The following is a 72,089-nucleotide window of genomic DNA, read 5'->3' on the forward strand; positions in this document are numbered from 1 at the left end:
TCCATGTCTTTTCATGGCTTGATAGTTCATTTCTTTTTAGTGCTGAATAACATTCCATTATCTAAATGTACCACAGATTATTAAGCTATTCACCCACCAAAGGACATCTTGGTTTCTTTCAAGTTTTGGCAATTATAAAGCTGCTATAAACATCCATATGCAGGTTTTTGTATAGATATGTTTCCAAGTCCCTTGGGTAAACACGTGCATTTGAACTCCTACCAGCAATGAATGAGAGTATTGATGCTCCACATCCTCACCAGCATTTGATGTTGTCAGTATTCACGATTTTGATCATTCTAATAGCCATATAAGTGGTATTTTATTATTATTTTAATTTGCATTTTCCTGATGAAATATGATGTGGAGCATCTTTTCATGTTTATTTGCCATCTATATCTCTTTTTTGGAGAAATTTTGGCCCATTTGTATATCAAGTTATTTGTTTTCTTATTGTTGAGTTTTAAGAGTTCTTCGTATATTTTAGATTAACAGACCTTTATCGGATACTTGTTTTTTGCAAATATTTTCTCCCAGTCTGTGGATAGTCTTATTCTCTTGACAGTGTCTTTTGCATGGCAGAAGTTTTTATTTTAATGAAGTCTAGCTTATCAAGCTTATTTTTCATGGATTGTGCCTTTTGGTTGGGTAGCTAAAAAATCATCTTATCTCCATAAACAAAGTCATCTAGGTTTTCTAGGTTTTCCTTTATATTATCTTTTAGGAGTTTTATTTTTTTTTTATTTTTTTTTAATATATATATTTTTTTAATTTTTATTTATTTATGATAGGCACACAGTGAGAGAGAGAGAGGCAGAGACACAGGCAGAGGGAGAAGCAGGCTCCATGCATCGGGAGCCCGACGTGGGATTCGATCCCGGGTCTCCAAGATCGCGCCCTGGGCCAAAGGCAGGCGCTAAACCGCTGCGCCACCCAGGGATCCCTCTTTTAGGAGTTTTATAGTTTAAATTTAGATCTGTGATCCATTTTGAATTAATTTTTGTGAAGGGTGTAAGGCCTATGTTTAAATTCATTCCTTTTTTTTTTAACATGGGCCTATCTCATTGTTCCAACACTATTTATTGAAAAAATAATCTTTGATCTATTGTATTTATTTTGCTCCTTTGTCAAAGAAGGGTTGACTGTATGTGGGATTGTATTCATCTCTACAACTCAACACCCAGCACTGTGTCTAGCACAGAGTGAGTTTTCACCATATTTTTGTTCAGTGAATGAATGAATGAATGAATGAGCAATCTTAGATTAATATTATGTGGCTATAATGTTTTATTTATTGAATTTCTAGGTTTCTTAAAGGCGGTTAACAAAATGCACACTAAGATAAAAAAAAAGTAAGTGAAAGTGAGCACATTGAAAGAAAAATGGTTAGAATAATATTAGTAAGCAGGGATGCCTGGGTGGCTCAGCAGTTGAACGCCTGCCTTTGGCCCAAGGTGTGATCCTGGAGACCTGGGATTGACTCCCACATCGGGCTCCCTTGTATGGGGCCTGCTCTCTCTCTGCCTATGTCTCCCTCTCTCTGTGTCTCTCATAAATAAATAAATAAAATCTTTTTTTAAAAAAGAATAATATTAGTAAGCAAACAGAATAATGGAATTTCTTAAATTGCTAATTCTAAGTTAAATTTTAGATCTTAGCATCTCATTGGCTACCTTAAAAAAGGGGAAACTGTTACAACTATATAACATTCTGAAAAGGGCAAAACTATGGAGATCATAAATGATCATTGGTTGCCAGGTTATTGGAAAGTGGTAATAGGAAGAGCACAAATAATTTTAAGGCAGTAAAAACACTCTGTATGATAATATAATGGTGGATACACACCCTTATGCATTTGTCCAAGCCCATAGAATATGCAATACCATAGGTGAACAGCAGTGTAAACAATAAAATGTTGATTATGACATATCAATGGAGGTTCATCAATTCTAGGAAATGTACCACTCTGGTGAGAGATGTCGGTAATGGGACGGGGGTGGTCTATGCACATTTGGGGACAGAGGAGCATATGGGAAATCTTGGAACCTTCTCTTCAATTTTGTGGTGAATGTAAAAACTCCTCTAAACAAACGTTTAATTTGTTTTGAAAAAAAAAGTTGATTAAGAAAAGGAAGGCTGTTGATAAGAATGAGCTCTATAATAAATTTAAAAATTGCCAATTTGAAGGAAATACAGTTAATTAGTAAACTAGATAAAATAACAAACTTAATATGTGGTCAGTTATAAGTGAATGTTGAGGTACCAGAGTCTAATAAACTAAAGCAAAGAGAGAAACATAATCAAGATTTGATGCAATCAAAAAACAAGTTTTTGTATATTTTGAAAATAAGAAACTAGAAAAAATTCCCTGATACCTCTTGAAAAAACACTGCGTGATATGGTAAGCAGTATCCTTTTAAAAATCCCTATTAGAGAAGCAAGATTTACATAATGGTTCCTACAGCATCTTCAATCCAAGCCGAGCACATGATGCCACAGGAAAGTCCAATAAAAGAAGGTAAGATAGCAAAGCATTGAGGTCTAAGTCCAGAGACCCTAAAATAGAGCACCTGTATCATATAGTACCTATGAAGGTACTATTCTCCACATCAAGGGTGACACATGATTCAACACATCCTCCAAGAGTAACCCCATTAATAGTAACCATGAGTTTTTATTGGTTCATTTTTTATTTGTTTTTTTTTTATATTGAGGAAGAAAGAATATGAAATTATAGTCTATGGAAATCTAGATACCTGATAGTCATTCTGATGATCAAAGGCAGGCCTATGGGGTACCTAAGTGGGTCAGTTAAGCATCTGACTCTTGGTTTTGGCTCAGATCATGATCTCATGTGTCCTGGGATGGAGCCCCAGGTGAGGCTCCATGCTCAGCAGGAAGACTGATTGAAGAGTCTTTCCCTCTGCCCCTCACCTCACTCTCCCTTTCTTTCTCAAATAAATACATAAATCTTAAAATTAAAAAAAAGCTAACCTATATGCTTTATAATCAGTTTTGAATGGTAAGGACGGCTGATAGCTAAAATGAAAAATTAGATTTCAAAACAAAGAATTTTGTCTAAGTCAGTGGTCCACTCCATCCTTGGATAGAGATAGCAAGAGAAAATATAAAGCGTCTTACACTTCTTAGCAAATAAGTCTGCATTTGTTCCAAAATAAAATAAATAAATGACTGTGCCCTTAAAGACTTACACCTCACTAGATGGCCTCAATAATTTTATCCTGAGAAATTTTCACAACAAATATTATCAATCACTCACCATGGCCTCTAAAACATTGCATTTTAAGCAATTTGACTTCTCAGTGAACCATTAAAAGCTAAATTAGTTGTAAAATATACCCTGAGGTAACTAAACATGTTAGCATGCTGAATACAATTGTTAGATATAAGCCAATTAGACCTTGGAGAACATGTGCCAAAAACTGATTTCAGTTTCAGAGTAGTTGATTCTAAGTCATTTCATCTGATAGCAATTGCCAGCTACTAGATCATGATAATGAAGTCATGTTACCAACATGTTGTGGAATACAGTATCTTTATTGTTGGTGCTGTTGTTATTTTTTAAGTAAACTCTCTCCTCAACTGGAGCTCGAACTCATGACCCATGATCTACCGACTGAACCAGCCACGTACTCCCAGAACATGTTATCTATTGCTTGTCTACAGTTGTGACAACCATTCATTCAGTTTATCTAAGATCAATATTAATTCATAAATACAAAATTAAGAAGGAATGTTAAAAATTCTGATTTTGAGAAACTGGGCTTTGGTATATTTTTCAACATTATATCACCAGAAGATTTGTGGGTAATAAAATTATGTATCCATATATTATACCCATCTACATTGTAAGCATTATATTAAATAGAAATCAATGTACTGCTTGAAAATGAAAGTTATATGTGTAAAGCTTTAATGATTTAAATCACTTGAAATCTACAAATTCAGACAAAAATTATCATGATCAAAATTGATTATGCTATTTTTCAACCATCTACATTTTTAGTAGATGTCTACATTTCATCATGTTTAAACAGAAGAAAAATTCCTTATGATTGAATCTGAGAAGAAATTTAAAAAGTAAAATATCTAAATTGTATATTTATCATTGTAAAAAAAATTGGTTTTAAAATTGAAACTTGAGACCAAGACCATTTTCCTATGTAAGATACTTTCTTTTTTAAAAATTTTCAGATATGTTTATTCATTTATTCATCAATTTATCAATTATTAGTTAAATGCCCATTAAATCAACACATTTTACATCTTAAACTTGCACAATGTTATATGTTGATTATATCTCAGGAAAGAAAAGAAATAAAAGAGAAAAGAAGAGAAAAGAAAAAGAACATAGCCCAGTGATGGACAAAGAAAAACCAAATCCAAAGCTTCAAGACCTCTGAGTTCAGAGGTGATATAACAAGATTACCACATAGTTAAAAGCCCAGGCCAACCTGATTCTCATCTCTTCCCCCTTGAACTAGTTGTGTGACTTACTTAACAGAATCTTAATGTTCTTACTTACGATGACAATCTTAGAGGCAATAATTCTGCTTCCCAGAGTTGCCTTGAGAATAAAATGAGATAATGTGCATGAACCCAGCAGTGGAGTAATGGCTTATGGTAGCTCTTTACCAATAACCTCTAAATGTTGTAAAGGTGCATGAAAGGTCTGAATGAGGCTTAGCCAGGCTTTGCAGTCTAGGGATAGTCAAATCTATAGGAGGGGACAAAGAGGACATTATTCTGGATGTAGCCCCAAAGAAGAAACTGAATTAAAAAAAAAAATTAAGCACCTTCTATGTGCTAAGACCTGAAGAGATTAAGGAGCTGAGGTCCCTTACTGTCATGGAACTTATAGTCAAAAATAAAGCAAACATCTGTCTCTATCTCTGTCTGTTTTTGTGTGCATGTATGTGTATAAAAATGTAATTTAGAAATGATTACAAAGCTTAATCACTATAATGAAAATTAAGATGCAGAAAAGGGATGCTCTGAATAGAAGAAAATATATCAAAAGTATCAAATAAAATCTCATGATGCTGTTTCATTTAAACTGAAGTCTAAAATGTAAAATTAGGAAATGACTACTTGAGGAAAATACTAAAATTGCTATGGAATTATAAAAATTACATGATGTTTCCGAAAAATAAAAGTATAGAGGTCTTATAAAATTATGGTAATTAAGACTCTAGTACTGGCACAGAGGGATCTGTGGATCAGAATAGAAACCCTAGCAGTAGACTCACACATGTTTGGAACATTCAGTATATGACAAGCGAGCACTGCAAATCAATGGGGGAAGAAGTGTTCTTCAATAAATGGAGCTGAAAATAAAATGGTAACCCATGTGGAAAACAGATAAAATTGGATGCCTAACTCATGTCATGAACCAAAATAAACTTTGAATACATTAATGTCAACAACAAAACTAAAACATTGAGCAGAAAAAAATTTATACATTTATAAGATAATGAATTAAAGAATAAATTCTAATTCTAAAGCACTACACAAAAAAGAGCATTGACCATAAAAGAAAATATCGGTAATATTGACTATAGTATAGTACAATTAAGAAAGTGGATTCTTTCAAATATACTATAAGAAAGTAAAAAAAAAGAAGTTACAAACTGTAGATGTTCAAAGAGCATACAATTGGGAGTTATTAGTATCAAGTATCAAGATATTAGTACGAAGTATCAAGTTTCTTAATAAGAAAATCACAACCCAACAGAAATAAATGGGCAACAGACATGAATAGACACATCTTAAAAAGGAAACACATATAGCAAAACAACTTAGGAAGAATTATTTAATGTCAGTTGTGATGAAGGAAATGCAGAACGAAGGTGTAATAACATTCATTCAAGTAACAAAAATTAAGAAGGCAGATAATATTGTTAGAAGTGATGTTACTCCATTTTTTTAATTGAGGTAAAATTGATACACATCATTTTATCAGTTTCAAGTGTATAATTTAGTATTTGTATGTACTGTGAAGTAAATACCATAATAAGTTTAGTTATAATCTGTAGCTATACAAAGTTACATTTTTTTTCCTTATGATGACTTTTAAGAATCACTCTCTTGGCAACTTTAAATTATGCAAGTTAGTTTTAGACTGGTTGTCATGTGGTAGATTATATTCCTATGATTTATTTTTTATCTGGATGTTTTCATCTCTTGACCCCATCACCCATTTCTCCTAACCCCCAATTCCTAACCCCTTCTCCTCTGGCAACCACCAATCTATTCTCTGATTTATGAATTTTGTTTTGTTTTGTGTTTTTAGATTCCATATATAAGTGAAGTCATATAGTATTTGTCTTTATATGACTTATTTCACTTGTTTAGCTTAACAACCTCAAAGGCCATTCATGCTGCTGCAAATAGGTAAGACTTCCTTTTTTTATGGCTGAGGAACATTCCTTGTGTGTGTGTGTGTGTGTGTGTGTGTGTATAAAATCTTCATTCATTCATCCATTGATGCTGAATTAGTGCTATTTGTTTTACTTGATAAATGCCTAGTAGTGGAATTGCCGGATCATATAACAATTATGTTTTTAATTTTTTAAGGAACATCCATACTGTTTTCCACACAGTGGCTATACCAATTCACACTCCCATCAATAGTGCACCAGGGTCACCTTCTCTCTACAAACTCACCAGCACTTATCATTTCTAATCTTTTCGAATAGCCATTCTGAGAAGGTGATGTCTCATTGTGGTTTTGATTTGCATTTCCCTGATGATTATGATACTGAACACTTTTTCATGTGCTTAATGTTAAACCCAAGTGTAATGTTGGCTGTGGATTTTATTGTATTGAATATGTTCCCTCTATAGCTACTTTGTTGAGAGTTTTAATCATAAAAAAATGTTGAATTTTGTCAATTTTTTTCTGCATCTATTAAGATGATCACATGCTAATTATTTTTAATTTTCTTAATGTGGTATATCAGTTTGATTGATTTGCAGATATTGAACCTTCCTTGCATCCTTGCATCCCTACAATAAATCCCACTTGGTCATAGTGTAAGATATTTTTAATGTACTGTTGAATTTGGTTTGTTAATGTTTTGTTGAGTTTTTTTTGCATAGTAATCTTTTATGATCTTTCGCATTTCGGTGATATCAGTTGTAAATTTTCCTCTCTCATTTCTGATTTTACTGATTTGAGCCCTTTTCCTTTTTCTTGGTGAGTCTAGCTAACGGTGTAATTTTTATCTTTTCAAAGAACCAAAGCTCTTAGTTTCATTGATTTCTTTTATTGTCTCTTAAATCTTTAGTTCATTGATTTTTTTTCTCTGATCTTCATAATTTCTTTCCTTCTAGTAACATTAGGCTTCATTTGTTCTTTTTTGGGTTACTTTAAATATAAAGTTAGATTATTTATTTGAGGTTTTACTTATTTCTTGAGGTAAGTACATCTCTCCATGAACTACTCTCTTAGAACTGCTTTTGCTACATTCCATAAATTTTGTGATAATCTATTTTTATTTTTGTAGGGCATTTATTTTGCATTGATCCATTGGTTTTTCAGTAGTATGTTGTTTAATCTCCACATATTTGTGATGTTTCCAGCTTTCATCTTCCAATTGAATTCTTCCATACCATTATGAGTGGAAAAGATGCTTGGCATGATTTAAGTCTTCTTGAATTTATTGAGACAATTTTGTGGCCTAACATGTGACCTATCCTAGAGAATGTTCCATGTGCAGTTGAAAAGAATGCGAATTCTGCTGCATTTAGGTAGTATGTTCTATACATATCTATTAGGTCCACTTGGTCTAATGTGTTATTTAGGGCCAATGTATTTTAATTGATTTTTTTGGTCTAGATGATCTATTCATTAATCTAAGTGGGTGTTAATGACCCCTACTATTATTGCATTGCTATAAATTTCTCCCTATAGATCTCTTAATATTTGCTTTGTATATTTAGGTGCTCCTTTGTTTTGTGCATAAATATTTATAAATAGAATATCTTCTGTTGGATTGACCCCTTTATCATTATGCAATATCCTTCTTTGCCTTTAATTATAATCTTTGTTTTAAAGTCTATTTTGTCTGATATAAACATAACTATACCACCTTTATTTTCATTTCCACTTGCACAGAATGTCTTTTACTGTCTCTTTACTTTCAGTTCATGCACTTACATCTGAAGTGATCTCTTGTAAGCAGCATATAGGTGAATCTCTCTCTCTCTCTCTCTCTCTTCTTTTAAATCCATGCAGCCACTTTATGCCTATTGATTGGAAAATTTAGTTCATTCACATTTCAAGTAATTATTGATATGTATGTACTTACTGCCATTTTTAAAATTGTTTTCTGGCTTTCTTTGTAGTTCTATGTGTCCTTTTTTTCTCTTGATATCTTCTAATTTGAGAATTTCTTTAGTGTTATGTTAGATTCCTTTATCTTTTTTGTCTATCTACTATAAGTTTTTGCTTTTTAATTATCATGAAGTTCACGTATAAGAGACTATATGTACATAAAGCACTCTATTTTTTTTTAAGATTTTATTTATTTATTCATGAGAGACACCGAGAGAGAGAAAGGCAGAGACACAGGTAGAGGGAGAAGCAGGCTCCATGCAGGGAGCCTGATGCGGGACTTGATCCCGGGACTTCAGGATCATGCACTGGGCTAAAGGCAGGCGCTAAACCACTAAGCCACCCAGTGTTCCCCTAAAGCGGTCAATTTTAAGGTGAGGATCTCTTTGGGTTCATCTTATTTAGAACTCTCTATGTTTCCTGCTGCTGGATGTAGGTTTCCTACTTTAGTTTAGGGAAAATTTTAACCATTTTTAAAAACACATCATCTTCCCATTTGTTTTTCTCTTTTCCTGCTGAGACCCCTGTAATGCAAATATTATTCTGCTTGATGTTATCCCATAGGTCCTTAGCTGTAATCTTTACTTTAAAATTTTTTAAATTATTATATATATTTTTTAATTTGCTGCTCTGGGTGAGTTCCAATATCCTGTGTTCTAGATCTCTGATCCATCATTTTCTTCTTCAATTAGTTTGCTATTGAACCCTCCAGTGAAGTTTTCAGTTCAGTTATTGTATTCTTCAGTTCTATGACTTATTTTTGGTACTTATGTTCTCTATCTCTTCATTGAAGTTTTTATTTTGTCCATTCTTTTCCCAAGCTTGGTGAACATCTTTAAGACCATTACATTGAACTCTCTATCATTACTTATCTCTGTTTCATTAATGTCTTTTTACTAGATTTAATTTTGTTTTTTGGTTTGGAACATATTCTTTTTTTCCCCATTTTGCTTCACTGTCTGTGTTTATTTCTCTGCATTAGGCCAAGGTACTGTCTCTTCCAGTCTTGAAGGAGTAACCTTGTGTAGGAGATGAACCTTATCATTCAATTTGCTTTTGCTCTTGATTGTCTCTTGATTTTGTAATTGCCTAAGCAGCCTGATTAATTCTTGACAGGTCCCAGTTTTTGAGGATTTGCCAACATTGTCAATGTTCCAAAGGGAGGGATCTCAGTCAGCACTTAGCTTCAGGCTGCTTGGAAGTCAGATCCTCAGACACTAGTTTTTAAAGTTATTGAGATTTTAAATCATCCTGTGGGAATGCAATCATAAACCCTGATGACCTCCAACTAAGAGATCTGGAGGTGTTCTCTGGGAAACAGTTGCAAAGATTTGGACTTCAGGGAAGCTGAAGGCACCCATAAACTGTAATATGGGCAAGGGAAAGCATGATGATAGTGTCACCCATCTACATTTCCTGATAGAACCTCAGTACTTTCTAGATGTATGGGAAACCTGAAGCCTGTCCCATTGTCTGAATTCAAGGCCAAGTAAACCGGCCTTATTCACAGGGAGTCTAGGAATGTGTTTCAATCTGCTGTCTGTGTAATGCTCTGGGAGTGGTAGCCTGCTGAGAATGATCTTTCTGATTTTTAGATTGCCCTGGGTCCCAGGAGTGCAAGACCCCAGCCACTATATTGTCAGGAGTCCAAGGGTCATCCCTATGTAGACTGCATTTATCTATCAGTTTTATGTAGGCAATGGAAAAATGTTGGGGACAGAGCATGCCAATAGGCTTTAAAAAGGCAGTGGGAAACTGCTTTGACTGTGTGTATCCACCAATCCTAGCAAGGCCGTGTCAGAACACTGTGCCTGAGTACCTCATCAGCCTTAGCAAGGCAGCAGGAGAATGCTGAGATTGTGCATACCCATCTGGCTTTAGTAAGGCTGTGGGAGATTGTTGTGGGTTCACATTTCCCCCAGCTTTAGCAAGACAGCAGAATAATGCTGTGATCACTTGTGGTCTCATGCTTTAGCAAGGCAGAAGAAGGGTGCTATGTCTGCATGTGTATATCTGCACTAGTAAGGTAGAGGGAGAGACACAAATGGCATCTGCCAGTGCCTGCATCCCTGGAGGGAGTCCCAACTGGTCTCTGACCCTTTGGCAGATTCTTTAAGATTAGCAAATAAAACTGCCTGGTGTATAGTCTAGGCAAGCTGTTGTTTTTGCACGGAGTCTCAGGAAAGTGAGCCTGAACAGGAGCCCTCTAAAAGGTATATCTCAGTTCCCTCCAGCCCTTTGGGTCTTTTGGACATTAGCCCATTGGCTTTCAAAACCAGTTGCTTTAGGGGCTCATCTCTCTAGCCCAGGTCCCAAAGATATCAGGACCTAATGTTGGGCACACACCCCTCATTTATCAGACAGAAGCTCCAGACTTGGGAGATCCCTACCTATTGTGGGTCACCATATGGGGGGCAGGTTTTGGTGAGACCACATCTCTGCCTGTCCTACATTCTTGATGTAGCCTTCTTATGTTTTGTTGTGGAAGAGCTGTTCAGCTAGTTTTCAGGTCTCTTTCAGAGATAATTCTTCCATATGTAGATGTAGATTTGGATGTCCCTGGCAGAAAGTGAGTTCAAGATCTTTCTATACTACCATCTTGGACTACCACTAAAAATTACTTTCTTATGGTTCTTTTTGATAATTTAGAACACATGACACACAGAAAAAAGAATCAAGGAAGTCTAGACTAGAATCATTTTCTGCCATAAACTTAAGAAATCATAACTACGTGGTTGATATTATTCCACATGAAAGAATATTTGGAGAGCTGGAGTTGTATAATGCAGACATGGATTACTCATGTTAATGATGTAGAAAATACTTGAAATAGCTCATTATTTTCCAATCCCTTATACATTAATCTTGGACATCTCTATATAGCCAATGAATTTAACTTAAGGAGATTGGTCAAGACAGTCTGTCCTGAATAACATCCTGACTGGACCACATTCCGGACTTTATAGAATGAGGGGAAGTAGACAAATGGAAAGTAGCATCTGCTCTGTTTCCTAAATGAAGCTGGTATAACAGAGGTTTCCATAAAAATGATAACATCACGGAAGCATTTAAGCATAATTGGATTACTCTCAGTACAATTACCCCTATAAATGTGCTTTGAGTCTTCCTATGACCTTCTGTATCTAACTGGCAAAATTTAGTAGGAGGATAGAAAAGCAATAAATACAGGATGTTAATTTCAGTGTTTTAGCAGCATAATTGCTACTTATTAACAAGTATTTCTTATCTTTTTTGGACCTCACTGTTGAGTTTTAGCAAGTCTTAAAATATTTATAATAATTATGCATATATTTCATACATACATATGAATAAAATGTATCCTATTATATTTTATATCATTGAGTAGCACATTGAATTAGTACTTATATAAATAAATATTATTTCTATATATTTTCTTTCTAAATTCTTGATGTTTTTCATAAAATTAATATGGAAATAATCTAAGATTCTGGTGTTCAGTGATTTAGAGACTTTACAGTAAATCATGACAGAGAGTAAACACATAAATGAGGACTTATAAATATATGTGTACAAATAAGTCTATTTTAGTTTGCCCTATGTTTTATTAGGATAGTGTTGCTACACATCTTGCATACCTCTCTCAGGAAAATTCAGATTAAGAAGACTTGGTTGAATTATAATGTCAAATATTAGAGATTTGTGTGCAAACTCATCAAAGTAGTTGTCAAATTACAGTCCCTAGAATACTGCACTTAAAATTGAGAAGATAATTGATTTAGCAAAATTTATCACATTTTAAAGATAAATTATATAACTGTTCTATTTAGCCAAAATTACTCTAATGAATCCATGAAAAGAAATTATGTATGCAAAATATCTGGTAGATACGGTCTTAATATTTGTTATGCTTCTCTGTAGTGAAGCAAAATTTCTTACAAATTCATCTCCAACCATAGGTATGACAATCACTACTATAAATCCATGCTAAAGCCTCTCATTATTCTTTTGCTATGTTGATGCTTCTGGGAACATTTTTTAACTTTTGAAGTCATCTGATAGTCTATAATTCTCTTAATGGAAATTCTAGACCTTTTTTTCATTCCCAATTTCATTCTTTTAGTTAGTGCTTTCAGTACTTGAACAGGCCCAGTGCTTCTGCAAGAATGAATTTGATGCCAATACAGCCATTAGAAAGTACTGAATTCAGATACAGTCACAATGTCAATTACAAGCATGGTTAGAAATAGAATATGGATGGAAAACTGAGGATGCATATAAATAAGTTACCATCCATTCTTTGTATAATATTCCACACATAAGCGCTAAGAGACTCTACATTAAAGCTATCATGCTGAGCTATAGGTCCATTTCTTTTCTGCTTGTATGTTACAATATCTACATGATTTTTCTGATAGGCTTTGAAACAGTGAGCACTGGGTAATTTGATATCTTAGCTGACAAATGATTAGCAAAGAGGATCTTAATGTGTTGTGAGTAGAACAATATCTCATATTATATAATTTTGTAGCATTAAGGTTGTCATATACTGTAAGATCCACTTGTAGAAAATACATAGTGATTTTTCAGTTATAGTGAAGTAGGAATTGCTGCAATGGATTGGAATATGCAAATTTGAATTCCACTTGAATGAGCTTCCATTAGAGTCAAGTTTTCTGCCAGAACAAAAATAAAAAAGCATTTATAATACAATGCTTACAAAATGTTTTAAATAATGGTCTGATACATTTTTTTTTACTAAATGAAAGCTCAGTTTTTTTTATTTGCTCAGGCATGGACAAGTTGAACTACTTTGAATTTTGTCATCTATGGACTACTACCTGCTGAGTCAATGATTTCTCTGAGCTTTACTTCTTTAACAAATAGCAGCAGTGATAACAAAAACGCTGCTATTATTAAAGCAATTAACATTAATACTGTGTCTAGGAGATATACAAAAATCTTTTTTAAATGTAAATTTTTTTTATCGTGAATCCCTTAAGTGGGACAGAAGTTAACATGAAACTAGGCATTTCAGAAAAAAAAAAAACACCTTTATTAAAAAAGAAAAAAGTAAGTCAAAAAACAAAGAGAAAAAAAAAGAGGAACAATAAGGGATATTTCTAGACTACATATTTCTATGTAACAAGTCAATATATCAGTATTGCATTACAATATAAAATAGAGAAGTAATAGGGATTGAGGAATCTATATTGTTACAAAATCCTCATAACCATCTATAGGAATAATTTGCTCCCTGCTTTATGAGCAAATACTAAGTTTATATGTATGATTTTATACCACAAACCATATTCCATAAATCCTAAAATAATTATTTTGTTAGTATATGAGAAGTTACTAAAACAACACAATGCATTCATCCAAGGCAGCGTATTACTGAAAAAGTACTATTGTAAAAGCAAATATTTTCTTTTGAGAATCCTGTATGTGTCTGCTTTAGCAACACAGTATGTATCTTTCAGGATAATCTAGGTTATGCTGTGATAAAAACAATCCAAAAATCTCAACAAAAGTTTATTTCTTTTCCATTTTCCATGTCCATCAGTATTGACTGCGGTCCTGCTGCACATTGCCCTCAATTTTGGATCCATGCTTAAAGAGCATTCACCCACTAAAACTGTTACTATGAGAGAGAAAGAGAAGATAGTGAATTATACCAGCTCATAAAGCTCTGGCAGCATGAAACATACTGAAAAAAGCAAGTCTTATGGCCACACCTCACTTTAAGACCACAGGGATTGCCATTTACCAAGTGCCAGGGAATAGAATTAGAAATATTTAGTTTATAGTTTTAATGACTTATATACAAGTATCTATATATTTGACATACAAAATCTGCTGTTATACAAGTCTGGTTATGAGAAGATGATAGACTAAATTATGTTATTACATACAGTAACATAATTATATATATATATATACTGTCAGCTTAACCAAAATGAAATCAAACTATATCATCATCATCAAAAAACAAGTAAAGCAGTATTTGAGAAGGATCACAGAAATGATTTACATTTTTTCTTTTTTTTAATAATAAATTTATTTTTTATTGGTGTTCAATTTACCAACATACAGAATAACACCCAGTGCTCATCCCGTCAAGTGCCCCCCTCAGTTCCTGCCACCCAGTCACCCCCACCCTCTGCCCTCCTCCCCTTCCACCACCCCTAGTTCGTTTCCCAGAGTTAGGAGTTTTCATGTTCTGTCTCCCTTTCTGATATTTCCTTACAATTTTTCTACTGAATGTTATAATGTTTTTATTCCTTTGGAAAAAAAGATAAGGAGAAAAACAGGAAAAAAAACCATAATAACTATGGTTAGGTTCACCATTAAGTTCATTTTGTCTTAAACATGCAGTATAAGTGGCATTATTTTGTTCAGTATGACAAAGTTAGAAAATATTTTTGATTATTTTCATGATTGAGAGGAAATACTGTTAAGAAAATGGATTGCCTGGAGCTAGACCACCTGTGTTTGATTTCCAATCTTACCATTTACTAGCTGTGTAACTTTGGACAAGATACCTAAATAGTTTGTGCTTTTGCTTCTGCATCTATAAAGTGAGCATCAAAATAGAAGTCATAGAGTTCTAGGCACTGGACAGCTCAGTGGTTGAGCCTCTGCCTTTGGCTCAACTTGTGATCCTGGGGTCCTGGGATCAAGTCCCCATCAGGCTCTCCCTGGGAAGCCTGCTACTCCCTCTGCCTATGTCTCTGCTTCTCTCTGTGTCTCTCATGAAAAATAAATAAAATCTTAAAAAAAAAAGAAGAAGTCATAGAGTTGTTAGGAGGATTAAAAGAACTAGTACAGAAAAGGTCCTTAGATCAATCCTGTGTGCACTAGTGGGACTCAGTGGAAGTTAACCAATTATGTTGCAATCTTCTCTCTCCTCTATTTAAAATAAAGAGGCAGAGCCAATTGGGATTTTTTTTAAGATTTTATTTACTTATTCATGAGAGACACAGAGAAAGAGAGAGGCAGAGACACAAGCAGAGAGAGAAGCAGGCCCCATGCAGGGAGCCCGCCGTGCGACTGAATTCCGGGTCTCCAGGATCACACCCTCGGCTGAAGAGGGCACCAAACCGCTAAGCCACCTGGGCTGCCCGCCAATTGGGATTTTAGATTATGCCCCTTGCCCTTGCCATCTCACCATACTGCTAAGAGGTTTAAGGAAGAAATAAGGCAACGAGACAGAGACAAGTTCTAATGTGCAAGACTTGAGACTAATCGAACTACCAAGATGCTCCTGAAGAGGAAATTTTGGGGGGAAGGCTGGAGGCTCTCATCCCCTTATCGTGAATTATAACCCTAGTCGATGCACAGTTAGTACACATATAATCTGATTTTTCATATATTGTTTTGAAGCATATTCCATTTTTCCCATTCCCTGACTTCTCTCTGTAACATTTAGACAACTGTGTACACAGTTGTCTAAACACACACACACTCACAACACACAGCCAGGCATGAGGGATGTGAGTGTGCCAAAACATGTACTAGGAACAGATAGAAAAAACCCTGGTTTATGAGTGGCAGCTCATTTATTTACAATTTTGCTCATAAATTATGCACTCTTCCTAATATAACTCTTTTCCTTTTATATGTAGTTAAAGTATCCAATTTGGGTAAAATGTGTAGACTGCTTAGAAATAATTTTTATAAACTAATTGGAATATAATTTACGATAAGAACTGTATAAAATGTGTTTCTTGTGTGAAAAATTGTATTTTTCCTTATCTTTAATTGTATAAACTTTAAAGATTATTTGACATTTTATTGCATGATGTATATTCACAAATGTGTATGCAAATGACATAAACCTATGTAACTGTTTTACTATCACCCAGGTCAAAACCCACCATTCATCAGGACACCAGGAGTCCACTTCAGCCCCTACTAATTCCAAAGCCTCTTCTCTCCCTGAGATAACATGTGTATACATAATATGTGTGTTATATATACATGTTATATATATGTATACTGATATATATATATACATGTTATATATATGTATACTGAAGTAAACTTAAGTTTACTCCTTTTATTTTTACTTGTCTTCTATGTAGAAATTTCTAACATTACTGTTTAGTTTCTCTTGTTTTAAAATTGTGTACATGGGATCAAATTGCATGTTTTCCTTTCTATCTTGTATAATTCACTCAATATTATGTAGACAAAATCATCTTTATTGTTACTTGTAGCTCCAGTTTCATTGCAGTGTAGTAATCCCTAGCATGAATTCTATTATGTGGTTTTGGAGGTATTTCTAAGTACATTATTGCACACATATCAGTGATCCACAAGTACACAGCCATTTGTATGTATTGAATATATATATATTACATATACATATATATGTAACTAATGTACATATATGCATGTAGGTATACATATATATGGTTTTAATTGCTTAGTTATGTATATTTCAATTGTACTAGATAATGCCTGATGTTTTCTAAAATAGTTGTATCAATTTACAAAAGTATATGAAAATGTACAATGCTCCATATTCTTGGCAATGCTTGGTATTATCACACTTTTCATTTTCCCAACTGAAGGATGTGTTTTGAAACCTAATTGTGATTTTAATTTACATTTGTCTGATAACTTATGAAATGGAATGACATGTAATGTCTGTTGGTCATTTTGATGTCCTCTTTTATGAAATAGGCATTCAGATTGCTTGTTCATTAACAGTCTTGAGTATTAGTGGTTAGTAGGTTTGTTTTTTTATTTAAAATTTAAAAAAAAAAATAAATAAAATTTTTTAGTCTTTTACAGCTTCTAAAGGGAAAGATTTAAACATTTCAGCACTAAATAAATTGTTTAGGAATTGTCTACCAATAAATTATTAAGTGTAGGTAATTCCCCTATATTCCTACTTGACTAAAAATTTATGTAAATACTGAAACAAATGCATTTTGAAATTCATTAAAAGCTTTTTTGTGAATCTATTGAGTTGCTCATTAAAGTGCTCTTTGAATATGCTATATTCTTCATTAATTTGTTAATATAATGTATATTATGTAAATGTGATATGTAATATGTTAAACTAACTTCCATGAATATTCTTTATGTATTGCTAATTCTGTTTAAAATATTCAAGACTATATTTATGAGTCAGAGTATTTGTAATTTTCACTTTTGTACTGCCCTTTTAAGGCTTGAATATTAGGATTTCTCTAGATTCAGAAAACTACTTTGGAAGAGTTGTATTAGTTTTGCATTTTGTTTTCTTTGTTTGATAAGTTCTCCGGACCTGATCTTTTTTTACTGGGGCTATATATCCACTAGTAATATAATTTTTAAATGCTTAAATGGTTGTAAAGGCTTTCTATTATTGCTTTGGTTAACTGATATTTTTTGAGGTATTGTTTCATTTGTCCTTAATTGTCAAAAGTTTAGACCATTTGTTTCATAATTACATTATTTTGTTTTTAAAGTAATATTTCCTTTCCAGTCTTAATATAGGTTATTAGTAACTTCTCTCTCTTATTTATCATTATCATCATACATTTTTATTTTAATTAGTTTTCATAGGGATGGCTCGGTGGCTCAGTGGTTGAGTGTCTGCCTTCAACTCAGGGCGTGATCCTGGAGACCTGGGATCAAGTCCCACATCGGGCTCTCTGTATGGGGCCTTCTCTCTCTCTGCCTGTCTGCCTCTCTCTCTCTATGTCTCTCATGAATAAATAAATAAAATCTTTTTAAAAATTATCTTATGCTTCTGTAGGTCAGAAGTTGGACATGAGTCTCACTAAGGTAAAATCAAGGTGCTTGCAGGACTGTATTCTTTTCTGGAGACTCTGGAGAAGAATACATTTCCTTGCATTTTCCAGCTTCCATAGGTCACCCACATCCCTTTGTTCATGACTCTTGTTAAAGCAATTAAATAGAGAGGACATTAGTTTGAGATTGTTCTAATATCTTGGTAGCCTGTGTAAGTAACCCAAAATCTAAGCCAGAGTCAAAGTACTTGAATTCAAGAAATGAAATTAGAAATAATGAATCACAAACAGCCAACTAAAATTTCCCAGATAGAGTGACTCCTAAGTTATTGGCAATCAAATCTTTTTTTTTTTTTTTTTTTTTTTTTTTGCTTTGTTTCTATCTCTTCTCTTTAAAAACTTCTGCCCTAGCTCCTACTAGTGGAGCATGTTTAACCAATTTCCAGTTGATACTGCCCAATTTAAATTGATCTATACTTAAATAAACTTTTGAAAAATTTAATATGCCTCACTTTATCTTTTAACATCCCCTACCATTTTGAAAGCCAGGAGAGTGCATCTCTGATTCTTCTGTTGTCTCAACACTCTGGCCACAGCCAGGAAAGGGTTTCTGTTGTTAAGGACTCAGATGATTAAAACAAATCCACCAAGATAATCCAAATAATCTCCCCGACCTTAAGGTCTTTAAACATTATCCTTTTCTCATGTAATGTAACATATTCACAGGCTCCAGAGATTAAGATATTAAGACATGGATATCTTCAGGGAGCAATTATTCTACCTAATGCAATACTTTATTAATAATTATTTATTTATTTATTTATTTATTTATTTATTTTTGCCTATTTATTAATACTTGATATTTATTGAAAAAGAATGCAAATGATTTTTCCAGGTCGTATTGAGGAACCAGGCTGAGTGTCTGTTTTTCTTTGTATTGTTTTTAATATTTTGTCCAAATACACACATCTGTAAGACTGCTACAATTATGAAAGAAAAAAGATAGTTGTACAAACCAGTGCATAGAAGAAAAGGAATTTTGACAGTTTGGCTGCCAGGCACTCTAGGCTCCTATAGCAATCTGGTGGAGCAAGGGAGGACTCTGGAAGTAGGTTGGGAACTAACCAGACTGAAATATTAACTCCTTCAGGATTTTGCAATCACTTATTTGACTCAGATAATAACCATTTTCTGAGTGGATGTCAAACATCTATGTAAGTACTCAAAGCATTTCAAAAATTATAATAATCAATTGAAATTAGCTCCCTGTTTGGACTTAGTGAATGCTGCTACACCAGTAAATAAATTGTTGCAGTGACCAAAGAAAGCATATGATAAATATTTCTTATTAACAGTTTGACAAACAACATAGATGTAGTCCTTCACTTTTAGATTTTATCATCCATGAGAGATATAAATATTAAACAAATAGACACACAAAAAATAATTACATATATTTGAAAATGCTCTGATGAGAACATACAGAAGTGAATGACAGGAAGTGACTCAACTGGCTGGTTTGAAATGGTTCTCTGAGAAAGTAACATTCAAATTGAAACCCAAGTATGAAGAACTCATTAGGTAAGGGAAAATAAGAGTACTGAGGTGTATTCCAGGTTAACAGAACAGTCCAATGTAGAGCACTGAGCTGGAAATGAGCTCAGCACTTTGTGAAAGTATGAAAGACCAACTGGGCTGGGTCTTGTGAATGAAAAGGGCAGGTGGGAATGCATAAGCCTGGCAAGGCATTAGAGTTTAAGGGCCTGGAAGACCAGGTTAATCATAGGTGCAGTAGTAACTCAAATGAGAAATGAGATTTAAAAAAATTATTAGTGAAAGCAAAGCCAATGGGGATGGTCGTTGAAGAATTGATTTTGGACATGGACATTGATAAATGAGTAAGTATTTATCAGCCATACAAGGAAAAGAATGACATTCTAGACAGAATGAATAGCATGCACAGAGGCAAGGAGGCAAGAAACAGCAATATTGTGCCATGTAAAAATTTTATGAGCATGCTTTCTTGGGTGTAATTAATCTCTTCAATAAAGAGAAATGGAACATCAAAAGGATGGGAGCAGAAGCTGCATTATTTTACTAGGGAAGCCTATCTAAATTGACATTAATCTATTAATCTGCCCTTTTTGTGTAAATTTATTTAGCTGTCATATATCTACTCAACTGAGCAGGAAGTTTCAGGAAATAGGCCTGAGTTTAAATTCTTGTTTACCAACATATTTAATCAACATATTTAACCACTTTGGACCCAATTCCACTTAGTAATTTTTATATTTATTGATACTTATATATTTCTCCATGGTAGTGATAGTATGTGTTAAATATTACTGATAGACAGTCCAGTTTTGCTTTTATCCCTCTCTATATCATTACATATAAAGCACTCCTCATTTGAAGATACAGAATAATATTCAGTTCTCAAATTTGCAGAGTCTGTAATGGGGATAAGTCATAGATACAAGAAAGTGTAAGAGAGATAATGATATTCCAAAATTGGCATAGGTCATATAGGAATTTAGAATAAGCAAATATTAATTATTTTGAAAATTTCAACAGAGGCAATGGCCTTGGATGATGGGAAGAATTTGCAGTTGTTCAGGGAATGGCTTTCTTTTTAGAGAGAAAAGCCAAAATAAAGGCCTAAAAGTGTAAAGCAATAGAGAGTTAACCACCTTGCAGGGAGATCAGGGGATCTTCACATTTAGACAAACCGTGAGGACAGCTATCTTCTTTGCAGTCTCAGCAATACGAGAGTCTGCTGTTGCTGTGTTCCTTTCTTGTCACTTAACCTTGTTTTCTTTCACTTATCCACTTAGTTTATAGCTTCGATTTATGGGTGTCTGCTTTTGGTTAGGTGTTGTCATCTGGTTCCTTCTCTTGTTCAAGATCATTCATTATTTATCACTTGGGACTCAACCCTTACCTGTGGTTATAACTGTCACTAAATAGCTCATGATTTAATTTCTCTCTCTCTCTCTCTCTCTCTCTCTCTCTCTATATATATATATATATATATACACATATATATGTGTGTGTGTGTGTGTGTGTGTGTGTATGTGTGTGTATATATATATGGAATTTTTAGAGAATATTGTTATGATATTTACCTCCTTGGGAAAATGAAGTCTATTTTATTATTAACAATGCTTAGTTTAGGAATCTAATTTTTAATGAAGAAAGTGAATAATCTTTGCTTGATGGGCATATGTATTTCTCATTCTAAAATATGATTATTTTTTTCATTAAGAGAAACAATACAATTTAGTTATCACGTTTAGAAACAATTATAAAAACATAAGACATATTCATGTTCATAGACTGTCCTACAGTTGGGTATTTTAAGTTATTTGTGTATGTGCATGCACAAGTGTATGTGTGTGTAGGGGGAGAGGTAAATGTGTGGTTGCATGTGTTTTTAATGACTTCTTGAGATGTAACTCTTCAAATTTCTTTAGAACAAGAACCTCAACAATTTGTCATACACTTGGGAAAAGTTAAATTTGGATCATATGGCTGACACCATAAACAAAATGAATCCTAGATGGTTTAATAAGCTAAATGCACAAAATACATGTAAGTAGTAGAAGAAACTATATTTTTAATGTTTTTTAATCTTGGGATGGGGATGAGCATGAAATCCAGAAGCTATAATAGAATAAAACCTAGTGATTTGATGATCAATTTACATTCTTAAGCTTCATATAGCAAGTATACCAATAAAATTACCCCTTATTTTCAGTATCATATTATTTCACTCATTATAGAATTTAAGAAGAAAAAAAAAAACAAATGAACAGAAAAAAAAGGCAAACCAGAAAGAAAGAAAGAGAGAGAGAGAGAGAAAGAAAAGAAAAGAAAACAGACTCTTAACTAGAGTGAAGTAACTGAGGGTCACTGGAAAGGAGGTAGGTAGGAGTATAGGTGGTAGGTGAATGGGATTAAGAGTGCATTTATAATGAACACTGAATTATGTGTAGAATTGTTGCATCACTGTATTGTACACCTGAAACTAATATAACACTGTATGTTAACTACACTGGAGTTATTTAAAAAAAGAAACTCAAAATTTCAGGCACGGGTCAGGAAAAAGCATATCAGATTTAAAGATTTCTGCTATAAAGCACTGGGCATTTACTGAGCTTTGTATTGATTTCAAAACGTTCTATAAAGTTTGCTTTAACGAATTCATTTAAAATGTATTATACTCCTAGGATAAGGTGCTATTATTTCCTTTGTATAATTGAGAAAACTGAGGCAATGAAGGCCACAGAGATTTGCCCAAGTTCACATAGTCACTTAAGGGAGAATCAGGAAGCAACTCTAGAGACTTGTATCCAGAGCCTTAACAACTTTCTACTGCTCATTCTCCCCAACATATGATGAAAAGAGCTTGAGATAGCAAATTATGGAACTAAGCACAGGAAAGAGGAGGTAAGGAACATAAAATCATGGCTTGAATAGTTTGCCCTTATGGGTAAATTTTTGAGTATTGTGGGTATTGGGTCGGTATTTTTGCAGTAAAAATAGCTAGATATTTATATGAACATAGGGTAAGAAATAGAAATAAAGGTAAAGATCTTACTCAAAGACATTAATGACCTAAAGTCTTACAACTAACTAAAATAATTCACAAAACATATATCCAGTGACTTGAATTCTGTTACAGCTCAAAATTTGGGGCTTTGGTCCTAGGACTGGTATAAGTTTTGGATAGAACAGCATACTTTTTTTGTCTCCTAGGACACCTAAGTTACCTAGAATTTTGTTGACCTTTGTATGTCTTAAAAAAAAAAAAAAAGTCCTCTTTTTTCTTGATTCTTAAGAATTTGGGATCACTTAGAACATTAATTTATCACAATGGCCCTTAACATAATTCTCTTTCCAAATACATATCTTCTTCAGTCTTATGACTACAATTGGTATTAAGTCCTTAAACATTGCTTTAATTTCATTCTGTTTCTCAGTCATTTGCAAAGTGTTTATAATAGGCCAACACAGTTCTGGGGAAATCATTGCCCACTGCTTCTTTGCAATGAACAGGAAATTTATATCCTCAGCCACAGATGACCAGACCATGGAATGTAGAGGAAACAATTCATAAGCTGTTTTGTGATTTATGACATGCAGGTCAATTGATTCAAACCTTAAAAACTAAGAAACCATGCTATTTGGTGATAGAAACCAGCCCCTGAAAATCGTATGGTGAAACTGAGATCTAGGACATGGGAGCACACTGAAGTTAAGAGAATGTCTGTCAAGAGAAATAGCATGTAGAAAGATGTGGCTATAGAAGGAACCATATGTCCTTGAGATGTGGAGATAAGAGGTTCCTTAAGTCCCAGAACCTTGGACCCATTCAGCTGAGGATTGCGTATCTACTGCTTCAAAAACTAGAGAATCCTTGAAATTTTTGTATGTTTTCATCCTTCTAGTTTTATTGGAGGTTAATGGAATGGATTATAAGCAAACACAAGCCTTCATAGAACAACAAAACTTTACTTACTGGCAACAGTTTTTCATATTTCTTTTGTGGTAAAAGTGTCTTGGGACTATTATAAGATACAAGTATAAATGTACAAAGTTAATAATCTTCATGTGTATATTCAAAAGGTAATCAAGATTTTCAAAGCTAGGGGTCCCTGGGTGGCACAGTGGTTTGGCGCCTGCCTTTGGCCCAGGGCGCGATCCTGGAGACACAGGATCGAGTCCCACGTCGGGCTCCCTGCATGGAGCCTGCTTCTCCCTCTGCCTGTGTCTCTGCCTCTCTCTCTCTCTCTCTCTCTCTCTTTCTCTCTGTGTGACTATCGTAAATAAATAAAAATTAAAAAAAAAGATTTTCAAAGCTATTCAAAAGGTACTCATTAACAGCCTTAATTTTCCTCAGCATTCTTCACTTGCTTTCGTCATTTAATAACATTATGGACATATACATATGCATCTAAGTATATGTCAACAATTTTACATTTAATTCAATATCCTTAAAAGCAGCATATTCCAAGTAATGATTATGGTACAATTTATTCTGTATTTGTCTCACTGGAATTAATAAAAAAAAAACTAACAAAAGATAAAAATTTTAAAATGTATAAAACAATGTTTTTTTGAGAAGTTCAAAAAAGATACAAACTCTCACTTGCCTTGACTAAAATCAAAAAGACACTGTAAAGGTATAATTGGTAATGGGACAGAAAATAGAATAAAAGTTGAAAGTGATTATAAAAATATTTTAAGAAACTTCAAAATTGCAAGGAAATTTGTAGCATTATATAGAACTAGTAGGTCAAAATTAACCCATAAAGAAGTAGAACACATCAAAAATTGTAAAAGAATCAAGAATCAAATTAAAGACCAACTACTTAAAATTGCAAGAGTTCCAGGTGGTTTTGGAATTCAGTTCTAATTAACCTCTAACAAAGTGATAATTCAATTGTCATTTGAAGTAGTCCAAAACATGAAAGTTTACATACATCTTATAATGCTAACATAATCAAATGCCAGCACCTAACACGGTAGAAACAACTACTGATAATGTACAGTAAATATTAAAATAATGTGAGTAAATTGGATACCATATTTTATAATATAATACCATATTATAAAATTAATTATAATTAATTATATAAAGAAATTATATAAAGAAAAATACGTTGAAAGGAGTAAGCCAGTATGAAAAAGTACCAGTATTTTCAGCTATGATGTCTTCACAGAGTGCCATGGTTTTAGTACTGCAACTAACATAAATTTCAAAGGTAACCCGATTTGCTGGAGCTACACACTAAATATACAGCATCACTTATTTCTGCACAAAGGGATTATTTCAAGTAGCACAAAAAGTAAGGTTTTCTTCCTTTCTTCTTATTATTCCCCAGTTGATGAAAACTCCTAATGTCTGATGCAATTGCAAACTCAGGCATTTGGGATTTAAGTCAAATTTTATGTAAAAAATGTGCATAAATTTCCTTGTATGAGAAAAATGACTGCTAAACTTGGTAAAGAATGAGTCTCAGACAAAAATCAGCATATGATAAAAAACTAAGGTGACACAATTTGAAATTGCAGAAGGACCAGGACAGAACCAGGTCTCTTTATCAGACATTAAATTTTTCACTCCACCCTGTTAGACAGGGAGAGTGTTAACGCTGGAGCCACTCTGAATATTATTCTTTGTGGTAATTGTTTTTTAATTGGTAGCTTAAAGATCCATACCCTTCCTCAGAAATTTTATCATACTATCCTTAAAGCCTAAAATGACTTAAATATTTCTAAAGCATGGGGTAATGAAGCTACTACCTGTAGCTTTTTCTGTCAGTTCATTTAAACTGTTACATTAGCCATTATTCTGATTTTTTCTTAAGGCTCTCTTTTTTAGTGTTAACATTTTATGTTAGCTTTTATATATGAATTTTATTTCATTTAATGTATTTAGTTGATGTTAATGCTGAAAACTCAAGGATTTTCTTTTATTGTTTTGACATATTTTAGTTTTTAGAAGAGTTAGGAGAAATTATTTTCATTATTCACCATTTATTATCTTTGTGACTTATTGGATTTTATATTAGAAAATATCTTTAAATTATAAAATTAATAGCTATTATTTTCCATACCCTATAACCATAGGGTTGCATAATGTAAATGTAAACTGCTAAATAAATTGTGAAATCAAGTTAAGAATGATACCTTTAATATAGTTTAAATGAGTGTATTAAAATCTGTCCTTACCTTAAGATAAAATGTATAATCTACCAGTAAATATGGGTTAAATGAAATTCATAATCTTGATTCTTTCAGATACATTGAATATTAAAATTCTAGAGCTAGTAAAAGCACTGAAGTCATATTGATTATGTTTAATGAGTCTCTTAAATTAATGGGTCACCTGCTGATTCAGGAGCTAGTGTAGACCTCCAAGTGGGTAAAAATGAGTATTGTTAAGTTGATTTATTGCTCCTGAAATCAATGATGAAAACAAGAATGGTAACAGAGCTTTCCACCAAATGATTTAATGAACATAATCAAACATTCAAATTATGAATATATCTATCATGAGCATACTTTTTGGTACTTGGGTTCATTAGGAGCTACTTCATTAAGAGCATACATAAAAATCTTAATTTTCCTCCATTTATTTTTCATTTTGTAATGTATAAAATGTCAATATGCTGACATTGAAATGTATGATAACACAATTGACTCAAAAGTCTGTGCATAACTGATCATTTGTATGTTTTTATCTAGTAATAATAACAACTCCAACAGCAACAAGAGAAATATTACCCATAGAATTTTCTCATTTGTCGAATTTCTACTTGGTACAAGTAACTGTTAAAAGCAATTAGATAGAAGTGAACCAGACAAACAAGGTAGAAAAAAATATAATTCAGAAATACGTGGACCAGATACTTTCAGATAGTCATCGATGTCATAAAAATTCCATTTGGGTAGCTATACACAGTTTTCAAATCATTTTCATTTCTATTAATCACATTGATATTCACAACAATGTTGGGTGAGGAATATTATTGTAAATTTACACCTGGGAGTGTGAGGTTCAAAGTGAGGATAGAGAGCTGACCTAAGACTGAGGGAGAGAAAGAAGAATGAGAGAGAATGCGGACAAGGTGGTGTGGGAGAGTACAACTTTAAACTTAACTGTAAAGACAAAACAAAAACAAACAAAAAAACCCCACAAAACTTAACTGTAGGGTTGAGAAGTCAATGGACCATATAAAACATAAACCTGCTTTCTAAATACCATTCTTGTCATGTTCCAAATAAATGGAGTAGGAGCATTTAAAATAGAAAACATTAATATCATTTATATTATATCAGTAACTTTTTTCTTCTATCCCTTACCCTTCATACCACAAACAGAAATCATTATTTTTGTTAGTTTTCATTTAAATACCTTTTCAAACTTCAGTAAAATATATTTAAATTTTTATTTTTTAACAAATTTTCCTAGAGTTTTATCTCAAGAGCTTGGCTTTCTACTAAGAAGTATGATAATTTGTAATTTTCTTATTCTCGACATTTGAGTTTAAGGATCCTGGAACCATGCACCTTAAATTAGTTCCTCCAATATATACAAATATGTTCCTGAGTTAAATGACTTCTAGATATTTTGAAGGAATTAGTCACCTCTGAAGTAAAAGAATATATATATACTTTATAATGAAAGTATATAATATGATATATATATATATATAATTTTTGACATTATACTTATTCTCTTAGTCCCCATTTGCTCCTATGTAAAAGTGGAATGTGACCTATGAAGGGTGCCATGACAATTAAATGGGGAAAGAATAGTCTTTTTTTTTTTTTTTAGGTGAATTCTGCCTTTAGTGTGGGGCTTGGACTCACAACCCTGAGACCAAGGGTCACATGCTCTACTGCCTGAGCTAGCCAGACACCCTGGAAGAATGGTAATTTCCACAACTGTGCCAGGACAACTGTATATCCACATACAAGAGAACAGCTTGGACCCCTAACTCAGCCATATACAAAATTCTACCACAAAGTATTCATAGATTTCAATGTAAAAGCTAAAACTAAAATACCCTTGGAAGGAACATAGGAGCAAATTTCTTTTCTCTGGATTAGGCATTGATTTCTTAGATATGCCAGCAAAAACATAAGCAAAAAAGAAGAAATAAATAAATAAACTGAACTTTGTTAAATGAAAAATTAGTGTTTCAATTGCCAAACTGTGGAAGGAGCCTTGGTGTCCATCTAAAGATGAATGGATAAAGAAGATGTGTCCTATGTATACAATGGAATATTCCTCAGCCATTAGAAATGACAAATACCCACCATTTGCTTCGACGTGGATGGAACTGGAGGGTATTATGCTGAGTGAAATAAGTCAATCAGAGAAGGACAATCATTATATGGTCTCATTCATATGGGGAATATAAAAAATAGTGAAAGGGAATAAAGGGGAAAGGAAAAAGAAATGAGTGGGAAATATCATAGAGGGAGACAGAATATGAGAGACTCCTAACTCTGGGAAACGAACAAGGGGTGGTGGAAAGGGAGGTGTGTGGGGGGTGGGGGTGACTGGTGATGGGCACTGAGGAGGGCACTTGATGGGATGAGCACTGGGTGTTATGCTATATGTTGGCAAATTGAACTCCAATAAAAAATAAATTAAAAAAGTAATTAAAAAAGAAAAAGAAAAATTAGTGTTTCAAGGAATACCATCAATAAACAAAAATACAACCTACAAATAAAGAATTTTTTGCAAACTACAAATGTAATGCAGAACCTGTATCCAAAATAAGTAAAAAAAAAAACACTTATAACTCAATAATAAAAAGAAAACTCAATTTAAATAATAGAGAAGTTGAATAGACTTTTCTCAAATAAAACATATAAAAGGCCAATAAGCATATAAAATATGTTAATTTCTGAAATGCAATGCAAATGAAAATGAGATAATGATTCATTCCTACTAGGATGGATATAATCAGGAGGACAGACATTAACAAGTACTGAGGAGATTACACTCAGACATTACTAATGGGAATCTAAATTGGTGTTGCCAACATAAGAGAGTGTTCATTCCTCAAAAAGTTAAATACAGTGTTACCAAATCTTCTAGGAATTCCATTTGTAGGTGTATATGAGGAACATATGTTGACACAAAAATTTAAACACAAATGCTCATATCAGCAACATCAAAGCTGAAAAGTGAAACCAGTCCAAATGTCCATCGCAGATAAATGTATAAACAAATTGTTATAGCCATAAGATGGAGCATATTATTCATATAATAGGTATGGGGTTTCTTTTGGGTGTGATGATAATGACTTAAAATTGGTGATGATGATTGCACAATTTTGTTTAAACACTGAAAAATGCTGAATTGCATATTTTGAATGATGAATGTATATGTGCATGTGCGTGTATATATGTATACAAGCTATTATAAAAACCTGAAGTGTGACATTTAACTCTGGGATGTTCTATACACATTAAAGAACATGCAAATGTAAAATACCTATTATATCATGCCTGATAGCCAGAAAGTACTCAGTATATGGTTGCTATTATTAATATCATTACATAAATAATATTTGAGGCTTTAAATGTCTTGACACTAACAACTGCATCTGTCTTTTGGAAGAGGATACACATTAGCTGAAAGGAAAAGATAATGCATGTTTTTATTTTCTTTGTAATTTTCTTTACTCGTGGCCTGAATAAAATAAACTTAGGCAGATGCCTTTTGGTATGCTGTACCACATTATGTAAAGTTTTGTTTCTCACCAATCATTCTAATTCTAGACATTCATGAAAGCATAGTAACTAAATCTTCAAAAATAACTACTTCAGATAGTACTATATAAAAATCTTTGTTCAGGGCAGCCCACGTGGCTCAGCGGTTTAGCACCGCCTTCAGCCCAGAGCCAGATCCTGGATACCCGGGATGGAGTCCCACCTCAGGCTCCCTACAGGGAGCCTGCTTCTCCATCTGCCTGTGTCTCTACCTCTCTCTTTCTCTCTCTCTCTCTCTCTCTGTCTCTCATGAATAAATAAATAAGACCTTTAAAAATGATCTTTGTTCAGATTCTGTTTTAAATTTAGTTTTGGGGGAAAAGTTTTCTCCTTACAATATAAAGATATTAAAATGTGATATATGCTGGTCCATTATATAGAACATACAAATGGCTTGGCTTGTGTGAGAGCTCATTAGCAACTAGGACTAAAGTCTGTGTTTTTGAAATACCTTTGATATGAGATATAAGTTCTATTCTTTTCATATTTCTACCTTAACTAAAATTTCTATAAAGCCAAGGCAAATCTCAGTTATCGAGTGTACTTACCCCAAGTGTGCTAATGTTAAGTACATAGATGGAAACTTTATTCCACTTGGATTTTCTTTTCTTCTTTTGCTTATCAAAATATCTTCTAATTGAGAGGGAAATGAATGTATTACAGTGTTATCTATTAGTTTGGCTGACCTTTAACTCCAGTTTTTCCTGGGCACACAGTAAGATTATATATCCCTATATGGAAGTTAAAAGTGTTCTCACTTCTTGCTTTTTCAAATGTAATATACTGCAAAGAATACATGTAACTTTCAAGTAGAGGCCATTAAGAGACGATGCGTAGTATATTGCCTTCCTCTGCCATAGTGACCAGGTATATTCCAGATAAAGAGAGTTCCATTTATCTGAGTCTCATATGAGGAAAATCTGGGATGAATTTATAGCCTTAGAATATACCTTTACTTTTTTTTCAGGTGTTTAAAGCCATTGAGATTCACAGTTGGCTATGACCACAAGATAGCCAAGACTGACTTGGTTATGACTTAATGGTGTTTTAAAAATCCTAAGGTGTTAATATTATACTTAACTTTTAAACATGTGGTCAAATAAAATATTAAATGCCAACATATGCACCCCCACATGCGTCCTTACAATAGAGTCACATAAATAATGCATTATTCAGAAAGTTTAGAGATACTTTTTGAGTTAAAGTTTTAACTTGAATAAGCATATTGATCAGTTTTATGGTGTGAAATGATGTTCTTAAGTACAATGTGTTTATGGTGAAATGTGTTATCCAATATGTTCATTACTTATAATTCAGATTTCTTCACACATTTGTTTCATGACACCTAAATGTAGTTTACAAAACTGGAAAAAAAGTGGCTGTTTTAAATCAAGTAAAACTCACTATTAATACACATTTTCTCTATCCAATGAAGTGAATGACACTAGTAATTTTTCAATCTCGATAACAAGAAGAGTCTCTTGATTTTGCTTGCTTGATACAAGTTATATCTGCCTTCTCTCTAGTACTACTGTCACCTGTTTAGTTCAGACTCTGACCATCTTCCTCTGGGATTCAGGAGAATTGCTCCATTGGTCTATGTGTACTTCTTATATCCTCATTATTTGCATGGTTTTAGAGCAACTTTTATTAAGCCTTCTCTTAAGGAATTTCATTGGCTTCTTTTTGCCCATAAAATGCAATCCTCAGTCTTATGCACAACAACAGGATCTTGCTACTATGACTATAGTAGGTGTGTTCTACATGAGTGTGGTCTTTTTCCCTTCTCCACTCTGCATTCACCATACTGAGATAGTTGCAGCTTTCATAGGAAACCAAGATTTTTTAGTCTTCTGAAATTCTGTCCATCACAATTCCTGTGTTAAAAGTACCATTTAAAAAATAATAATAATAAAATAAAATGTAAATATCACTTTCAAAGAAAGCATGTCAATAAATGCAGCAGCATCACCCTAAATATTCAGCCATTATTTGTACCACAATAAGACTAAATCATCACCTCACTATCTGCTTCCTGTTCTTGTACCTTTTCTCCAGTTGTTTTCTTTAAAATTGGACTTTCATTATTCCAGCCCTGTCTCAATTTTGACATAAATCTCTGCTAACTACGAGATCAATTTAAACTCTTGTACCTGTGTCATTCAACATTCTTCCATAATGAGCTGCCACCTACTTTTCTGGGGCTACCTCCCATGCCTTCACTACATGTTGTCAGCTGAACCACTCACCATCTCCAAATATGACTTATCCTTTTGGACCTCGGTTTCCTCCTTCATACCCATTTTCCTGAATGTTATCAATGTAGTCTTCATTATTTATATAGTAAATTGTATATCTACATCTGCATTTTTTAATGTTTGCCAGCATATTAAATGAAATTAGTATTTCTCATTTCTCCCTTCTGCTCCTTATCCAGTCCCCAAGAAATTTCCCCAGTTTATTATATCTATCTTTAGTCTGGTGATTATGACCAGTATAACATTTTTAATAGAATATGAAATTTAATAGGTTATTCTACTGTAGGGCTTACTGCAACTTAAAGTAAATTAGCTATTGTTTTTCAGGGTGTTTTTGTGATGTTTTCATCCAATTGTTTTCATTTATTCCTTTTCGTTTCATTTGAAATAAAAAGATCATGTGTTCTCATTGCAATAAGTGAAAGAGTACACAAATGGTGTAAAAGTTAACAATGTCTTCTAACCTCCATTCCCACCTCTGTGGTATAATCAATCTGAGCAGATTGCTGTATGTCTTTGCCCATTTATCTCCAGTCATACAGTCCCATGAAACATATGTGCACATCCATAGGAGTGGCAGACATTGTTAGTCACTCACCCAATATTCATTTTTTTTCTACTTTGCAAATAAAAACTACTTTTTTTCGGTGGGGGATGGGAACAGTTGCCAGTGTGCCCTGTTAAAATATTTACCATGATTGCCTTCCTTTCAGATAAGAGCACAATGTGATACACTTCTCAGCAGTAAAAAGAATGTAGGTGTCAATGAGGTGGACTTTCAGAAAAGTTTTTAAAGGGAAAGTGGCTCAGTTGTCCCCTAGGCTTGTCATTTAGACTTTACTATTGCCAGTTACTTTTGATAATATCTAATCTCTGGAGATGGCTTGGTAAAACTTTTCTCAAATGGGTGGAATATTCATAAATTGAGAAAATATTTGGGAAATTGTTAATAGCTGTAAGAAAACGGTGTAATTCATCCTATCTTTTTCACAGGGATCAGTATCTTCCTATTACAGCAAAATAGAACATAGCACGATTTGTTTGTTAAATCTATCAACTGCATCCACTTGTTGTGCATTGTAGAAAAATGAATCACAGATTAAATAGAATCTTAGATGACATTCACTTATGATTTCTTGGATTTAAAGTTATAAGGCTGGGATCCCTGGGTGGCTCAGTGATTGCCTTCGGCCGGAGGCGTGATCCTGAAGTTCCAGGATCAAGTCCCACATCAGGCTCCCTGCACGGAGCCTGCTTCTCCCTCTGCCTGTGTCTGCCCGTCTCTCTGTGTCTCTCATGAATAAACAAATAAAAATCTAAAAAAATAATAATAATAATGTTATAAGGCTTGGCATCTTCCACAATTTCTTATTTCAATTATTTATTTAATGAACAAAATTACATCTTTGCTTTGTGAAATTCAAAAAAAGGATGTTACTGCATGGTGGGATATTTAATGTTGAAATCCTGTTTAATGCTCAACATTAGTTAAGTGTATAGTTCTCTTTATTCTAATGACAACTTTAATAAAGGAATGGATACTCAGGTGTGTTTCATAATTATAATTTATTAAAAGCTCTATTCATTTTTACTTGCCTCTAATTTCTCAACTTTTTTCCTATGACTAGTCATACTTTCCATGTAAGGAATAAGGTAAATTATACATTTTCCATTATGATAATTATTAGATCATAAAGATGTTTTCTTGATACTAGAGTATAACTCAGTCTAAATGATATATTTCATCATAAAATAATTCATCCTTTGTAATTAAATGCACTTTTTTAAAATGAAGGTTTTTAAAAATGTAGTGGTGAAGGATAAATGTGAGCTAACAATAGTCTTAGACCTTCAGGCAAGGAATGGAGCATTTCTTCGCATAATTTATAACTTTAAAAATGTGGCTTCTAGTATTTATAATTCACAGCCAGCAAATTTCAAGTTGATATCATCTTGAAGTGAAGTCAGCAATTTTTCTTCTAAATTTAAGTAAAACTTTTTCCTTCTCCCTCTTTATTGCTGACATTTGTTTCTAGCATAGTTTTCTTATCTATTTAACTTTTATATCTTGACTTGTGGTTTATGTTCAGCTGCTACTTTTTCTAATAAACCATATAATCTTTATTTTATACTTTTCTTCAAATCCTCCTTTTTTTAAAAAGTCAGGTGCATGGGTGTAAACTTTCACAGTTCTAACAAGTCAAAGAAGTAGTTTTATTTTGCTTTTTGCACTTGGCAAATCAAATCAAACTGAGCAATAATTGAACTGATGACCCGAACCAATGAAGAACTCATGGAAGCCACTGTCTGGTCATTCTAATTTGAGAATAATCCAAAAATCATCATGTCAAAATCATAAGGCTTCAGTTAAAGCTATACTAGATCTGGATGTATGGGTGGCTCACTGGTTGAGCATCAGCCTCAGCTCAGGGCGTGATCCTGGGATCCTGGGATCTGTTCCACATCGGTCTTCCTGTGGGGAGCCTGCTTATTCCTCTGCCTGTGTCTCTGCCTCTCTCTCTCTCTCTCTCTCTCTTTCTCTCTATCTTTGTGTCCATGAATAAATAAATGAATAATAAATAAAATCTTTTTTAGAAAAGCTATACTAAATTGGGCAGATGACTGCTTAGCTTCTGAGCAAAAGTATCTTTATTTATGAACTGATACCACTAAAACTTTACTGAATTCTTGAAGTAAAATAATGATATATAAAAATGCTTTATAAATTAGAAAATACTCCATATAGTTTGGAAATTATTTTTCTTATTAAAAAGACTAGTTTATGAAAAAAATAGTCAACTAATGATATTTAGAAAGTCATTTTACGTATGCTGACCAGATCCTTAGTTCTGGTAAGACAGTTGTAGGAGAATGGTTAAGAGAATCAGCTCAGGACTCAGGCATAGGGGAGTACTCAACAGTTAGCTTGATAAATCCCAGGGCAGTTAAATCCGGTCATATTGTCTAGTACGGTAGTCAAAATGCTGAGATGACCTTAAATCAATCATGCAGGCTCTTTTATAATATGCTCTCTTTTGAGCGTGATAAAAGCCGGCACTTGCTTCTAACCAATAGAATATTACACACACACAAAAAAAGGTGTCACACCCCAATTAGATTATATAAGACCCCAATTAAAATTAAACACACAAACACACACATACACACACAGAACTCTCAAAATAACTTACAAAAGAATTACAATGTTTTTTTTTGACATTGTTTATATAGTTGAGTATTTAGGAATATATTAAGTGGCTACTGCAGCATTGATGGCGTGCTTTTCTGTTTAAGAATCCATTATTTATGGGCAGGCTGGGTGGCCCAGCGGTTTAGCGCCACCTTCAGCCCAGGGCATGATCTTGGAGACCCCGGATCAAGTCCCACGTTGGCCTTCCTGCATGGGGCCTGCTTCTCCCTCTGCTTGTGTCTCTGCCTCTCTCTCTCTCTCTATCTGTGTGTGTGTGTGTGTCTCTCATGAATAAATAAGTAAAATCTTAAAAAGAAAAACAACAACAACAACACTATTTAACCTAGGAAACACTGGAAATAGAAAGCTAAGGAAACCAAGCATAGACAGCTACTCTTTCCAAATTAAAGACCATGTTCATTAAAGACCAAGTTCATTAAACTTAGACCATGTTTTATTTAGAAAATCAAAGTTATTATCATTATTTTTAAAATTTTGCTTTAAAACTATGAAATAACACTCCACACATTTCTTTAAATTTATTCCAGAATTTTAAGTGTGTGTATGTGCTAAGGGTGGAGAACTCTTAGCTAATTTTCCTTACCAAGTTAATGGAAATGTTTCTACTTTAAAACAATCATTATGCCGAGAATGCTGTAAATTGAATATGTTAAAAGCTTGCTTGTGTAATATGTGATATTTTTTGGAAAATATCTTGGATGCATATATCCATCAAATGACATAAACAAACCAAAACTTCTGAACTAATAACTCACAACTAAGAATCTATCTATCTTATGAAAATATCTAAAGTTTTCTGAATTTATTTTAAGTACTGTTATTGCTCTATAATAACAAAAAAGTGTTTCAATCAACCTTAACCTTTAAATATAAGGAAATTATTAACTCTACTAGGTGTTGAGAAAATTTTACAAATAGTTTGCAACTAGTGGATTTCTTTTTTTTTTTTTAAGATTTTATTTATTTATTCATGAGACACAGAGAGAGAGAGCGAGCAAGAGGCAGAGACACAGGCAGAGGGCCACACAGCAGGCTCCATGCAGGGAGCCCGACGCGGGACTTGATCTCAAGTCTCCAGGATCACACCCTGGGCTGAAGGTGGCGCTAAACCACTGATCCACTGGGGCTGCCTGCAACCAGTGGGTTTCTAACATCTTTTTTCTTTTTTTTTTTTTAAGATTTTATTTATTTATTCATGAGAGACTCAGAGAGGGGGGGGAGAGAGAGAGAGAGAGAGAGAGAGAGAGAGAGAGAGAGAGAGAGAGGCCGAGACACAGACAGAGGGAGAAGCAGGTTCCATGCAGGGAGCCTGATGCAGGACTGGATCCGAGTCTCCAGGCTCACACCCTGGGCTGAAGGCGGCGCTAAACCACTGAGCCACCCAGGCTGTCCTCTAACATCTTTAAACCTATTCTTTCACATTCTCAGACAAAACTGGGGTTGTGGTCTACAAACTCATTGACTTTCCATTAGGCCTCTCCCATTTCCATGCCTTGCTTTGCCCTTGTCTGTAGAGCCAACTTCTTCTTTAATAAAAAGCAAGATTCAATGATTGTTAACATTTCTGAACAATATAGCTTTTTGTTTGTTAAGTTTGGACCATGTAAGAGAGTGTATTGCATGTGATGACCTCAACAAAAACTGTGAACTTTGGGAGTAGGAGACTTGGTTCAAATTTCATTTTCTTCCCCAGTAAGCCAGAGCAAAAGAATCACAGTTAAAGCTGCAGATGAGGGGTACCTGGCTGGATCAGTCAGTAGTATGTGAATCTTGATCTTGGGGTTGTAAGGTCAAGCCCCACACTGGGTGTTGAGACTACTTAAAAATAAAGCAGAAGGGAGGAAGGAAGGAAGGAAGGAAGGAAGGAAGGAAGGAAGGAAGGAAATAAAGAAGGAAGCTGTGGGTGATTACAGCTGAAAGGAAAACAGATGAATAAATCCCTGGCATCAGAAAGTAGAAGGGAGCAGTACGACTTGGATGTTAGCTTAGGAACTGCAAAGAGTCCTAGATGGTTACATCAGAAAGAATGTCTAGGAGAATCTCATTTCTTTCTTCCTTCCAAACTGACCACTTATACCCCAAAGCTCAAATGAATTTCTTTTTGTTGGAGTCTCTCTCAATCCTTGTCCCTAGCTCCAAGCCTTAAGATGTATGAGCAGTGGACTGAAAATGAGATAATTTTGTTTTCTCCTTTTCTGGGTGAGAAAAAAAAGTATAAAAATCATTCTACCATTTCATGTCTATTTCTCCTATTTAGTTGTTTAAGCAGTTGAGCTCTCCAAGAAGGTCCAAACAATGAATAATTAAATCTAGTAGACTTCTACTTGCCACTTATTGTCCAAGTCATGCTATGCATTTCTTCTAACACATGGTACAGACGCTAACTGGTAAACAGCATCCAAAGCAAAATAAAAAATATACCTATAAAACATACTATTTCTTTGAAAGTAAAATCATTCACATTTTCATATAAGCAAGTTAGAAGCATAGTTGTTTAAATTTTCTGTCTTTATGAATCTCAAATTCTATACATTTCTTGTTCTATAACATTCTTTACATTTTTCAAAATAAAAATATAAACATTATAAATTATTTTTGGGAATATAAATTTAAACCAAATAATGGGAGAATGCCATTAGTGGTCACATCCAATATCTATGCTTCATATATAATTTTTTATATAGCTTTAATCAAACAAGAATAATTTTTATGCAAATTCAAAGTTGGACAGTGTTGTTATAGGGATATTTTTCAATTTGTTAAAAGAGAGTATGTGCATTCATTGGTATTGACACCTGGGGAATATTGGATAGAAGTAATTCATTACATTGTGTATAGGTATATCCCTCAGGTAGAGCTAATTATTACTTTATCTAAACACAAATCATAAACACTTTGAACTCAGTGTTCAAATTATTTTCCTTTTAAATGTGCTATTAAAATGATGAATGCTCTAAGTACACAACTGCTTCAGTAAAATATAGAGTTTGTTCAAGTATTCATTTTAGATACAAAAAAATCCCTTCATCATGTAAAATTTAAAGACATAAGCCTAACTGGAATTTGTTAATTTATTCTTTCTGAGATGGTAGCAAACACTATTACATGTTTTCTAAATTGATTCATTGGTTTAATCTATTTAACTATTTATTTAGTACCAGCTTACATTAAAGGGTAAGCTTCAAAAACTTCTTGGTATTTTGAAAGAAATAAAATTTCTAGTTATTCTATATTTGACTCTCAACCTATTTGTTTAACTCTTTTTTTTTTTTTTTTAAGTGATAGCTATGCAGGACACTGAATAGCCAACAATGTGTTCTGGATTTAGCATTTAAAGAACATTTATTAATACTCGAGTCTCTTAAGAAATAAATAAAGAGAGAAAGCCTTGTTTTTCCAGAATGTGATCTTGAAAGATTCTAGCCTGGAACCTTCATCAAAAAGTCAGCACTTAACATAATTTGCATTCATCATTTTGCTTGTTTATTGTACGTCTTTCCACTAGAGGGCAGAGCCTTCTTAGTTTTGTTAACCGCTATGTCCTTATGGCAATTAGTAGGTGCTCAAAAAACAAAACAATAAAACAATAATAACAGAAAACAAAATCAAATGAACTGATAAATTCATTGGATTCATGCAAGCCAACTTTTCGGATCCTGCAGGAAATGACAATGCTTTACCTTGCCCATGTTCCCACTGAACTGCACTGCTTATACCACATTTGATAGAGATTTCCTGTTTGGCTTCTGAATTTTTGCTTTGGATATGTACAAGTTATCAGCTTCTGTGAAGCTGAAACATCAGAAAAAGGCCAAGATCTCAAGCCAGTAAAACAAAACCTTTGTGAAGGCTTTCTGGCTAGAACTTCTGGATTTACAATCAACTAGTTTTATCTACACTGTGGTATTAGCAGCAGGTATATCAAAGCATTAGTTGTCCAATCAGGCCCCTGTGAAGATGGCATGCAGCTGGCTAATTGTACTAAAAGTTAAAGCAGAGATGGTGCTAAAAGGACAGCGAATCTGTTAATAAAATCTCCTCCATTTCCAATATATTTTATAAAAAATATTGTATTTTTGGATATGCTAACATTTTAGCTGAAAACTACTCTTTCCATTAAAATTTCCCCTGAAACCACTGAAAGGACCCTAAGGAATTTCATATATAGTAGTGAACTATCCATATTCTCTTCTACACATAAGCTTAAAAGAAAACAGCTGAGAAAAAATGTATATTCATTTTACAATTTTGACTTTCTTTATACCTGTAGTCATGCAATTCTTTGTATCATTCTCTGTATTTTGTCAATATGATAAACAGTGGGTCTGAGGAACTAAAATTTCACTGTCAGAAATGAGCAAAAGTCATACACCCACAAAACAAAATTAATGGAAAACTTAGTCTTTATCATGCCAAAATTATAAACAGTAGCAAAACTATCAGCTGCTTGCATTGCTATACAAATTTTTAAATCATTGCTATTAAAGCATTTCTTAGATATTACTTCAAAGGCAATGGAAACAAAAGCAAAAATAATCAAATGGGACTCTATTAAACTAAGAAGCTTTTGCACAGTGGAGGAAATTGCCAATAAAGTAAAAAGGAAACCTACTGAATGGTATTTACAAATCTTAAATCTCCTTGGAGATGAATATCCAAAACATATAAAGAACTCGTATAGCTCACAACAATAAAAAAATCCAATTAAAAATGGACATTGGCTCTTAATAGACATTTTTCCATAGAAGATGTACAGATGATCACCAGACACATGAAAAAATGCTCAATATTATAGATCATCAGGGGAAATGCAAATCAAAGCTACAATGCGATACCACCTCAAACCTGTTAGAATGTCTGTTATTAAAAGGACAAGAAATAACAAGTGTTGGCAAGGGTGTGGAGAAAAAGAAACACTCTACATTTTTGCTGGGAATGTAAATTTGTGCAGCTACCATTAAAAATAGTATAGAGGGGACACCTGGGTGGCTCAGTCGGTTAAGCATCCAACTCTTGATTTCAGCTCAGGTCATGATATCAGGGTTGTGAGACTGAGCCCCATGTCAGGCTCTGAGCTCAGCACAGAGTCTGCTTGTCCCTGTCCCTCTTGTCTCCCCATCTTCTCTCTCTCTCTCTCTCTTTCTCTCCCTCACTCTCTGTCTCTGTCTCTCTCAAATAAATATCTTTAAAAGTAGTACGGAGATTCTTCAAAAAATTAAAAATAGAATTACCAGCAATTCCATTATGGGTATTTTTCTGAAGAAAATGGAAATACTATGCTTTCTCGTGTTCATTACAGCATCATATACAATAGCCAAGATATAGAAACAACCTCTGTGGGGCACCTGGGTGGCTCAGTCGGTTATGCATCTGTCTTTGGCTCAGGTCATGATCTCAGGGTCCTGGGATCAAGCTTACTGTTGGGCTCCTGGCTCAGTGGGGATGGGGACTGGGCAAAATACAAACTTCAGGTTATAAAATAAATAAATAATTAAGAAATAGAACATGATGATGTAGTCAATATTTTATTGCAAAATCAAAAGTTGCTAAGAAATTAAATCTTAAATGTTCTCATCACAAGAAGAAAAACTTTTTTGTACCTTTCTGTGGTAGTGGATGGTGATAAGACTAACTGTGGTGATCATTTTGCAATATATATGGAAGCATAAATGTACTTGTTTATAGGTATTTAAATTGTATGACATTCTTTCAGGAAAAAAAAATATATCATCCACTTGTAAATGTAAATATCATCATTATTAAGTTAGGCTTTTGTTTCAGTTGATTTACTTATCTCTATATGTCAAGGCCACAGAAAAACTAGAGATGTCAGTCTTACATGCAAACATCTAATATATTACCAGTAATGCTTCAAAAAAATCTCAGGAAAATAAGAGAAAATACTCTCCTAAGTTAATTAGGCTGCCAAATCAATGCCCCTAAAATAGTCTAAACCAACTTCCCATTTCAAGTAAATATTCTACCTAAGACTAAGCTAAACACATTTTCTTAAATTTATTTTACTTTTCAAATTAATATGCATTGCTGAGACAAGCAACAATTATTTAGGAGGGTTTTTCCTTTAACACACTCAGCATGAGTGTACAAAACCTGAAAGAGGTGTGGGTACAGCTGCTTTGGATTTTGAGAGAAGCTTTTTCATGCAAACAGAATAAGTGTAAGGGCTCTGATGTTTGGCCTAACATGTTTGAGGTACAGCCAGGACACCAGTGAGCAGGAGCTGATTATCGAGGACAGGATAATGCACAGAAGAAAAAGGGACCAAATCATAGAATTCTATAGGGTGTGTACTCTGAATGAGACAGGATGACAGTGGAGAGTTTTGACAAAAGAGAGATGGATCTGCCTCCGTTAGGAATAAGCCAAAAGCCAGTGAGGTGGAAGTAGGGAGACAGGTTAGGAGGTATTGCTGTAATCTAGGTAAGAGAATTCTTTTTCAAATGACGAACTAGTGACCCAACTGCTTCTGTTGAAAAAAAAAAAATCTACATTTAGTCTGTTGGTATTTAGTGCTTTCTTTCCTTTCACAGGGTAGAGTTACTATAATAATTAAGACAGTCTGACACATTTGGGACGCTTGGGTGTCTCATTGGTTGAGCATCTGCCTTCGGCTCAAGGCATGGTCCTGGAGTCCCCAGATCAAGTCCCACATCAGGCTCTCTTCATGGAGACTGTTTCTCCCTCTGTTTATGTCTCTGCCTCTCTCTCTGTTTCTCTCATGAACAAATAAAATCTTAAAAAAATAATAATCTGACACAGATGTATAGAGACCAGAAATAGATCTAAGACTTATTAAGTATAAAAAATAGTATTCTAAGATTTCAATTGTAATGATATTGAATAAAGTGTTTAGTGAAAATGGGCAGCTTTATAATACTGAGGCTTGTCATCCAAGAACAAACCATAATCATTATTTTATTTTTGTGAATAACCATACCACAACAATAAAACTAACTTTTTTTCTAATGCTTACCTGTGTGCCATGTGCTGCCATCAACAGAATATGCCTTAACTCATTTAGTGCCCACCAGAAAGTAAGGCAGACAATGTTACTATCATTCCCATTTGTAAAATAAGGAACAATAGTAAACTGTGGCTCAATAGGTTAAGTGTTTTGCCCAAGACCATGCAAGATGCTGGCACGTCAGAGTCATCTGCCTTTCATAGAGCATTTGTTCAGTCTTATTTCCATCACCTTATCAGATATTTTGTTGATACTTCCTTATTTTCTTTCCTTTTTGTGTGTGTGTGTCCTGCTTTTTGCTATGTGGTCTGTTTGTTGTCTCATAGAAGTTAGAAACTGTTTTTATTCTCTCAGGAATATGTTTTTTTTTCCGAACTTAAATCATAACTTATATCCACCTTTCCTATTTTACTAATTTCAGGTAGGGAAAATCATCTGATTCCCTGATGTAGAAGGTGCTAAAGTTGATAAATTAATGAACACTTTCTTCAACCTCTCTTTCCTCATACTTAATGTAACTAAAATATTCAGGGATTTTTATCGTAATCACTGAAAATAGCCAATAGCACTTATTATCTTTTACATTAATTAAATTTTCAGAAAATAAACTATATTATCCCTTTCTCAGTACAATCATCATAATTTAGTTAAGCCTTTATCAGACTGAATGTCTTTATCTCTATCAGTCCTTTCAGACCATAAGATACCAGGTAGGATGATCTTGGAAGTGAAATTTTGAAAAATCTCACTTAAATTGCCTTAAAGATTTAGGAAATATGTCTTTCATAATTAGAAACCTACAGATGAGGCAGGATCCAAGAACATTGCAATAAACATCAGTCTCAGTAATGTTATCAAAACTAGTGTTTCTTTTAACCTCAAGACTGAGAGCAGGTAGTTGGAGAAACTATAGATGCCACATCCAAGACACTAAACAAAAAAAAAAAAAAAAGAAGAAGAAGAAGAAGAAGAAAATAGCTAAGTGAAGAAGAGGAAGTTTGTTTCTTGATTCTCTCTTAGGTGTGGAGACACTTTTCATAGAAGCCATTAGCATACTTTTCCTCCAGGGTTCTTGGAGGTCCCATTCCTACTTTTGGGATTTTACTGGGAGGAAAACTGGAATGAGCGTATTTAGCTTAAATTAATTACCTAATTTTTTGAATGTTGGGAACTGTATCAAAAACCCCTTAAATATTGTTCTCTGCATAAATGAACTATTCCTTTCTATTCATCTTGTGAATACCCATAATATTAATGAAGAACCATATTTCCTGATTTACTGCATACTGCACAGATATTCCTGATGTCTTTATAAATAGAGAACATGGGACACCTGAGTGGGTGCACAGTTGAGCATCTGCCTTCAGCTCAGGGTGTGATCCTGGAGTCCCAGGATTGAGTCCCACATCGGGCTCCCTGCCTGGAGCCTGCTTGTGTCTCTGCTTTTCTGTGTCTCTCATGAATAAATAAATACAATCATAAATAAATAAATAAATAAATAAATAAATAAATAAATAAATAAATAAACCAACCAACCAACCACAGCTTCCTGGGTATGCAATTTAGAATTCTCAGTATTTTCCTTCATACTCTATAAACATTGCTCCGCTAACTCCTGACACTAAATAGTATCCTTTCTCTCTGTAAGCTCTGTCACATTTTCCTACAGGCCTTATCACTGTAAGTTATAAGTAACTTCTGATTTTTTGGTTGCCTTATATTTTCTATGCAAGTTTTCTTTTTATTTTATCAAATGAAAAGGATGAAATGATGTCAATTCATTCTGTACTCTTTATACCTGACCTTTTATAACTTATTTTGTCAATTGCATGATATCTTTAATTTCCAATGGATAATAAATGATTACTTTCTAGAAAATTTCTTCTATCTTTTAAGATATGTCTTCTTCCAGAATAGAATTTTTTCAGTTTTATTTGCATTACTGTGTTTGCATGTTCTACTTTTATTCCATTTTTTCTATCACTTCTGTGGCTACCCACAAGGTATTTATCTACATTCAATTTTTGTAGAACCTGTATATCTTTTTTTCTGTTTATTTACTATGGATAGTTACTTCCATCAGATGCCCCCCTCGCCAAACAAAATTTTTTGCACCAGAATTGACTAAAGTTTTCCTTTGACTCTCTTATCTTTTTCTTGAGGCATTGCCTGACTCCTCCCACACCATCATTAATGTGAGGATTAGAATATAATAGAATTTTGTATTTTTTCTTTGGCATCTCTTTAGAGTACTGAAGATCCTATGACATTATTCAAGAAGTTTTTGCATTCTGTAACTTTGATTTGTAAGCTCTAAATCAAAAGGCATTTAGCAAATTAACAATACATAGTCTGTATAGTGTGAAGGGCTTTGTAGCCTTAATGAAGTGAACAAACACTTTGATGGAACAGAGCATACACAATTAGATTTGCATGACCCTCATTGCAGAGGTTTAACTACAAAAACTACTTTTTTCCAGACTTCTCTTCTGTAAGGCATATACATTGTAATAGACTTTATATTTTAGACCACTTCTGGGCTCACAGCAAAATTGAGCATATACATATACAACCTCTTCCATTATCAACATTCCTCACCAGAGTGGGATGCTACAATTCCTGAACCTGCATTGACACACCATCATAACCCAGGTACATAGTTTACATTAGAGTACACCCTTGATGTTGTGCATTCTGTGTATTTTCACAAATGTATAATGATATATGTCTACCATTATAGAATAATTCAGAATATTTTCACTGCTCTAAATATCTTCAAGTCACCTAGATTTCTCTCTTTTGTCATCTTCTAGGAGCTTTATAGTTTTGTATTTTACATTTAAACCTGTAATCCATTTGAGGGTAATTTTTGTGAAGGGTATAAGGTCTATACCTAGATTTATTATTTTTTTACATGTGAATGTCCAATTGACCCAGTCCCATTTGTTGAAGAGACTGTCTTTACTCCATTTTTGCTGTGTTGGCTTCTATGAAAAAAGATCAGTTGACTATTCATGTCGGTTTATTTCTGGGGTCCAGGGCATATTTCTTACAAAGCAAATTTTAGAGTATTTTCATAATCTAGATAGACTTATTTTTTTCTGATTTAAGGGGATAGATGAAGCCTCACCTCCTGAATCCTTTCAGGTTTCACCCCAGTGGCTGCTCAAATGGAACAGATGATATTCTAAGAAAATCACTGCAATAACCTATTTAACTAAAAAATACAGATATATACTACACACACAGAAATACACACATACTCACAGCCACAGAACTTTAAGCCTGTAGATCTCCATTCTTTTTCAATAGCAAAGTAAGAATCTAATCAACTGTGTAAAATTCTCAAGTATTTATAATGTAATTTGCATGGTATTTCTTTTTCACTCTTAAAAGGTAGAGTTCTGATTAATGTTGTGATTATCTTTGAAAGTATTCTTTTCTCAAAGCTTGAATATTCTTAAATGTTTGATTGTTTAATATAACAATTCAGTGAAAAGGAGAGCATCCTCTCCTTCATCCCTTAGAAAGTATGAACTCATTTTTCAATGTACCATTGTCTTCACTCTAATAGCTCTGGTGGATCTCAGTGTATCATGATTAATTTAGATTAAATAGAAATCAGAAATCTGCAACCTAATGTAAACTTTTGGAATGAACTACATTTTTGGGATCAAAATCATCTAGGCTCAGTAATTTGAATTCTAATTAGTAAGAAATTTTATAAATTAAGTTGAAATCATTTGTCTGAAAATCAGTGGTAACTTAAATCTTCACTAATTTGACTTGTCATTGTTATGATGAAAATTAAAGTAAAGATAGACACTATTGTAAACTTCTTGAATACCAGATCTGTAAGAGACAGGCAGACCAGAAGTATTGATTAATCAGTAAAGAAGAAAGCCTACTTTCTAGTGGCTCAGTCCAGGTACGGCTAGAAAGGCAACTGTTTTAGTCAATTTGTCTTCTCCATATTTTATTTAGGAAGACTCAGATATGGGGAACGGTATTTAAGGGAGAGCTCCGGGGGCCTTCTGATCGAAACCATCACTGCATGATTGATCCTACTGTGGCCAGTTGAGAGACAGAAAGCAACCTCAGAGAAAATATGTGTGCCTGCCACTTTCTAGGGATCCTAAAACATGAATCAAAAGGCTGTTGGATACAGAGGGGAAAAATACTAAGCTCTATGTCTTCTGGAATTTGCTAAGCTATGAAAGTATAACTGGTAAAATGGAATTCTATAGTACTCAATGTCTGTGTTTTTTCAAATAAAATGTAGAGAAGATTTAACAAATTGATCAAAATGACTGCCTCTCTTTTCTTACCTATATTGAGTCACATAGAAAGTAGGTTTCTTTTTTGACTGTATAATTGATACTCTTAATCATCCTGTCTTTTGTAGATCTGGTATTTAGGAATTCTACAGCAGTTGCAGTTCTATCCTAATTCTAGTAATAACCATTACAAGCCATGATCATTGCACTTTATCACTAGCTCCCATTTAAAAAAATAAGTTTTAGAAATTCGTATTTTTTTTTTCTAATCCTGTGATTTCCCAGTCACTTCAGATGACTACAGATTTTAAAAGTCTTTGGCCCAGGGTGTGATCCTGGAGACCCGGGATGGAGTCCCATGTCAGGCTTCCTGCATGGCGCCTACTTCTCCCTCTGCTTGTGTCTCTGCCTCTCTCTCCTTCTGTGTCTCTCATGAATAAATAAATAAAATCTTCAAAAATAAAAATAAAAATAAAAAAACAAAAGCACATCAATGCAAACACTTTTTCTTATCCTTTTCTTTATTTGAGGTGACATCTAAGTTCTGAGGTTGTTTAGCGGCTGTGGTAAGTTATGGAAACTCTGGACTATGGCAGTGTCTGGTGCTGCCCAGTGCATTGAGGCTGGTTGATGTGGTCTGAATGTGTGCCCCAAAATTTGTAAGTTTGATCCTAAACCTGAAAGGTGATGGCAATAGGAGATCAGGTTTTGGGGGGCCTCTGCCCTCGTGAATGGGGTTAGTGCTCTTATAAAAAGACTCCACAGAGATTCCTCAACTCTCCCACTATGTGACAACACAGAGAGAATGTGCTATCTGTGAACCAGGAAGAGAGCTCTCACCAGAATATAACTATGCAGGTGACTTGATCTGGAACTTCCAGCCTACAAAAACTGAGAAATTTCTGTTATTTATAAGCCACTCAGTCTCTCATGTTTTGTTATAGCAGCTCAAATGTTTTAAGACACTGTTCTATAGCACAACTCTTGTACACAGTTCCATAAAAATCCAAAAGAAGTGTTTACAGGCATCTGTACAAGGGGATAACAGTGGTACCTACTTCTAGTGGTGTTGTATTAAATGAGTTTAAATATGATAAGTATTTATAATGGCTTTCATGTACAAAGTCTTTAATTTATAATCATCAATGCTATTATCACCATTATTTTTTTGTTTCTACTCTTATTAAATACATGTGATTGTTGTTCCCAATATCTGTTTCTACTACACTCTCTAAAGGAAACTCAATATATCTGTATGTACTTGTGGCAGGAGCAAGAGATAGCTGTTGGTGGAGTAAACAAGAAGGAGCAAGAAAGCAAAATGTATGATTTAGAATAGATAGACATAGAAACAGCATTTAAATGCACTTAATTGCACGTGTACACACACACACACACACACACACACACACACACATCCAGAGAGGGCTGTCAAAAACTGGGAAGGCTGTGAGATTTTATCCTACTTGCAAGCTAAGGAGTTAACATATCATGCTTAATACATGCCAGCAGACTCCTGGGTCAGAGATAAAAGATCTTATGGTACAGCAGGCAGTGGGAGCTTCATTTTCTCATTTGTTCCCTTTGCTCTCCAAGTAAGAAAGAGATGGGCCCTTTTGAATATTAGACATAAGTAGCTTATTTCTCACCTGCGGAAGTCCAGAACTAGGCTATCTCTAATCTTTTAAAGGAGCTGTTGACTCTTTGCCTCCAATAGGGACATTATTTTTATTATCCTGGACAGCAATCTAATTTATCCTTAGCCCTAGAGAGAGATCCTATATCTTGTAAGGCAGTTTGATATTTTTTTAAAAAATCTATTTTGTGTTTCTTTTTTTTTATTTTTTTAAAGATTTTATTTATTTATTTGACAGAGAGAGAGAGCACAAGCGGGGGAACAACAGAGGAGAGGGAGAAGCAGACTTGCTGCTGAGCAGGGAGCCCAATGTGGGCCGGATCTCAGGACTCTGGGATCAGGATCCAAGCAGAAGGCAGATACTTAACCATCTCAGCCACCCAGGCACCCTTAGTTTAATATGTGTATATTCTTGAAAAAAAGAGCTCATAGCAAAATCTGATACTATATATGCACAAGTGGCATGGGAAATGGCCTTCCAAAGAGGACATTGATTGGAATGACACCTAGTTGAGCTCTTTCCCCTCTTTCCCTTAAGATACATGAGGACTTTAACATTATAGGGAACTTATAAAAACACATTTTGATTTATTTTACTTTTATTATATTACCTTCATTAAAGTACCGCTGTGATGACCAATAAACCTTCAAATCCAGTAGCCTATTTTGACAATTATAAAATATATCTATTGGTATGGCAAATGAAATTTAAAATGGTAGCTCCTAATAAATGAATAATTCTTCATCAAGTAGTGGCACAAGAATTCTAGCTTATTCCATATTATGGCTCATTATAATACTTCAACACAAGGCACTCAAGTTTGCCATAGGTGTGGTCTTTCAGCTGTCTGAAAAAGGAAATAATCTCAGTGTCTCATATGTGGGAAGGTTTTATGGACAGAATTATAAGTGACACACATTATTTTACCCACATTCTCTTGTCTGTCATATGGTCACATGGCCACACCTAACCACAAAAGAAGCTGGGAAATGTAGTCTAGCTCTGTGTATAAGAAGAGAAACTGGTTTTAGTAGTCAGTTTGGCAGTCTCTTACACATTCAACTTAGATAAGTGAGTTCTAAATTTAGGCTTTTAAAAACATATACCTAGAAAAAAACATTTAAAATATACATTTAGTTTCATCTTGAGTTTTTCTGTGTGCATTGAGTAGATCCACTAACTGTGTTAGAGAATTAACTTCAAATTACTTTTCTGCAATTGAAAGTAATTTTGATGTGACACAAATACATTATTAGTTAATCCATCACATCAGATATAGAGATTTAGAGGATTAAAAGGATTGATTTAAAGCCAACTCCGAAAAATGTTTATGCATGCATGATTACAACATTGCCATAAAGCAGCAAAACAGAAAGAATCAGAGTATTGAAATGTGTGTGCCAAAAGAAATCAAAATAATATCAGGGAGTTAGGGTCTGCCTAAAATATTGTCTAATATTTAGAGACTAGCAGGAGAATTTGGTTGGATATAACTGTCTCTGGCTCGACTGATTCACTTGTGCTGCATGCAGAGAAGAAATGGAAAAGTAAAATAATGTTTGTCAAGGTTAACTGCTCTGAGTCCTGGTCACATGGAGAGAAGTAACGTGGGTAGGTCAGCTTCTGAGTAGTAAAATGTGACCTGGTGATGGCTTAGATCTCTAAACAATTTCACCAGAAATTCCTCCTACCTTGGGAGGAACATAAACACTTACTAATATTGGGAGCAGAAATAGCAGTTTTTTCTGGACCTATATCTTTTACCCCGAATTAAATTTAAATCGTCTTTTAATCACTTCATGTTAGTTTCTCATGTTCGTAACTTCACTCTGACAATGGCATTGTGTAAGTATTCTTTATGCATGATCTTTGCTTTCATCTCTCTATATTTTTCAGCATTGTTCAGTCACCATTTTCCCTTGTTGCTATGTGCAGTTTCTATGGTATCCTTTGCCATTAATTTTGTTTCTCAAAATAACCTCCACTCTTTCTCTTTGAGAAGTATCACAGAGCAAATAAACATCCCTAATCCAAGATAATATCAGAAGATTTTAGTCTTAAAAATTGAACAGGTGTCATTATTCCCAAGTTATTTTGTTTAATGATAATGTTGCAGATACTTCCTTTACATACATGGTTTGAATGAAAATATAAAATTTGAAATTTTAGAAAAATAGAAGAATTATATGTATTATCTCCATTTGACTCTCCTTGTTCAAAATCTGCTATAGTACGTTGGTCCAACAACAACAACAACAACAGCTACCATTTATTTAGAGCTTACTATTTGGGATTCAAGGCCAAGCACTCCTTTCTCTTCCACATCAGGGTTCTGACTGAGGGATATAAACATGAAGATTTCTAGCCAAATGAAAAACAAATAGCAATTTTATTAATTTGCACAAGTAACTTAAAATACCAAATGTAAGGCTCCCTTTTACATGCTGTAATGAACAACAAGGGAAAACCTTAGATCAGAGTCTGAAATGGCATCTCCATCATAAGTGAACCTGCACCTTGGAATCTTCTTCACTCATGTGTGCCTCAGGGAGAGTTGGGTCTAGAGAAGTCCTCATTGCAACAGGGGAGAGAATTACAAGACCAAACTCCACTCGGGTATGTATATAACAGGGAAGAAGTATACCGGAATGTTTTTTTATGTATCCTTGATAAAAGGAATAAAAAATGAGGATGTTTGAGAAAGAATGGTTCACTTACATGTAATGTTTATTCCAAAGAATGTCCAACTCAGACTAATCAGATTAGTTAGTAGGTGAACCAATCATTTGCCTGTTTCTTCTCAAATCTATCTTTAACATTTCTGTGCTCTTCTTGTTCTAGAGAGAACTAACCCTTATAGGTTACATTTTTAAAACTGCCTTGAAGCAGGCAGATCAAAAGCACTCACAGGACATGGGAGAACAAGAGAAGAAGAGATCTTTGGTATTTATCCTGATTTGGGCTGATTTAAGTGGAATATAGTGCAGTGTGATGGTGGCTGCACCTTCTTCATGGTTCCATTTCCCTTGGAAAGTCCCTTCTTCTTTGGTCCCTGCTTCTGATGGGAAGCTGCCTAGATGACTCCCTTTTCTACTGGGTAGACCCTTCTCTAAGATTCGAAGCAGGCAGCCAAGGATCTTGGATGTCATATTATCTCCATCTTTTATCCCATCAGCCTTAAATGTAAAGAGGACTTTCCTTAGTTCATAATATTTCTGCTTTACCTCTCCTTAATCTGTTTTCTTCTACAGTTTTTTATTTAGGTGACTAGTTCCAAACTTTCTGGGTTCTTATTTTTGTTGAACCGTGTGGTATAGGTTCTAAATTCTTCAAATGAATATCAGGATGTTAAGCCTAGATATCCAATACTTAATTGTGAGATATATTTTGTTTCTGAACCTAATTATATATTTTAGGCATTTATCAAATGGTCTATTACAACCAGAATTCCTATAGATTATGCATATATTATTTTTTATTTGTTACAGTGTATGTATAAAACACGAATAGAAAATTTAGCCTAATGGTAGGGGAAAAGTGAACTTATGTATTTATTCAGTCAACAAATATTCTTTATATTATTTGGAGTACCACCTACATGTCAGTTATCAAGGGCAGATAGAACATTCACCCAAGTCGTGCTCATCACCCTCTCCCGTGATAGACTCTGGGACCGCAGGGGTGGCCTCTGCTCTCTGAGGCACAGTGGGCAGCTGGCAACCTTCCGTGTGGCTTCTAAGGAGCTTCTGCTATAAGAACGTTAGTGCCACATCCCACCCTGGTTTGTTTATGGGCCCTGCAGGTTGTGTCTATCACACTCATGGTTGACTTGAGGGCCAAATTTTAGGACATTATACACCCACATCATGTCCCTTGACACCCATCCTCAAAGGCTAGTGAGATCTTTTTGGCTATGAGTGTGAAATTCTCTTCCTGTTTCAGGTATGTCTGATCCACGTAGAATGGGTACAGCAAACATTGAATGAAAGTTTCTGCCTGCTTGGTTGGTGATTGCTGGGGACAGAAATTAAAGGCGTTGAAGATGCTGATGAAAAAAAAAATATATATATATATAAAAGCTGAAAGAATTTTACAGTGAATACCCATATACCCATCACGTACTTCTGACTTCAATAGCATTCACTATTCTTATTTTATCAAGTGTCTGTCCATATATTTCTGGCTCTGTTCATGCAAAATAGAATCTTTTTTTGGATGTACTTTAAAATAAATTATAGACATCTGTACACTTCTCCCTAAACAGGTTAGCCTGAATATCATTGACTAGTTAAAAATTTTTATGGATATTTGCCTTGCATATAAAACTTACATACAATGAAATGCATACATCTCTGTTTCATATTGGCTGAGTTTTGACAAATGTGTATACTTCAAAATTTTAAGGTATAGAACATTCCAATCACTGTAGAAAATTCCTTGATACCACTTCACAGTCAATTTCTATCTTCTCTGAGTACTTCACTGTTCTTATTTTATCTATTATAGTTAACATTTGACTCTTCTAAAACCTCTTATAAATAGGATTATACAATATATACTCTTTGTGTAAGGCCCCTTTCATTCAGCATTATGGTTTTGAGAATCGATCGTGCAATTGTGTGCTCCAATAATTCATTAATTTTGTTGCTCAGTAATATTTGTTTGTGTGAATAGTCCTTAGCTTGTTTATCATTCACCTTTTAAATAACACATGGATTCTTTCAAGTTTTTGGCCACTATGAATAATGCTATTCAAAGTACAAGTTATTCAACATCAACAAATAGAACAGTAGAAAAGAATGCTATGGCATTCAGCATTACAAATCTTGCTCTAGGCTATATGTTTCATCTAGTATTGAAAATGCTGGTCATAGAGTATGTGTATATTTAGTTTTGTAGGAAGGTACTAGATCATTTTCCAAAAAGTGTTGTACTTTACCTACCCACCAAGAGTATATGAAACCTCTGGTTATTCCATATCCCCACCAAAACTTGGTATTATAAGTTATTTTAATTATTGCTCTTCTAATCAATGTGTACTAGTGACTTAATGTTCATTTCTCTAATGGTTGAAAATGCTGTGCATTTTTTCATGCATATTGGCTATTTGTATATCTTCTTTTGTGAACAATCTTAAGTCATTTTGCCAGTTTTAGTGGGGTTGTTTATGTTTTTATTACTGAGCTGTAGGAATTCTTTATATATTCTGGAAGCCTGGATATATGTTTCACAAATAATTTCTTTTAATCTATTGAAAGATTTTCCTTTCATTTTACCAACAGTGTGTTTTGATGAGTGGAATGTTTTATATTTGATGCAGTTATTAAAAACTAATATAAATTTACTTGACTAATTTTTAAAATTTCCAGTGTTTTATTTAAAAAATAATTGTATATCCCTGAAGCATAGAAATAGTCTCTGTGTTTCCCTCTAAAAATGATATAAAGATAGCATTTAGGTTTAGTTCTATGATTGATCTTTAATTAATTTTTGCACGTGGAGAGAGGCAGAGAATTAAGTTTCTTTTATAGGTAGATGAATGATGATAGATGATAGATAGATAGATAGATAGATAGATAGATAGATGATAGATAGATAGATAGATAGATAGATAGATAGATGATAGATAGATAGATAATCCAGCACAAGTTGTGGAAGAGACATCACATTTCCCATTAGATTGCTTTAGTGTCTATAATGAAAATCACCTGACCATGTAAGTGGGCCTCAATTTTTGTATTGCTATTCTTTTCTGTTATTCTATTTGGAAAACACACAGTTTTGATTATCATACCTGTATATTAAGTTAAAAAGTTACGTAGTATAAGTTATCCAACTTAGTTCTTGCTATTCAAGACTTCTTTGGAGAGTCTTTATTCATTTTCACATAAATTTTAGAATGAGCTTGTCCATTTCTTTCTAAAAAAATTTAAAAACTCTATTAGTATTACAATTATGACTGCAATAAAAGCATAGATTAATTGGTGAAGAATTGACAACAACAATGTATCTTTCAATTAATGAACCTGGTATATATCTCTTCATTTGTTCAGGTCTTTTTCATTGTTGCAAGCAATAGAATTTTTGTGCATCATTTGTTTAACTTATAAATTTTTATATTTAATGTAATGGCAAGAATATTTTTTAAATTTCATTTTAAAACATTGTTGCCAGTTTATATATTATGATTTACTTTTAGATGTTTAACTTTATATCTGATGACATTCCATTAAAACCAGTTATTAGTTTTAATAGTTATTTTGTTGAAATTTTGATTTTTTAAATGAATACAATCATGACATCTTTAAATAGAAATTACTTTACTTTCCTTTCCAAACTTTATGGGTTTATTTCTTTTCTTGCCTTTTTCTTCTTGCCATTCTAGTACTTATAGTTAAATATTGAAAAGAAGTGATAAGACCAAACATCTTTACCTTGTTTCCAGTCTTAGAGAAAATATATTTAATTAAGTATAACGTTAACTGTAAATTTTTCATTGATGCCTTTTATTGGATGAAAGAGTTACCTGCTGTTTTTAGCTTTGTTGAATGTTTTATGAGTAGGAATTTTATTTTGTCAAAATTTACTCTGCTTCTATTAAAATTATTGTGGAGTTTTTCTTTATTCTGTTATGATGAAGCATTATTTAATACTTATATGTTAAAGCAATCTTGCATTCCACAGATAAACCTTATTTGGTCATGGTATATTATTTTTTGTATGTAATACTGGACCTAATTTTCTAATGTTTTATACAGATCTTTGCTTCTGTGTTCATAAATGATATTGTCTGTATTTTCCTTTTGTGGGATATAACTAACATGAATTGGTATAAACAAAGTGGGAAGTGTTCTTTCTTTCTCTATTTTATGAATTATTTTTTATACAAAATTGATTTTTTAAATATAATTCACAACAGAATCTTCTGGGCATGGGTTTCTCTTTTTGGGGTGATTTTTTAAAATAAAATCAATTTATTTTATAGTCATAGACTTATTTTCATCTTTTATTAATTGTGGTAAGTTATACAGCTTCATTTAACATTTTAGTAGTGTAGTATGCTGGTGATTCTTTCTCTTAGTTACTTTTATCTAAAAATATATTCAACCATTATTCTTGAAGGATATTTCCTTTCAATGGAGTTAGGATGCTAGGTTAATATTTTTTTTCCATTTGGGATTTAAAATTATTACGCATTTTTCATTTGGCTCTATGTTTTTTGGGAAGTCAGCTACCATTGGAATCATTTTTCCCTGGATGTAATGCATAATTTGTTTCTGGATGCTATCAAGATTTTTATTTATTACTGGTTTTTAAGTAGTTTTACTATGATGTTGTAGGCCCGTTATTCTTTTTTTTTTTTAAGATTTTATTTACGTATTTGAGAGAAAACACATGCGTGGGGGGAGGGGCAGGGGGAAAAGCAGATTCCCCACTGATCAGGGAGTCAGATGTGGGGCTTGATTCCGGGACTGTGGGATTCCAGGACCCTGGAATCATGACCTGAGCCAAAGGCAAACTCTTAACCTACTGAGGCACCCAGGCACCCCTAGACTTGTTATTCTTAACTTTTATCCAGTTTGGGAATTTTTGATTTTCTTATTTTTTCAAATGTATATATCAGCCAAATGTGAAAAATTTCATCCATTATTTCTTCAAGCTGTTTTTCCTGACTCATTATATGTCCTCTTTCTCTCTTTGGTTTCCAATTATATATATGTCAGTGTTTATTTATATTAATTGAACAATCTAAGCTTATCCTCATTTTTCCCCAATCTTTTCATTCTCTATGATCTTCAAATGAGATAATTTTTATTCATTTATTTTCAAGCTCACTATTTTTTATTCAATTTTAAGTCCATTTGATTGACATTTTTCAGTTCTTTCATCTCTAGTTTTTCTTATAGTTTTAATTCACTGCTGAAGTTATTATTGTTTTTTTCATCAAATTCACATTTTTAAAGTCTAATTTATCATAGGTATATTAGCTGCTGGTAAATCACTATTGCTATTTCTAATATCCTGGGATTAGTACCTATTGACTATCTCTCTCTCTTTTTTTTTTCCCTCTAAAGAATGGGTCAATCTTCTTCATCATTCGTGTATCAAGTGATTTTATTTTAGGCCAGATGTTATGAATGTGTTGTTAAGGAGGCTATGCATTCTGTTATATTCCTGAAATGAATTTTGCCGTTTTTATTATAGATTTTCTCTACTGGAGTTTTTATATGCCCTAACCATGGTCTACTCTCAGGTTACCGGCCATAAATTTTGGAAACTCATTTGACAGTGTTCCATTTTTCCATATCAAAATTCCCTCCATAGTGTGACAGCCTTTCTTTTTTCACCATACCAGAGATTTTTCCAAAGTTCATAGGTTTTATTTGTGGGATGATCAGCTTGTTAGGTGCTTACTTGGCCATCCCAGATACAAAACTTTTATTTTATTTTTTATTTATACAGAATATTTTCTTTCTTTGGAGTAATGTGCTACTCTTTTATGTATATCTGGTAATTATGATTACTTATTTAGTAAACCTTTACTTTGTGTTTAAGCTATACTCTAAACACCAAACTCCTAGCAGTGTATAATATAGTGTTTTTCCCTTCATTCAAGATTAAGAAAAAAAATTAAAGTGTAATTACAAATTATGGAAAATGCTATGTTTTACAGAAAGAATACATGATGTTAAGATAGAAAATAGTGGGGTGCACATGGGTGGCCCAGTCAGTTCATATCCAACTCTTGATTTCAACTCAAGTCATGATCTTATTATTCTCAGATCGCCCTGTGCTGTGCTCAGCAGGGAGTCCACTTGGGATTCTCTCTCTCCCTCTCCATCTGCCCCTCCCTCTGTCAAGTTCTCTGTCTCTCATAAATAAGTAAACAAACAAACAAACAAACAAATAAGATCTTTAAAAATAGGGAATATTGAGAGGGTGGCAAATCCTGACTATAAAACTTGATTGAATATGTTAATATGGGACCTTTGCACTAATAAATCTAGTAAGCAATAATGGAAACTCTAGCCAGAATATTAAACCTATGAGCTAATATTTTGTCTGCTTAGAGAAGTAAGGACTGGATAATGGAACTTACTAGCAAAGTATGCTAATGCCTAAAGGATGATAAGCAATGTGGTTATGGGCTCATGTGAGGTGATGAGCTAGAAAAGAAACTTGAATTTTATATTTCATGTTGGGCCTCTAAAGCAGCCCTTTCTGCAGAAAGTAGACTGGAAAATCTATCCATTGATTCAAGGAAAACTTGCCTGTTCATGGCTCTGTGTATGGAGAAAAGATTTCCCCTGAAAAATTCTGATTCCAAATGGAAAGCAAATTTGCACTCTCTCATATGCTGAATCTGAAGAAGTAAATATAAAGCTTATCTATAGGATATTTCTATAGCTAACAGTACCCAACACTCCCCATGTAGGGCTCAAACAAGATGCAACTTTTTTTTTTTTTTTAAGATTTATTTATTTATTTATTCAGAGAGAGCGAAAGAGAGGCAGAGACACAGCCAGAGAGAGAAGCAGGCTCCATGCAGGGAGCCTGACGTGGGACTCAAGCCGGAGTCTCCAGGATCACACTCCAGGCCGCAGGCGGCGCTAAACCGCTGCACCACCGGGGCTGCCCGCAAGATGCAACTTAATCTCACCATCTAAACAGTAGAATCAAGATTTTGAAACAATTTAAAACATGAGTGAGTCAGCAGACACCAAAAATGAGATTCCTACTAGAGTAGTTTAACTAACAGACTATAAATTAATGAATTATAAAATATGTATAAAATTATTTAAAAAGTAAAAGAGGAACTAAAAAGCATAATGACAGAATAGAGTACCACAAACATAGATTTGTAAAGAAGTAGATATTCTGGAGACACCTGAATGGCTCAGTCAGTTAAGCATCTGCCTTCGGCTTAGGTCACAAATCCAGGGTGGCTCAGGTCATGATCTCAGGGTCTTGGGATCAAGTCCCATGTCAGGCTCCCTGCTCAATGGGGAGTCTGCTTCTCCCCCTCCCTCTACAGCTCCTCCTACTTATGCTTTCTCTCTGTGTCAAATTATAAATACAATCTTTAAAAAAAATATATAAATTTTAGAAATCAAAATATTTATTAAAATTTTAAAAATCCAATGGAAAAATAAAGAAAAGTTTAGATGCAACTTATCAATAAGGAAACTAGGAAAATTATCCCAACTTATCAATAAGGAAACTAGGAAAATTATCCCAAATTCCCAAAGACATATATGAAAAATACAATAGGGATGATAAGAGAAAATTGTCTTCCACCATTGCACTAGAAAAGAATTAAAGAAAAAATATGAAAGACACAATATTTAAAGATAATATCTCTGAGAATGTTCCAAAACTGATGAAAACAATGTCTATGGTCTGGAAGATCAGCATAAGTGCAATTAGAGACTTAATGAATGAGGAAAATCTACTCTAATGGAAGCCAGGGAAAGAGCTTTCCAGGCAAAAAGAACAACAAATGCAAATGGGTTGAAGTGAGAGAATTTAATATTGTCTTGGAATAGTCCAAAGGCTAGTTTGGCTGAAACTTAATGAGCAATATGAGAATTGCATTAGATGAGACTGGAAAAATAAGCAGGGGACAAATCACACAGATGCCCTGCAGATTTTGTTAAGGGAATTGGATTTAATGTAAGTATAATGGGAATCTATTGAAGAATTTTTAGCCTGAACTGCCTCATCTTGAAAAATCTACATTTTCCAGGGTCTAAATCAGCTCTGCTCAAGCCTCATACATAATGTTTAAAATGCACACAAAATCTACCTGCTACTCCACAGCATGTTTTTGTAGGCTTAAGTTAGAAATAATTATGTGAAGTGGGATAATGCTACCAGAGACATGTTAACTTTTAATAAAAGTTATTGTAAAATATTTAGCTACAAAGAAGAAATTAAAATTTTAATTCAGTTAAAATTGAATCTTAAAATCTTTAAATATCATTAAATCTCTGCTAGATGAAGTCTTTCTCTCCTACTTCATCCCATAGTAATTCTTATTTTTCTGAAATTTCAAAATCGGCATACACACACTGAAACTTGAAATTTAGATGTATTAGCTTCCTTTGTTCATGGGAGATAGTTTTAACTCTTTACCACTACTGAAGATTCCCTGGAGACAAATATCATGTTGTCAAGCTATGTCTTTATGCACACGATGTATGTACAAGAAATTATCATTAATTAATTCACCCAAATTGAATAACCATCATAAGGCAGACCCTTTTGTCAAATTTTTGTAACCAATACCTTATTCTGATGAATATAATCATATATCCTATTTATCAGGGCTTCTGATTTACTTATCTAAGAAGGTTACTCAGAATTCCCTTAAAAATCCTTTTCACTAGCAAAAATATTTTTATCAAGCCTTTTTCCTTTGTATTTTATATTTATAAAAATAGTTTTCCTCACTAAAATGTATTATGTATATCAAATGATAAGTCAGACACTGTGAAGGATTTGAGCTTTTACTATGCTTATAAGTTTACAAGTTAGTCTGATTTTACATACATACACACACACATGCACACACATGCACATGCACACACGCACACAAACACACACCAAGAGAAGAAATAAAAAGGCATTAGATCCATGGATCACAGGCAAATAATGTAAATTTATTACTCACAGTAAAAGCAGGAACTAAAACAACATTTGAACACTGATTACTCAAACCTCTATTTTCATAGGATGACACAATAGGGAGCATATACTACCTGCAAGACAGAGGCCTAGGTCATAGGAGAGAAACTTAAAAATTAGGAAACTCTAAACTTATTAGGTCTGTGGGTGACCTGACTGTCCTACCTTCCAGAGAGAGAGAGTTACCTTATTCTTACTCTGAAATGTAAACAAATGTCTCTAGTGAGGTGAGGAAGGATTTTTTTTTAATTATTATTATTACTTTGAAATATCTCTGGAGAGACAGAGGTCTTTAAGTTTACTAATATGAAATAAATACTTTCTTATAGAAATATTCTTAACTTTTCTGTAAATGCCTTTGCTAAGAGAATCAGCAATATGCAGAATAATCAGTTATTCATGGATAATTTCTCTCTAGCCATAATTACCTTGTCTTTGTAACCAAGTGCCAGTACTTGGCTCCTGCCATCCTGGCATTCCATTATCTCTGTGCATTTAAGGACCCCATTTGATGGCAGCATTCCCAATTGAAATTTCTAACCTGCATAGAAGAATGACCATCATACTCTTTAGGGATGCTGGGGCTCCTCTCAAAATTGTGGTCATCATATTTATCATGAAAGGTATGTCCTATGGACCCTCCTGGGATGACTGAGCAGTTCTTAACCTGATAAAGAGACTCTAACGTTGTAATCTCTCTAAGCATTTGGACATCCTCCTTTATGGTATACTAAGACAATTCTGAAACTTCATCTTCATGTAGAATCAGTGCATTAGGATCCATGGTTCAACAAGCAAAACAATTGTTAGAGCCCTTTCTAACATCTTCAGTCAAACACCGACTCCAGAATCTCTGCTTAGTGGGACTGTATCTAATTTTATGTTCTTTCCACCATTATCCCACACCTTTAAAATCCATTCCTATACATGTTACCCAGATTTCAGTAGGTATATATTAAAAATAATCATGCAGTTTTTTCCATGGGTCACACTTTGTACCTTATCCTTTGGACTTTCTAATGATTAAGTCTAGTTATAGGCACATTCTATACTAGTCCAATTTAGTTATAGATCTAGGAACAAGAAGACATAGCATAACCTTTCATCTTCTTGGAACTTCTTGTTTTCAAAAGGAGCTGACTCTGCCACTCCCCCATTCATGCTTTTGGGGCCATTATGCAGGTGTGGCAAACCAGAGTTTTGTAACTCTATGCTTTAGTAACCGATACAGGGAAGGGAAGAAGGTTTATTTACTCCACAAATATTCATAACAAAATTAGACTGAAATTATTCCAGGGACATAGCCTCATTGCAATGGAATGTACCATTCACACTGGCACTGATAAGCTATTAGGATGTGAATCTGGTTTTGCCAGGAGGCTTTTCATCAATCACATGGATGGAATGTTTCAGCATGAAAGAAACATGGCCTTGACACCATTGATTTCATGAATCCAGTAGTGCCCAAAACCATAGACTATGGATTTCCCAGTTATATGAGCCATCCAATTTTCCATTATGTTTAAATTTGGTTTCCATTACTACTATCTAAAAGATTTTTCAATAATATATTGGGTATATTTGAAGACTCGTAGAACTTAAAACAATAGAGACTATAATAAGACTGTGTCTTTGCTAAAAACTATGGGACAAGGACTTTATGTGATTTTGGGAGAATAGTGTTGGATAAAAGTTTGAGAAAATATCTTCATATTGTAGCATATAAATGTGTTTGTAAAATTGTGTTTTATTCTGTAAGACTTATGTGTGGTAAATTATTTACAGTCAATAAAATGTTTTAAGATTCTACATGAACACACTGAGGTGACTTACCCAAGGTTACAGAGTGCCAGGACCTGTTCTATGTCTTGATAAATAAATCACATTAACTCTCAGAAAAGAATACAGACTCAAACATTTTCAACGTATACAATAATCTATTCAGAAAACTATCCACTGAAGCTTTAAATTAGTCTTTTCTTGTTCACCTTAAAAATTACATATCAAATAACATTTTTAAGTGAATATACTAGGATATTCTATATATACTAGTATATATGAACATTTATTTAAAAACCTTTAAAAAGAAGCCATCTCAAAATTGTTAAATAGTAAAAAAAAAAAAAAAAAAAAAGGTAAAATATTTTGGTTTGTACTAAAATTAGATCCTTTCATTCATTTTATTTATGATAGTTTCTTCACTAGTATTATTCAATGGAAGTAGTGTATTTAGAACTTCAAATACTGACATTACAAATAACAAGATTTTTTTCTGGGGATCCCTGGGTGGCTCAGTGGTATAGCGCCTGCCTTTGGCCCAGGGCGGGATCCTGCAGTCCCGGGATCAAGTCCCACGTCGGGCTCCCGGCATGAAGCCTGTTTCTCCCTCCTCCTGTGTCTCTGCCTCTCTCTCTATGTCTATCATAAATAAATAAATTTAAAAAAAAAAGATTTTTTTCTAAAAGGAAATCAAAAGGACTTATATTTTGTAAAAGTGTTTCTTTAAATCTGCAGAACTCTTCTTTTGCATGTCAAAATAGCTATAACTCAAAGGTAAAGTGATATTGATAAAGCATTTATTAATTTATTAATAAAACTATGGTAATTCCAGAAGGCATGCTTTTGTAAGCACCCTAATGCATGGACAGTTTCCAAGAAGTGTTCTAAAGTCTAATAATTATCATCCCAGATGCCTGATTGTGTCTGCATGGGACGAGCTGAATGTGCTGTCACATCTGACAGAGTTGCCAATCTTAAACCAACTATGACTACTCTCTATACACCTCTCTCTCTAGGGCATTAAAAAACTCTTAATTAGCTTTTGTTTCCAAACAGAGCTTCATTTTTCATGATGTTACTTCATTTTGCTGGTATTATTAGATTCAAATTGACCTTGACATTTCATCTATTACAATAAATGCAAATATTTATACAATCTTTAAATTCAAGTTGTTAGCCTAAGATAAATTCAGAGGGTCATTTAAAACACAAATATCCCTTTAGTAGTGAAATAGGAATTTTTTTATATACAACCCAGAATCATGTTGAGATATGATAAATTTATCAAAAAAAAAAAAAAACAAAGTTATTCTTGGGAGACTTTTGATGACTAAAAATCATAAAAATCATAAAAATTTCATACATATAAAAGATAGATACTAATATACTTCTCAATGGTACAATCTTGCATAAATCTATAATTCCATGATGGCAAAAAATAAATACAAATACCCAAATTAAGAATGTATTCTTATTCTAGAGAAAATTAATAAAAATTCCCATATGATGCATTATTCCAGAGTGCTCTGAGTTCTCAAGGGGGAAAATATCATACCAGTACAAAATATTCAGGCATTGTGGAAAGCTTGGTATTTTTTAATAATTTAACCTACACATATTTTTTTATAATAAATTTATTTTTTATTGGTGTTCAATTTGCCAACATACAGAATAACACCCAGTGCTCATCCCGTCAAGTACCTCCCTCAGTGCCCGCCACCCAGTCACCCCTCCTCCCCTTCCACCACCTTCCACCACCCCTAGTTCGTTTCCCAGAGTTAGGAGTCTTCATGTTCTGTCTCCCTTTCTGATACTTCCTACCCATTTTTTTATTCTACAATGTCAATTTCAACTTATTTGAAATTTGTCACACAATAAATTTTGATTTGGGTATGTATTTTCACTTAGAGTTCAGCATCAGTTAAAATATGCAACTGCTTAGAAAGTAAAGAACCAATTGTCATTTACCTTTACGGATATTAATAGTGTGTTTAACAAGTAACAATATGCATCCTCCTTTTAGCAGAGATGCTGCTTACTAATGACATCTCATTGCTTCACACAGCATGGGCTCTCATTCTATTTGGGCATAATGACAGAGCTAACATCAGTTTTTAAGAATGTATGTTATCATTATTCATTACAATACTGCACTGAAGCTTCTCTGGGAGGCAGTAAAGAAAAAAATGTATATTTTAAAGACCCTCATTTTCCCCCTAAATGCTCGAATTAAGCTACAGTCTGTGGTGTTCAGAGAATTGAGTTATGTCCTAAAGCAATGCTTCTCTTGGAGTTCATCACGCCTGGAGATTGGGATCTGATTAGCCTCTGAATTTTCTAATACAGTCTATTGATTTTCTGCTACTGTAGCTGCCATTGGATTTTGTGTGCTGGCACAGGGGTTCTCTCTTTTGCATGAGAGAATGATGAATGGTTGTCTACAAGGCTCCAAGCACATACTTACTTCCTCTTCAATAAGGGTAACTGTCAATATCATTTAAGCAGAGAAAAATGCTGAGGAACCCAGCATGCTTACGGAAAGATTTGGGTTTTCTTCATATTCATTGTCGATTGCATCGACTAAACTATACACGTTCTACAAAAAGTTGACAATCTTTTTTCATATTGTTAAATTCCCTTACCCTTATGGTGGGAAAAGAATAAACCTTGTTTTAAAGGTAAAATTGCAACTTTTGTGAAAGCATGTTATGGATGTGATTTCATATTACTTTCAATAGGCAACAACCTTGATTTTAAATATAAACAGACTAGGACTAAGAAATAAACCAATACCCTGAACTCAGTCTTTAAAATTTTTCATTTTATTTTATTTTTTTAAAGATTTTTTTAAAATGTATTTATTCATGAGATACAGAGAGAGTTAGAGAGACAGAGACATAGGCAGAGGGAGAAGCAGAGGGGAAAGCAGGCTCCCAACAAGGAACCTGACATGGGACTTGATCCTGGACTACAGGATCAGCCTTGCGCCCAAAGCAGACACTCAACCGCTGAGCCACTTAGGTGTCCCTAAAATTTTCATTTTAAATAAATGTGCAAAATTAGAATCATCTGGAACTTCCTCAATTTACACTTAAAAAGCATCATTTTTTTTTTCATTTTCCAGTGAAAATACCAGATTATCTTATACCAAATTCACTACAAGCAGAATTTGAGAAACAGATTTCTTGTGTAAGTCATGTATTGGAGAAGTAGTCTTGATGACACCTGTAGCAAGTGAGGAAAGCAGAGAAGGTCAGGGAAAAACTAGGTACAGATGTCAATGCAGGTAAAGTCTGGCCTTAAGTGCACTTCACAGGAGTCCTGGAGTGGGAATGAGATCATTTAGTTGTACCCCTCGAAGCAAAGTCACAGACCCTTTTTTTCACCCTTATGGGTAAGGCATTGGTCACAGGCTGCCTGGGAGGTACAAGGGAAACATAATTTCCTATTTCTGTGCCAAGCAGTTCCCATTAGCAGAGGGCAAAATTCAGGAGAAGAAGCAGCTGTGAACTACTAGCAGCCAGCACTCACAGCAACAGAGATTGGGTGCGTCCGCTCCCAAAGGGGATCCAAGCAGGGCAACAGCAGTGCCAGATATACAGGTCAATTCAGATTCACCATTCTGATCTGACTACCTCCCACATAGATTTGCAAAGATTAAACATAGCACTCATTCCAATTAAAATGGGGATCTGTGGAACCAAGGTACAGCTGGCTTACCAAAGTGAAGAATGATTTGAATTATGATTTAGCATGTAAACTGATCAGCAAAAAAAAAAAGAAAAAAAAAGAAAGAAAAAAATTTGCTTTATAACTTATGGATAACAATCAAAAGGCTTCCTGCACTAATTAAATCAACATTTTTACACCTATCTTAACTTTTTTTTTGTAATTTGAATACTCAGTAGACTTAAAATATATAATATGATCATTGTGTTCCTGTTATTAGTATTTGGTCTTCCAAAGAACTCTCATAAAATGCATTGTACCACTGTTTAATTTTTATGCAGGAAAAGAAATGCAAAATGATCTATTTTTTTCATTTTTTTCCAATTTCATTTAGGGGATGAAAAAACTTTAAAAATAGTCTGATGGCTCAACAAAAAGTATAAAGTATGACAGTAACTAAAATTTAATTACACTTAAACGAATACCAACTTACTTATGGAACAGTGAGTTTCATAGCTTCATAGAATTACCATTCTAAAATATCAAAGTTCTTAAATGGTACATGAATCTGGATTTATCCACATACAAAATCCTCAGAATAAAATCAAATTACATTCTAAGGAAAAGGTAAAGAACTCCTTTTAAAGTAATCCAGTGGGCAGCCCCGGTGGCTCAGCGGTTTAGCGCAGACTTCAGCCCAGGGTGTGATCCTGGAGACCCGGGATCGAGTCTGGCGTCACGCTTCCTGTACAGGAGCCTGTTTCTCCCTCTCCCTGTGTGTCTCTGCCTCTGTGTGTGTGTGTGTCTCGTGAATTAATAAATAAAATCTTATAAATTAATTAATTAATTAAGTAAGTAATCAGTAAAGGAACATATATGTGAAGAAGTATAGTTTTGCTTCAGGGAGAGGTTTTTTTGTTTTTGTTTTTTTTTTTTTGCTTTTTGTTTGCTTTTCTGAAAACTTAATACTGTAGCATTTTTTTAAAAAATAACTTGAGTGTTTTTTTTTTTAATTTTCTTCTTTTCTTTCCATCTATGAAATATTTGGTGTTCTCTTTGTTCAACTTCTCAAAATACTAGAATAAGGTTCTTGCAATAAAGTGTTTGAAAATGTTAGTGGTGTCAAATACTCTAATCTGATGATACCAGAACGTGAAATACTGGATATTGTAAATGATAGATTCTGGAGTGATTTCAAATCACAAAAGGCTAGTGAGGGGATCCCTGGGTGGCGCAGCAGTTTAGTGCCTGCCTTTGGCCCAGGGCGGGATCCTGGAGACCTGGGATCGAATCCCACATTGGGCTCCTGGTGCATGGAGCCTGCTTCTCCCTCTGCCTGTGTCTCTGCCTCTCTCTCTCTCTCTGTGACTATCATACATAAATAAACAAAAATTTAAAAAAAAAGTTAAAAAAAAAAACAAAAAACAAAAGGCTAGTGAATGAGCTTGTGCTTTTAGATCTTTCTCCAAGCAGATGACTGCAGTGTATATATTAATATCAACCCAGTTTTGCCTTGGCACGTTGGTATTTATTCTATGCAGGAATCTCTAATATTGATTACAAGTTATATGAAATTAGATTGATATGCTTCTTTCCATCTTCTCTCCAAAAATTCCAAAAATTAGGCCAGAAATTCAAGGTTAATGGAGCAAGCTCAATATAATACACCTCTTTGGGGCATTCATTTCACGTTAATTAAGTAATTGACAATTAGACAGGTTGAAGTACACAGTGTGATGTATGTGTGCACATCCTTGAGTTTGGTCGATGTGAAATTACAAAAGCAGGCTAGAATGAAAAATTCTGCAAGAATCATATGAGCCTAACTATGCTATAGTCTTTACAACTTAGAACGGATCTTTCAGTAACACCAGGAAAGTATTCATTGAAACTTCAAATTCAATTCCTCATTGAACTGGAAATGGAAACATGCTGATGGACTGCCTTTGTTTTGTTCGTTTGTTTTTTAGAGACTGAGAGAGAGTGAGAGGTAGGAGAAGGGGCAGAGGAAGAGAGAGAGAGAGAATCTTAAGCACACTCCAAGCCCAGTGTGGAACAAGATGTGGGGCTCAATCTTACAACCCTGAGATCATAACCTGCCCCCAAGTCAAAAGTCAGTCGCTTAACCAGCTGAGCCACCCAGATGCCCCAGATGCTCCTGGACTGTTAAGTCTAATAAACTTTAGGGACACCTGGGTGGTTCAATTGGTTAAGCATCTGCCTTTGGCTCAGGCCATGATCTCAGGGTCCTGGAATCCAGCCTCACATCGGGCTTCCTTCTTAGCGGAGTCCTTTTCTCTCTCTCTCCCTCTACTCTTCCCCCCTACTTGTATGTGCTCTTTCTCTCAAATGAATAAATAAAATATTTTTAAAAAGTCTAACAAACTTTAATGTGGTAGATTATCAATAGTCAACTTCACTCCTATTCAGCTAGTAGAACCACATTAGCATAATAGCATTTTGTGAATTCTTTTTTTTTTAAGATTTTATTTATTTATTTATTTATTTATTCATTTATTCATTCATTCATTCATTCATTCATTCATTCATGAGAGACACAGAGAGAGAGAAAGAGAAAGAGAGAGAGAGAGAGAGAGGCAGAGACACAGGCAGAGGGAGAAGCAGGCTCCATGCAGGCTCCATCCCAGGACTCCAAGATCACACCCTGGGCTGAAGGCAGGCACCAAACCGCTGACCCACCCAGGGATCCCACATTTTGTGAATTCTTAATCAAAGCAAACTTCATAGAAAGGTAATATATATCCATTGCTAATTAAGATCAACTGTCCTGTTGGAGCTTGGGAACAATCTAGTAATATTAACTAATTGAGTAAGGTATTTATACACACTTTGACGTGCTACAGAGCACAGACTGGGGCCACCTTGACCAAGTTACTTATTTTTTTTAATAAATTAATTTTTTATTGGTGTTCAATTTGCCAACATACAGAATAACACCCAGTGCTCATCCCGTCAAGTGCCCCCCTCAGTGCCTGTACCCATTCACCCCCTCCCCCCGCCCTCCTCCCCTTCCACCACCCCTAGTTCATTTCCCAGAGTTAGGAGTCTTTATGTTCTGTCTCCCTTTCTGATATTTCCCACACATTTCTTCTCCCTTCCCTTATATTCCCTTTCACTATTATTTATATTCCCCAAATGAATGAGAACATACACTGTTTGTTCTTCTCCGATTGACTTATTTCACTCAGCATAATACCCTCCAGTTCCATCCACGTTGAAGCAAATGGTGGGTATTTGTCATTTCTAATGGCTGAGTAATATTCCATTGTATACATAAACCACATCTTCTTTATCCATTCATCTTTTGGTGGACACCGAGGCCCCTTCCACAGTTTGGCTATTGTGGACATTGCTGCTAGAAACATCGGGGTGCAGGTGTCCCGGCTTTTCATTGCATCTGAATCTTTGGGGTAAATCCCCAGCAGTGCAATTGCTGGGTCGTAGGGCAGGTCTACTTTTAGCTCTTTGAGGAACCTCCACACAGTTATCCAGAGTGGCTGCACCAGTTCACATTCCCACCAACAGTGTAAGAGGGTTCCCTTTTCTCCGCATCCTCTCCAACATTTGTGGTTTCCTGCCTTGTTAATTTTCCCCATTCTCACTTGACCAAGTTACTTAAACTCGATATGCCCTAGGGACCTAGTTTTTAATATAAGGATAATAATAGTACACTTCATTTGAAGATAAGAGATGTAAAATATTTAGAACAGTATCTGGGATGTATGGTATGAACTATTAATGTTCAGCAACTCCACTTTTATTAATAATCCTAGGAAAATTATTAAGGATATACACAAACCTTTTGCTGCAAGGATATTTAATGTAACATTATTTAATATAGAGGAAAATATTAATAATAATCACATAATAGTATCGGGGTTTGAATGATTAAGGTAAATCCTTAAGATGGAACTTTATACAGCATGTAAAATGGCATAACAGAAATACATTTATTAATTTTATATAATTGAGTTAAATTAAGCTAAAGACAGCAGATGAACTATTATTCTAATTTTATTAAATTTTAAAAGAAATACATACAGATACCCTAAACAATTTTGGTGTTGCAAACATAATGTTAAGATTAGATATCTTAGAACATAACTGTATGGATAATTTCATCCTTCTCATTTTCTCACATTGGTCTCTGGATGTTTTCAATGAGACAGATTTCTTTTTTTTTAAAGAAAAGACAATTAATTGAAAAGTTTAAAAACTCCCACAAATTGTTTAGAACATCAACTTCTACCCTGCTAAGTGATATTGTCAAGTTAGACTTCTAAATGTGACCTTTTTTATATAGATGATGTATACCCAGCAAAACTTGTGCTACTTCTGTATGAGAGAAAAGCTTTTCACAGAATGTCTCCAGTTCTTAAATGTAATCAATGTAAAACTCTATAGGAGATATTACCCACATTATTGGCCTAAGATAATAATGAAAAATTATTGACTGACTACATATGTCTTGAAGCAATAAAAATAGCCCTTTTACATTACTCTCAGCAATCTGGAAAAGCAGAAACCTGATAAAGCTTTTAGCTAGACTAATATGTAACCGACAGTGCTCAATAAGATGGCTTTTCTTTTTTGGCAGAGTGAGTGATGATTTTCAAGAATATTTGAACTACTTTTTTTAAACTTATAGACATACATCTTTGATGATTAACTCCTGAATTTTTCATACACTCTTTCCAATATTGTAAGAGAATATTGTTTTACAAGAAATAGTTTTATTGCCTCCAGAAAAATTTTGTGATGTGTCTAGTACTAAGAAACTAAACGTACTTATATAACATTGTTAGAATACATTGAAAAGGCAATTAATACTTCATGCAATCAAAAGTGTACTTGACACTAGTTGTTTATAGAGAAGAAAATTGTGGCTTGCCTGAAAGTTAATGACAGAGAATGTTATTAAAAAATGATTTTACCTTGAAACACAAAAAGGAGAAGAAATCCATCTATGAGAACTGTAATAAAATTTCCCAGCATACACCTCAGAAAGTACTGGTTGACATGATCTGAAGCAAGGGTTATAATAATCACAGTTTCATTTGTTATTTTATTTATTCGTTCATCCATCTATTCATTCATTCATTTACTTATCTGTAGCAAACTCTTGCCAGTTAAAAAAAAAAGAACAACTCAATTATAGGATCAAAATTTACAACATGTCACTAGGAATTGCTGCCTAATTCTTCAGAGTATAGATCTTGGCAGCAGATAAAGAGCACCTATGTTTTAGTTTCCTTAGAAATGAAATAACAAAGCCAATTAAAGGGGTGGGGTGATGAAACCAAAAGCCAATGTCTACTGATTAATTTAAATAAGTATTTGATTTTGCTAAAGATGTAAATATTAGGTAATTTCTTGAAGTTTAAAACTTTTCCAAGTCTTAGTTTCTTCCTTCCATGCCTACCTTGAATCCTGAGTGTGACTGGCTAAGTGATGCACACAGTATTTTTAGTTGCCAAATACCTGGAAGCACATGTCAGGCATGATTATCAGCAACCTATGCTCATGCCAGTCTATTCCACAGGGGCCCTGGGATTCTGTCCATGTGGTTTGTCTGCAGTGCCAACAAGCCATGTGTAGCCAGCAAACAGAAGTTGATCCTTCCTCAGATCTACTTACATATTTTAGTATGTGACTTTGTTGTTTGTTTGTATATCTTGTATTTCAGAAATAAGTTTATGTTTAAGGAAAAAACAGAAAGATAAAGATGCTGGGTCTGATCATATATCATTCTGGGACTAATTCCCAAAAACGATATACTGAACCTGAAAATCTATTCCCAAAACAGTAATTCCCAGACAGCCAAATGGGCAAAAATCAGCTTGTTATTAATTCACACCTTAAAAAACAGATAAGAAACATCTTTACTCATCTTTTAATGATCACCATCTAATATATAATTGCCAACTCATTATCTTCCTACCCAACCATAAGCCTTCTTTCACAGAAGTACAAAAGTCTGGAAACCCCCTGCCCCGAAGTGCTTCCTTTAATTAATAAATAATTTGTGAACTACTACCTTCTTCATGAAATTTTTAAAAATTGAGTATATTGAATGTTTTTTTATAACCACCTATTCTTAGCTTTCAAGACTCCTAGTTCATGTTTTGCTAAATTTGCAAATTATGTAATTACAATGGATCTCACTTTATGGATTTACATTTGTAACAGTTAAATCTCTCAGTTACCAACACATTTGTAAATCCTCACTTATTAAAATTTCTATTTTAATTTGCAAAGTCTGAAATCAAGGAGGTTGAAATGGAAATAAATTAATTGATTACTTCAGAAATGTTTACAACATATATTTACTCATTTACTTGAGCATCAAAAAATCTAGTAAGGAATCACCAAGCTTAAAAGTATCAGAGAAAGTAGAACAAATCAAAGCAAAAGCAATCAACCAATCAATCTGTGATCTATCTCACCTTATTATTATTGCTTTTTTATTATTATTGCTTTTTTATTCTGTCAATTTAAATTTCTCTGCTCACATTCATATAACTGACCTTGAGTTATTTACTTAACTTCTATTAGCTTTCAATCCTTCATTTCTTGAGTGGATTATATAATAAGAGTTGTTGGAAGTCTAAATTAAATAGGGCATGTGAAGTAGTAAGCACACCATAGATTTTAATAAATGCTCGTCAATATCTTTTATTTCTCCTGTTCGTCATCTCAACCTTATCTCCCCCTTCCTGGAGCATGCAGCTCTAGATGCAATGTTATGATGAGTGTGGTTTTTGTGAGACAAGGTTTGTTTACTTTTCTGCATATCCATCCTCCTTATTCCTAATCCATCAATGGGGCTACTAATTAATATTCAGCCAAACAATAAAGAACTCTAATTTAAAAATATTTGTTTATTAATTGATAAAATTCCAAGTTAGTCTTCTATGAAATTCAGTATTCTGGTTCTTTTTTTTTTTTTTTCCCTTGGTATCCCACTTACATTGTGACTAACTACAAATAGTAAGATGGGCTTTGTCTGAATATAAACAACCTCAAATGCTTCTCTCTGACTTGAAAGTTTCCAGCACCTGTGGGAAATGATGTACTGAAGAGATAATAAGGTTTTTATTATTTATCTAAGTGATGTAAAGAGTGCCTATAAGGGAAATTATCAAAGCTGTTGTATAACGGTAAAGGACAACTCATATT

This window comes from Vulpes vulpes, chromosome 4 (genome assembly GCF_048418805.1).
Source record: "Vulpes vulpes isolate BD-2025 chromosome 4, VulVul3, whole genome shotgun sequence".
Classification (NCBI taxonomy): Eukaryota; Metazoa; Chordata; class Mammalia; order Carnivora; family Canidae; genus Vulpes; species Vulpes vulpes.